This window comes from Dendrobium catenatum, unplaced genomic scaffold (genome assembly GCF_001605985.2).
Source record: "Dendrobium catenatum unplaced genomic scaffold, ASM160598v2 fragScaff_scaffold_116, whole genome shotgun sequence".
Taxonomy (NCBI): Eukaryota; Viridiplantae; Streptophyta; class Magnoliopsida; order Asparagales; family Orchidaceae; genus Dendrobium; species Dendrobium catenatum.
The window spans coordinates 21,592-80,121 of record NW_021318578.1 but is presented as its reverse complement, the minus strand read 5'-3'; the positions used below and the strand labels follow the sequence as shown (position 1 = coordinate 80,121).

Sequence of the window (58,530 nt, the reverse complement as noted above, 5' to 3'; positions counted from 1 at the left end):
ACGGGAGATGTTTTTAAAAGGAAATTCATTGAGGAGATCCACTTCCCGAGCATTCAAGGCTCATGGGTACTTCAATCAATAGATGAATCAAAAGAAGTTTCTTGGATCGACCCCATTCTTGCTCTCCTACAAGAAGGCTCTCTCCCTGAGGATCCAGCTATGGCAGTACGGCTTCGAAGGCAAGCAGCCAACTTCACCGTTATTAACGGAGAGTTATACAAACGATCTTTCACAGGGCCATGTTGACCTCATTTTTGTATGAGGTCACTCAAATTTAATCAAGCACATTCGAGATGATTTGAATTAATTTTGATGAAAGTTTATCTTCAATGGCTTCGATTGAGTTGATTTAAATATGTCTTGGCTTAATTTAAATCTAGTCAACATTAATTATTTTTGAATGACTTTGAATAATTAATTTAAGACAAATCTAACAAAACTTTAATGCTTTATCTGCCCTTTTAGTTTCAATTCTCCTCAAGGTTTTAGATAAATTTCAGCTCTTGATTTATAAAAAAAAAAAAAATTAAGCATTTAATATCAACCATTTGATCAAGTTTTGAAGGTGGGATGATTTTGAAAAGGATGTGAGTAGCTAGGGCAATAAAAGGCTGGCTCTTATTCCACTCCTCGATCCCGATAGGCAGCAGCCTTTGGCTCTCACGGTTCCAAGCTCCTTTTCCCGACCTCATTCCCTTTTGATATCAGCTGCTAGGGCCGGCGATGTTCTCCTCATGACGATTACTCTTCTCATTTTTTTTTTTGTTAGCTCCATCTACATCCTCTCATATTCACGTTCTAGAGTATATTTCGGCCAAGGATGTGAGCTCAACCAGTTTTCCTATTCACCTGTTTGGCCAACAAGGAAGATTTGAAGCCGAAATTAGAAGATCTATCCAAAGATTCCAGCCACCATCCTTCTTGACCGGAATGAGAGCATGGGGCTGGAGGGGCCAGCCAAAATTATAGTTCGTTGAAATGGGGGATGAAGCAACCCACATGGCTGCATGAAGGCTGAACCGACCTATCCAAGAGTAATGGTTTGTGCGATCCAGATGAGGAGATCTAATCATTTGAGGAAGTGATCAATCTTCCTCCTCCCGTCTACAGCTCTTCCTTCTAAGCATACGAGAGCAACAACAGTATTCCGATATCAAGCAAGAACAGCCGTTTCTCTTCCCTCTTGTGTAAGAATAGCAACGGTAATGATCATTTCTTTCTCCAAGATCAAATGGTTACACTCTATTGTTTATAAAAATGAGATAGCTGCATTATTATTTTTATATCCTTATAGATTGAACATGTGCGAATGTCATTGGGAGTTCAAGAAGCCAGTATATAAATTCTTTGAATCTTGATATGTATACGTTCTTTGCTCTCTATTTTAATCTTTATTAACGTGCATATTTTCGGTCCTTCATTGTATGATATTGTAGTTGGTTCTATTTTTGAGCTTTGGTTATATAAAAAAACTTGGGATCTATTTATTCTCTTTGAATTTTCAGTCCCTTTTTCATGCTCCAAATGGCTATATGTTTTCTCTGTTATTTTGAGAATCTTGTTAACGAGTGTGGATTTAATACAGTTTTTTTTTAATCATATTAATGCTCTCGAATTAAACAATTTTTCTCACCTTTTTGTAAGGGTTCTACACAGATTTTCATAATGAGAATACTCTTGATTTAGACAACTTTTTTTTTACTGTTTTGGGAGGACTTAATACAGATTTTCATGATGTGAATGCTCTAAAGGTTAAATGAGATTCTCTTATTCCTTTTTGTGAATATTAGACACAATTGTTTGTCACGTAAAGGTATGTATATATGCTTGCTTTCTCTCAAAGATTGAAATGGCAAGGTTGGCTTTCTTGCCCTCTTCCCTTATTGATTCAACATTTGCTGGCTTGGATTTCAAATTTCTCAAAAAAGAATGTCAGGCAAAATTTATTTTTCCTCCTCTCTTTTGATAAGATATATGGTTAATCTTGTGACATGCAAGGCTGAATATTGATGTTAGAAAACTCAGCACTCTTTATATTTCAGACTCCTTGACATTCATTGCTCGATGCAAGATCGATACATGTTTTTGAGAGGTATTTTTGAATTAATTGGAAGGCAATAGAACTGTTTTGAGTTATCTTTCTCTTAGTTGCATTGAATATAAATGTTTGATGAAAATAATCAAATGAGTTGGAGAAAAGAACTTGGATAGATCTTGCATTTACTCAAAAACAAATTTGTTGGTTTCGAGAAAACATAGTTGATCTTATACTTTTCCCATAAATTTTGATGAGGATCTTTCTCCAATTGTCTTTACTTTGGGATAGAGCGAGTATTAAGCGAAAATTGAGCATGAAACTTGAAGGTTGTTCCTACTTATGATATCTTTTGTAGATGTTCATTCAGCATTAGAAAACCTAGTACACTATTGTATATATTACTCATATTCTGGTTCCTTGACAAGATGATATGTATTGCTCCATATGTGAACGTTGGAAGGATTATATGTACGATTGTATTTTGATACTACACTTGACCTTTGATAATAAAGGTTGTTGAAAATTCTCTTTTGTAGAAGTCTGCAAGAATTTTTCTTTAAAGGTAGATGGTGATATTTATGTCCTTCTGTTAGAGGTTTGTGGCATAAGCTCTGTGTTTTATGGTTTACAGTCGCAATTCGAACCGACATGAAGTTTAAGGGTTCTGAAATTCAGCATACATGCTCATGTCTTGAATATTCATAAATAAGATGTATGAGTCTGGGAAAGAGGATGGACCTTTGCCGGCTAAATACGTCTATAGGGCTTCGGCTCTGACGCATAATAGAGTGAAGGAGAGTCCGTTGAGTTTGCCTGCTACTTTTTTTTAAGCAGAGCCATGCAGGTCTTTTCAATCTTTGCATAGTTGTTCTTATTGCAGTAAATAGCATGCTAACTATTGAGAACTTGATGAAGTATGGCTTACTGATAAGATCTGGATTTTGGTTTAGTTCAAAGTCTTCAAAAATTGGCCCCTGTTCGTGTGCTGGCTTACTTTATCTGCTTTTCTTATTGCTACTGTTCTGATTGAAAAGCTTGTATGGAGAGAGCTTATATTTGAACCTGTGGTTGTTTCTCTACATGTACTTCTCATGTCTAAGTAGATATTGTATCCAGCTCTTGTCATTCTGAAGTGTGATTTGGATATTTTATGGGGTCTTATATTAATGTTAAGCGCTTGTACTTTTTGGTTAAAGCTCATCCCATATGCACACAACCTAGGAGAATTGCGGCCATGTCAATGGCTAAAAGAGTATCATCCTACTGGATGATTTTCAATACGGGTGCTTTTGTGTCCAACTATGTCCAATTCTTTTGCAACCATCTGAATTACTTGGAGCATTTCATACATTGGATACCAATGTGTTCTATGGGTTAAAGGGTATGGAGCATCTTCCTGTTATGTAGGGTTCTCTGTACAATTATTTTTTGATTTATATATATTTTTGTTTTGTGGTTTCCAAGAAGCAGAATCTTAGAAATCTGTACTTCAACCTGGATCACATGTTCCTGACAAGCTTGTTTTGTCTGATCCTCTAATTGGTCTTTTTGGCCCTATTGAAATTTCACCTTATGTGGTTCCAAGAAATCTATATCCTGCATCCACCTATTACTCAGTGTAGCCTCACTCTTACTTGAGCTGCAAAATCAGGCTTTTGAGGCGGTACAACGTGGCTAAAGTTGGGAACTGTTAAGTTTATATTCATGGTTCAATACTGGTTATGAATTCAAATATAACTAGTGAAGGGTAACTTTCTTTTGATGCCATTCCTGATTTGTTGAGACTTGGGATGGCTTGTATGCATTGATGAACGAGCAATGTAAATAGTTCCCATTATTTCTTGGATATGTTTTGAGCTTAGCATTAAATAAAATTCTCTCTTGTATATAATAATACATGTTTAATTTATTCTCGTGATATACTACAAGTGTTGGAATTCCTTTCTATATAAAAGTATATGCATTGAGATGGTTTCTTACAAGATAACATATATTCTGAAATTGCTTCAATACAGATCTCATTTTACATTTATAATTCTTTGAAATGACATTTGATTTGATTTCTTTTTTTTTTTTACATATTCACTTATATGTCAATTCATAATAGCTTCTATATTTTCATACATGATATTCTGACACTGCCTTCTCTCTCCGCCTTTTTGCGAGGTACTGATGGAGCTGATTGGAGGATGAGCCAAGGAGCTTCAGTCGCCCCGTTTCTTCTAAACGGGGTGCTACGGCCGGAGTCACCGTTGACTAGCTCCGGTGACCAGGTAAGTTTTCTTAAAAACTTAGAAGATCATAAAGCTTCTAGATTTACTTGTTGAGCTATTTCCCCCAGCTTTAAATTCTTGCATTTAATTAATACCTGTTTTCTTCTTTTTACAAATTCAAAACCCATCGACATAACTTGTTTACATTCGTAGGTATGTCTAAAGGGTTAGTGACATTGATTCAAACCCATTGAATCTAGTGACATCTTTAAGGACAATAATTAAGGACGAGTCTTAGAGAACTTAGCCAAACTCTAGGATTCACACATGTGTCCCTTAGGGATGAAACATTAAACATAGTTAACTTAGTGACATTACACCTTAAGATTAACATATACATAATCGATTTAATCTCAAACAACAATCAATTATTAATCTCTTCCTTAAAACCTGAAAACTAAAATATTTGATAATAACTCAAATAAAATTTACAAAAATATCAAATCAACCCCAATCAACACATGCAATTATTAAGTGATCAAATTTAAACCCAATTGACTTCAAATTCAAACCCCTTAAGTTTAGTAATCTTCCCTGCTCTAGGGAAAATTGTCATTAAAATTCAAACCCTTTGAACCCCTTAATCAAACCCCTGTGACTCATTTTGTGTATGAGTACTCAAATTTAATCAACGACATTTGCAGATGACTATTATGATTACATTGATGAAAGTTTATCTTCAGGCTTCGATGAGTTGATTTAAATATGTCTTGGCTTAATTTAAATCTAGTCAACATTAATTATTTTTGAATGACTTTGACATATTAATTTACAGACAAATCCTAACAAAACTTTATGCTTTATCTGCCCCTTTTGTAGTTCAATTCTCCTCAAGGTTTTAATAATTTCAGCTCTGATTTAATAAAAAAAAAAAAATTAAGCATGTAATATCAACATTGATCAAGTTTTGAAAGGTGGGATGATTTTGAAAAGGATGTTGAGTAGCTAGGGCAATAGAAGGCTGGCTCTTATTCCACTCCTCGATCCCGCATAGGCAGCAGGCCTTGCGTCTCCATCAGGTTCCAAGCTCCTTTCCCGACCTCATCCTTTTGATATCAGCTGCTAGGGGCCGGCGATGTCTCCTCATGAGCGATTACCTTCTCATTTTTTTTTTTTTTGTTAGCCTCCATTACATCCTCTATATTTCAACGTTACTTAGAGTATTATGTCGGCAAGGATGTGAGCCAATCCAGTTTTCCTATTCAACCTGTATTGGCCAACTAGAAGATTTGAAGCCAATTAGTAAGATCTTCCAAGATTCCAGCCACCATCCTCTTGACCGGAGATCGAGAGCATGGGGCTGGATGGGCCAAGCCAAAATTATAGTTCGTTTGAAATGGGGATGAAAGCAACCACAGTAGGCTGCAATGTAAGGCTAACCGAACCCTATCAAGAGTAATGGTGTTGTAGCGACTCCAGATGCAGGAGATCAACATTTGAGGATAGTGATATCAAACTTCCTCCTCCCGTCTACAGCTCTTCCTTCTAAGCATACAGAGCAACACATGTATTCCGATATAAGCAGAAACAGCCTTTCTCTTCCCTATTGTGTAAGAAATAGCAACAGTAATGATCCATTCTTTCTCCAAGATAAATTGGTTACACTTTATTGTTTACTAAAGAATGAGTAGCTGCATTATTTTTATATCCTTATAGATTGAACATGTGCGATGTCATTGGGAGTTCAAGAGACCAACCCAGTATAAATTATTTGAACCCCCCCCCCCCTCTTGATATGTATACGTTCCTTGCTCTCTATTTTAATCTTTATTAACGTGCATATTTTCGGTCTTCATTGTATGATATTGAGTTGGTTCTATTTTTTGAAGCCATTTGGTTATAATAAAAACTTGGGAATCTATTTATTCTCTTTGAAATTTTCAGTCCCTTTTTCATGCTCCAAATGGCTATATGTTTTTCTCTGTTATTTTGAGAGACTGTTAACGAGTGTGGGATTTAATTAAAGTGTTTTTTTTAATCATATATGCTCTCGAATTAAACAATTTTTTCTCACCTTTTTGTAAGGTTCTACACAGTATTTTCATAATGAGAAATACTCTTGATTTAGAAACTTTTTTTTTTACTGTTTGGGAGGGCTTAATGCCAGGATTTTTCAGGGACGGTGAAGCCTCTTAAAGGTAAATGAGCCTTCTCTTATTCCTTTTTTGTGAATATCGACACATTGTTTGTCAACGAAAGGTATGGATATATGTGCTTGACTTTCTCTCAGAAGATTGAAATGGCAAAGGTTGGCTTTCTTGCCCTCTTCCCTTTATTGATTCAACATTTGCTGGTTGGATTTCAGATTTCTCAAAAAAAGAATCGTCAGGCAAAAAATTATTTATTGTCCTCCTCTCTTTGATAAAGATATATGGATTATCTTGTGACATGGCAGGCCTGAATTATTGATGTGTAGAAAACTCAGCCACTCTTTATATTCTTCAGACTCCTTGACATTCAATGTCTCGAGCAAAGTCATACATGTTTTGAGAGTGTATTTTTGAATTAATTGGAAGCAATAGAACTGTTTTGAGTTACTATTCTCTTAGTGCATTGAATTATAAATGTTTGATGAAAAAAATCAAATTGGTTGGAGAAAAGAATTTGGATAGATCTTGCCATTTACTCAAAACAAATTTGTTGGTTCGAGAAAAACATAGTTGTCTTATCTTTTCCCATAAATTTTGATGAGGATCTTTCTCCAATTTGTCTTAATTTGGGATAGACGAGTGAATTAATGGAAATTGGCATGAAACTTGAAGGTTGTTCTTACTTATGATATCTTTGTAGATGTTGCCAAAGCCCACTCCCGCGCCAACCCAACAGCCCACTCCCGCGCCAACCCAACAGCCCGGAAGCTGCTCCAGCGCCAGCCCAGAAGCCCACTACCATGCCCGCTTGGCAACCCGCTTCAGTGCCCGTATGTGCCAGCCCAGCAGCCAGAGCCTGCCCTGCCCGGCAGCCCGTCCTCGCGCCAGTGTGCGGCTAGCAATCCAGCCAATCAGATTGCTCCAAAGTAGAGTTATTCACAGATCGGGCCAGATGAGCTTTCAAATCTGCATTAGACATAACCTAAATATGAACCTCAACACACCCCATAATCCCTTTTCAGGGGGCAACCGACGGCCTACGACCAGTAAAAGTAGCATGATTAATTTTCAGGGGGCAACCGAACATGGAACCAAGCCCATGAAGAATCCTAGGAGAGAAGAGGTGCCGTCTCAAAATTGGAAAAGATACTCATATAGGAATAATGGGTGATTCAATTTCAACAACAAAGGTAAGAGACCACTTGAAGATTTTCTTGAAGCAATTGTTCACAAAGTAGGAATGGTGAGAAAAAATACGACAATAATCCAAATCGTTCACAAGTTTGATTAGAACATGCTTTGGGTTAAGAACAGTGACCGAAAATTCACAATTGAGCTTAAGGTTAAAGAATAATGTGCAAATTAATAGCCTCAAGCGTAGGCCTACGAGAAGAAAATTTTCCCGCTAAAACAAACTAAAAGGGAGCGGCAAGTGCCAAAACTTCATCATCAGAAATCCACAATGAAGGCAACCGACAAAAAGAAGAGATTTTGAGTTCTGGAAAATTAGATGAAGAAGATGAAGAACAACCCGATAAAGCATCACGAAAGGACCTAGAAGAGGGACTGTCCGCCAAAAAACCATGATCTTTAAGTCATTTTTCCTCCATCGAAAAGAGACAGAAAGCAAAAAAGAGCTACAAAACTACGAAAAACACAAGGAATTAGGACACGAGACTTACCTTAGAAGCTCGGAAAGCATAAACACAATGACGAAAAGGGGAGTGCCATCCAGAAATCCTAGCATAGTACATCTTTACATATGATATGATTATGATAATTTGTAATAATTGTTGTATAGCTATATATTTATATAGATTAAGCTTGTAATTTAGGTACACTTCCATATATATATCTTTTATTTTTTATTTAGGTATACTTCCATATTTTTTTTAAATGTTTTTTAGGTACACATTCATATATCAAAATGTTAGAAATTAAAAATAGGGTTAAATGAAAATAATGTTGATATTTTTCATATCTATGAGAAAATATGATAAAATTGTATGCTCACCTTTTTTACAAAATTTTGGGTATTATAATACCAGCTTGTCCAATCTATCTACTTGATGGGTTATTAATCATAATGTACGGATAGCCTGATTAGTTAGCATGGGTTGCATCATCTCAAGTATCCTAAGCAAATTAGGGTGAACATACGTATGTCAAAGTCATGTTTTCAAAACTAACATCAACTTATTTACTATCAGAGGGAAGTCATGTGGTTTTTATTAAATAGTTCATAGGCACACAATATGGAGTCTAAAGGTTTTCATTTGAGTAGATCTAAAATTGAATATATGGAGTATAATGTTAGTAATAGTAGATCTAGTGGGGGAATTGTGACTTTGGGTGAACGAGTCAATAATAAGAGTACACATTTTCGATAACTTGGATCTTTTGCTCATAGTGATACTAAAATAGATAGGGATATTATTAGTAGAATTCAAGTTGGATAGTTGAAGTGGAGGAATGCTTCGGGCTTGTTGTATAATAGAAAAGTCCCCTCTCAAACTTAAGGGAAAATTCTATAAGATGGCGATTAGACCTACAATGCTATATGGTCATAGTATTAAGTTAAGTGTTGCAAAGATGATGATGCTCAGGTGGATGAGTGACTTTACTCTTAGAGACATGATACGAAATGAGTATATACATGAGAAAGTTGGAGTAGCTCCAATGGAATATAAGATTAGAGAGAGTCGTCTTAGATGATTTGAGCATATAAAACAATAGCATTTTGATGACCCGATTAAGAAAATAGATGTATTAGATTTGACTTATGTTAAGAAAGTTAAATATACACTAAAAAGGCTTGGTTAGAAAATATTAGAAATGACATTTCTTTATTAGATTTAAATGAGTTTTTAACTCTTAACATGATACAATGGAGAAAAAAGATTAATGTAACCGACTCCACATAATAGGATAAAGGCTTGATGTTGTTGTTGTATAGGCACACAACATGGAACTTTTATTCGGTCCGGTGAACGTAGGCTCCTCTACGTTCGGCCACCAATATTTTAGCGCCACGTAGCATGAAGAAAAGTCGCCGACCTGACCCGCTGTTTTTTGGGTTCTCGCACGTGCGTTTTTTTAAATCCTTGACGAGCCGAACAAAATCCCATCACCTTTTAGATATATTTCAAATACCTAGCAATACCGAGCAAATACCAAGTTGTACCTAGTTTTTTCTAGCAATACCGAGCAAATACCGAGCAATACCGAGCAAATCCCTAGCAATACCGAGCAAATACCTAGCAATACCGAGCAAATACTGAGTTGTACCGAGTTGTACCGAGTTTTTTCTAGCAATACCGAGCAAATACCTAGCAATACCGAGCAAATCCCTAGCAATACCGAGCAAATTCTGAGCAAATACTGAGTTGTAAAAAACTCGGTACAACTCGGTATTTGTATGGTATTGGTCTTCACAGAGCGGTATTTCTCATTTTTGCAAAGCAATACCTAGCAAATACCGAGCAAATATCGAGTAAATACTGAGAAAATCGCGAACATAGCATTCCCGGGTTCCGCTCCGGGTCAAGTCGTCGGGCCGCGCGGTTTAGAGTAAGAGCACATGGCGACATGTTATTGACGGCCGAACGTAACTCTACGTGCGGTCAGAGGATGTAATAATTGTTCCACAACATGACCGTTTGTAATTTCAAGCTATTCAACATGACTGATAGGCATAACAGATGTGTGAATCATAATAGCATTTTGGCATGACTACCAATTATTGTTTGTCAGTTTCAACGTGACTCAGAAAAGCAAGTCTGTGACATATATGAGGTTTCATCAATGGAATTAATTTTGATTGATGGGCTTATTAGTGAGTTGTCTGCCCAAGTTTAGATTGAGTTAGGGCTTATATCTATTAGAATGAAGAAGTTTTGATTTAGCAAGTCCTTCAGAAGGCTCATAACAAAAGAAGCTAAGAAAAGTTCACTTCATTATGATCCAAGAAATAAGCCATGAAAAATTACACAATTCCCCAATTCTTATTTTAAAGATCAGTAGAAACCAACTCATTGAAAAACATTTTATCAAACAATTACTGATGATGAATTTAGAAATGCTTTATGTTCAGCAAGTTTACATTACAAAGATCAATATACTTTGTTGTAAGTGCTTTTAGACTGCCAACTACTCATGTTTGGAACAAATCCATAAGTCAATCCGCCAGCCAGAAAAAATAAAAAAGATCAATACAAATTTCACATAGGAAACATATTAATTTTCAAAAGCTAAGAAGAATTGTTACCATCACCGGAATAAATTCCTCTTGCATCCACTTTATAATAGAAAGAAATACTTAGCAAGACATACTTATATCATTATATGTCAGTAGCACCCAAAGTTCAATCACCATTAACATTCTTTTTAAAGATAATTCCTTACTGATTTTACAACGAAACATTAGTAATTACAACAACAACAACAACATCAAGCCTTTGTCCCACTATGTGAGGTCGGCTATATGAATCCTTTTTTTCCATTCTGTCCTATTAAAAGTCAAATTCTCATTTAAATCTAACAAAGAAAGATTGTTATTAATAATACTGCCGTTATCAAGTCCTAAGTCCTAGATGAGAAAAATGGAGGGTTGCGTTAGATAGTTGACAGACAGTGTAAAACTTGTCGAATAATCATGACATGAATATTTTACAACGAAACAATAGTGATGAAAAAAAAAAATTTTTGTTGAATCATTCACACTTGAGGATTGTACAAGAAGTTAGAGTGCTTCCAATAGGTCCATCATTCGGATTACTTTGTGGAATACAAAATAAAATAAAATAAAAATGGTTTAGGACTTGTTTCCTACCTAAGAAGAAGTGCTCCTATGGCATTAAGCATTGCAATCAGATGGGCTGCTAAATTTTGAGACTCAAAAAACCAGATCTAACATGCTAAGCAATTGAGCAAATTGAAAACATGAAAAATTCCAATGAACCAAATTAGCACATAGAAATACTTATATTATTACTATCTAATTTAATGCATCTTCAATGTAAATGATACATTGATAGAATTATGGTACAAATCCATGGTGTACAGTCCATGGTAACTTGATTCCGAATTCAACCAAGCAACTATTACAATCTAAAAATTCCAAGGAATGCCTTAGTTTTCTCTTTTTATCTGAGTGACCGTCTTTCACTCCATCTTTTTACTTCTTCTACTTCTCTCCTGTAAATAAGGGTGCCCCCTCTGGTACTTCAAAATGGCCCATACTAAGTGACTGAAAGAGAAATCAGGCCAGAGAGGAGTTGGATTTTGCAAGTGACTAAAACTAGACTGCAATAGAAGGAAGTTACTGAGGCGAGTCTCACCCGAAGTCCTGATGACTATATCTGGATCTGGACAACCAGAAGTGTACAAATGCCGCTCAAAATCAGCTACTGAAATAACACTTTGCATATCAAATTCTTCAAAAAAATCATTTTTGCAACCACAAGCATGTAGCTCTTTCATCAGATCCCTCTTTTCATGACAAGACATTTCAATCGCATGCGCAATTTCATCTGTAGAAGTATAAGCCACACACACAGATAGCACTGGTCCTGTATTATGACATGTGCTTCTCATTGCTTTTTCAACCGACAACCTCAAAGGATCATTCAAAAGGTTATGGTTTCCCCAGAAATTAAGTCTAACCTCATATTCATTCACAAAGCTCTGTTCTTTGAGCAATTCATCAATCTTCTCCTTCATCAGATCCATGGTTGACTGAACCTCTTCTGGTTTTCGTCTGAAATTGTCAATGCTGAAGGCATATATGGTGACATACTTAACTCCCATTTCATAGCAATATCTCAAAATAGAGATGAGGGCAGAAAATCCAGCCCTGTGACCAGTGCCTCTTTCCAAGCTTCGCTTGTTTGCATATCTACGATTCCCATCCATGATGAAAGCAATATGATTTGGCATGGGACCAATTGACAGAACATAAAAGATACATCGACGAACCATGTAGCATAATTTTTCAAAGAAAGTAGGCATCTTTGATCAAACTTATGAGCTTCAAGATCCTAACATCCATATATAAGCAGAAGTTAGTTACTACCAAATAGAAACAAAAAGTGGCAAACTAGCCATAGAAGAGTGCACTCACTATTTTACAGATAAACAAGCAACACAGAGAGACGAGTTCCTGATTCAAGATTCAGACATTATGAGAAGGCGTCTAAAGTTATTTGGGGGCTCTTTGGTAGCAGGATTTAAGCGGGATTTAACTTAAATCTTGCTAAACAGCAAAAATCGCAACTTTAATTCCAGTACTAAGTTAAATCCCGTTTTCCCCCCGTTTTACCTTAAATCATGGATTTGCTAAATCGGGGGATTCGACTAATTTAACTCAAATTAGCTGCCGCTCTGCCCCCAGCGAGCTCTCTTCTTCTCGACACGCCAACACTCCCGTCGATGCCTGACCTCAGCGATCTTCCTTCACGAATTCCACATCTCTATCACTCGCTGCCGGTTCCATCGATGCCTGCCGCCAGCGAGTTCCCGTCACGAAGTTTCGTTGCGGCGGGCTTCGGCGCGGCTTCCTCACTTTTGTTGAGGGCGCCTCAAAGCTTTAAAGACGGACCGATTGGATTTTCCTCAAGGCTTTAAAGCCGCGCCTCACGTTTGTATTACCTCATTTAAAAAAAAAAATGTTAAAAACATACAAAAATAAACTTTATAAACAGGCTGCGATAAGGCTATGGATTCCAGCCATCCATAATTTAAAAAAAAATACATATTTAATTTTAAAATGGAAATGAAATTAAATTTTAAATTAAATTATTATTTTTAAAACATAATTTAAATTTAATTAAAATAATTTAATTTTAAACAATAATTTAATATACTTTTTGACAAAATATTCATTTTATTTATTTTTTTAAATAACCACTTCACTGGCCCTATTTTGATTGTGACAATCTTATTTGTTTTTTGAGAGGGTACATCATAGAATATATAATTTAATGTTAAAATAAATATGGGTTTGAGAGTCCTTATGATAATCACTCTGAAATATTTACTCGTGATTAAGTTATTTTTAGTATTTATTTAAATGCATTCAGTTTCACTAATTTTAGTTTCAGATTTTTGTATAGTATTTCAGTTTACGATTACAATGTAATATTTTCAATACTTTGGTTTCAATATTGATTTCTATTTTAGGCTATGATATTCTACTGAGCTATTTAGCTCACTCATACTTTTATTTATGTTTTCAGGTCAACGGGTAATGAGCGAGTTGAATAGTTTTAATAGCAAACTTTGATCTGTGTTATAGATATGTTTGAAAAGTTTTATTTTTGAAAGGCTTGGCTTTTTTTTTCTTTATTTCCAAGTACTATTTTAGAAACGTTATAGTGTACATATATTTTTAGATGATATAAAAAAGAAAATTTATATTTGTATGAAAATTATATTCAAAAGTTAGCCAAGCAATTCTAGAATAATCAGGTGAATTTGGTTTACAAAACGGAGACATAACGGTTCTAGAAAGCACACTTGTAACGACATATGTCAATTTTTTAAGGAATTATACTAGTGCCAAAAATTTATGAAAAAAATAATGAAATTAAAAACCAATAGTATCGAAGGCGGTTTGTGATTTTGATTTATAATGACTCATAAAATAACTTTTTACTGTTATAGGTAAAAATATATTTTTTTAAAATTTTGAGTGATAACATGTTCCTCATAATTTTTTTATTAGAAAAAAAAAAGATTGTTTGAATTTTTTTTTTGTGGTAAGTAGAATAATTAATTAAAAATTAATTTTGTATCTATAAAAAAATTAATTTTATATCCCTCATATTGCATACAATTGGCCTGGGAGTTTTATCATTTTTTTCTTAGAAAATATGCTTGAAATTAGTTTTAGTTGAGCTTGCCTCGTATCAGATTCATGTAGTGCTTATGTGAATGAAATTACTTCAAGACAAGGAAGTTGTGATGCCCACTAAAATACTGTTTAGTTGCACCTGTTCTGACCTGATAAGTCATGTGTGTTAGACATAAGTTTGGGGATGTTCCTTGTGCATATAAATGCCTGAAATATGTTTTAACCACAGGGGTATGTGTGCATGAAAATTAAAACTTGAAATTTTATGTTAGAAGTAATGCAACGCTATGGCGCTAAGCTCTTGGGTTTGTCCATTTTAAAATGATTTCGGTTGGCTCAGTGGCGCCGTTGTCTAGAGCGAAAGTTGAGATGCAGGCCTAAAGAGAGGGAGAGATTTTAGAGAGTGAAAGTTGGGTTCGGGCAACTTTTGTTCGTTTTTTATGGTCAATCTAGTTCGAAAAGTTGTCAGGATTAAGATATACCATATTTTTTCCATCTCAATTTTAATAATGTGAAAATTTTGAGATTTTTATGTTTAGAATTATAATTTAGTTGTGTAAAAAATGATGACTACTTCGTATTCGCTCAACTTTCATTTTTTCTGTTTGTTATAAATATGAGTATTCTAGCTGTTTTAATATTTTCTTTAAAACTTTTCAGCTTTGTAATTGAAAAGTGTACAAATTTTAGCAAATTAGAAAATGATTCTAGTCTTAGAAAATGTTGTAGATCATTTAAATGTTTCAAAATACTGTTTTGAAAATTTTCTAATGATATCGTGAAATGTTGAAATTTATAAAATTCTGCTTAGTCATTAAATCTATTGGCTATTGATGGAGAATTTTGTGAATTTATGCAAATTAGGTGTTTTTATTTATTTAATTGAAATGCAAATATATATGTGATTATAAGGAGTTTTGATGCTGAAGAAATATCTGCTGTGTTAAATGCACTGAGAGCTATAAGGATTTGAATTTCTGAATATTTGATGTGCTAAAAATTTGGGACTTATAAGGGTTTAAATTCTGATATATATTTCTGTTTGGGAGATATAAGACCTTGAGGGAATTGTGTTATTTTCTGCTTTGATATATAAAGTATTTGTTTATTTACTTTCAGGGCAAAGTTGATTTAGGTTTCGTTTGGGACGGTTTTTTTTATTGCTTTCTAAAACGGAGTTTTAATACAAAAATAAAAAATTTTGTACTAAAACTCTGTTTTAAAAAGCAGTAAAAAAGCCGTCCCAAACGAAGCCTTAATATATGTTATATGCTAGCATTACTTTGATTAATTCAATAGTAGTCTGCTAAAAACTATTTTTAATTCAGTACATGTACATGCATAATAGATTAATTATTAAAAATTTAGATCGGTTAGTGTGAACTGTTGAGTTGTGTTTGCTCACACTTGTTTTGCATTCTATTTCAGGTCAAAAAAGGGTAAGGAGCCAGTTTAGTAGTGGACGTTGCATTTTTTGATCACTTTGTATTGGTATTTTTCTGGTTTTTAGATTTTTGTATAGTCATGATTATTATTTGTTTTGCTCTACTCTAATTTGATATGATATGTAACTATGTAATATAATGTAGAGATTTTTGTTGTATACACATTTTGAGAGATAATCAAAATGAAAAGAAATTTGTTGTTGAATTTATTTTTTATTCCAGCAACATTTGAAGAATAGGAAAATGAAGTCTCAAGAATCGTAGGGGGGCCAACAATATTCAATTGCACCCAAGCCTTGAATCAAGCGACCATAGTCTCTCGAGATCTAAAACAAATTGGGAAAATTAAACAAATTGGGGAAAATTGGAATGGCACTCTTAGAACAACATGCTTATAACTTGAATGATTATTTTTTGAAGGTGAAGCAAATATTGACATTCCTATGTTGTATTTTGGAGAGCTCCAATAATGTTACCATGAGTGCACACACTTATACAATGACCATTTTATTAGATTTTTAAATGCAAAAATGATTTTTTGATAGTCTTACCTAGGAGAAATTATTCAGTGCGGACACCGAACGTAGTTCGCCCTCCGGAGACCAATTAGAATGTGCCACATCATTAGTATAGAGCATAGTACCGAGCGCAGTACTGAGCCACGGTACCGAGCATGGGTGAAGTGACGCATTCTGGCTGATCTCTGGACAGCGTTCTGCGTCCTCACAGAATAATTTGCCCTTACCTAGAGGTGTAAATTAATGAGTTAAGACCAACTTTAGACGTGTTTAGCATGGCTCATTGCAGCCCAATTAAATTAGTTTTTTCAAAAATGAAAACTCTTTTCATATAGGTGCTTGTAGCTTTATAAATTTAATTTGTCAAAAATGACAACTTGTCATCCTATAGATGCTTGTAGTTACATTAATTACTACCATAAGAAAATAACAGCCATGTTGTCCTATTAATGAAAAGACACCTAATAGCTATCTTATTAATTAACAGTTGTAGAAGAGCCCATTTAGCTCATTGGATAAACTACTAGATACATGGGACAACTCATGAGCTTGCGAGCTAAGTCTTATCAAGTTCTAATTCAAGACCGTTAATCGTTGAGCTTAACTTTAAGCTTATATTTGAGCTCATGACTAGATAAGACCAGCTTGTGAACTCATTTACTAATTTAATTTGAGCCTTTTCGACTAACTAGCTTACACATTAAATGTACCATTGTAGCGAATACCAAAACTATTTTGGCAGCAAGAAAAAAAATGAAGAAACTTTATGGGAGCTCTTGAATAGCTCTCAAAGTTTGATTATCTATCATATTTGTTAATATGATTTGCTTTCCTTTGATGGTAATCTTAATGGTGATATTGATTTACACGAGAGGATATGTACTTCTAGAAAATTGATGTGATGGGTTTCCCACACAAACATGTGTTAGTTGTAGCTAGGGGTGTCAATTTCGGGTCACGGGTCAGGTTCGGGTTGAACCCGGAACTGACCCGGGTTCAATCAGATCGACCCTAACCCGACCCGACACGGGAAGGAGCAAACGCGGGATGCGAGCGAGCGCGCGGGACGTAAGCGAGAGTGCGGTGCGCGGGTGCGTGAGCGCGCTAACGGCGAGTGCGCGAGATGTGAACGGGCACACAGGTGCGCAGGTGTGCGGGATGCGGCTGGCTGAGTGCGCCGGACGCGGGCGGGTGCGCGGACGGGACGCCGTGGGTGAGCGGGTGCGACGCTGGCCGGGTGCGCTGCAGCATGCTTGTGCAGTCACGAACTCTCGGGCAGTCAGTTTAAATAGGTTTCCGGGTTGACCCGCCAACCCGTCGGGTCAACCCGAACCCGACCCTTTTTTCAAACGGGTCGAATCTACGAACCCGAACCCAATCCGTTTTTAAAACGGGTCGGGTCCAACCCAGATTTTCCGAGTCGGGTCCGTATCGGGTTTTCGTATCGTGTCAAATATTGACACCCCTAGTTGTAGCTTGGGCTCGATGTGTTAGTTACTACATCTTATACTCAAAGTCTTATATATGCATATTAAATGCATATGTTGAAATTATATGTTTAGTTGAAAATGAGGAAAATTGGAAGGTTCTAGATGTAATAAAATATATAGTTGTACTATCCCAAATTATAAAGATGAAGGGTCGGAAAAATGCTAAATAACTAATACGAGACGCAAATTAAAATATAAACAAACTAAAATGTTACAAACTAGTTCAAACTAATTTCATTACTCTAGACTAAAAAAAGTACATAGTGAGAAGTGGGAGCATTTTGATCATAAATGAACTTTTTGATGTATTTCTCCATGACAACAAATATTGGGCAAATTAGATCAACTATGATGATTATGAGGCATATAAATTCAAAATTTTCTTTAAATGTAGTGAGTGAATTTGAATTGGTTCATAAGTAATGATAATACATAATTTTGTTAATCATAATTAATTAATAAATCATACATAACTACTAATAATCACTAACAAATGCTTATAATATCAATTATAGCATAATAATCCCAATAAGTTATAATTAATATAGATTATATAGAATTAGTTGAATTAATATAGTTTCTTACAATAGCCACTTTGAATGCTTATGAAGCAAGTAAAATTATTCTTCTATACTTGCTAAATAATTTTCTTAAGATTTTTTTGCTTTAAAAAACTATTTTCTACTTAGCATTTTTAAAATTCTTATTTTTAAATGAAATATATTAAAATATTTTTAAAAACATTGAAAATAACTTTAAGAATTTTTTTTAAAATTTTTTAAAGCATTAACTTTTGGTTGTAGCTAATTGCTGCCTATAAGCCATTGCTCGTCCCTGGTTGTAGTCTCATGTACATTGCACAATCGCCTAATCAGTTGTTATCGTATAAATCGACTTATGTAATATTCAATGAAAACTAAAATAATTTATATTTAATGAAAAAAATATATATTTTATTTCATATAAAATATTACAAAACTAAACTTTTACCTTTATTTATATAATATCATAATATAAAAATTATATTCAAATATATGCATAAAAATATATTTCATGTTAGCTAATTTAATATTAGTGATGTTTTGTTAAATATTAAATGACATTTATATAAATTTCTCATATTTTAATGCACATGCATTCCTTCGTAAAATCTGCATCCCGTCCATCACGAACAATTATTACGTCCTCCGACCGGACGTAGAGGAACGTCCGGTCGGAGGCAAATTCCCGCAAAAAAACGAGTTGTACCGAGCAAATACCGAGCAATACCAAACAATAATGAAGAATACCATCATTTGAAGACCCAATACCGAGTTATACCGGGCTTTACCGAGCAAATACCGAGTTATACCAAAGTTGTACCGAGTTTTTCCCAGAAAAACTCGGTACAACTCGGTATTTCTCGGTACAGCTAGGTATAACTCGGTATTGGTCTTCATAGAACAATATTCTTCATTATTATCAAATAATACTTAGTTGTACCGAGCAAATACCTAGTTTTTGGACGGAAAATTACCTCCGACCGGATGTTCCTCTACGTCCTTGCACCGAAAGTAATAAAAGTTCGTCCATCACAACCTCTGCCATGTGCTTCTAATTTTTCTAAAGCTGTCGGATGTATTTTCCACCATATGCTGACCGCAAATACTGTAGGGTCCACAAAGTTTGATTCAGAACCCAAATTAATCCGATCATCCACCGGACCGGACCAGCCCAGCCCAGCCCGGCTTGTATTGGGCGTATGCGATAATCCGAGAGCCGGCGAGGATTACAGTGCCCGAGAGAGAGAGAGAGAAGCAAGGAGAAGAGGCGGTTGTGGAAAATGCCGGCGACTTCGACGTTGGTAGGTGTGTTGCTAGGACTTGGCACCCAGATGTACTCCAATGCCCTCCGCAAGCTCCCCTACATGAGGCGTACTTCCTTCGAGATCCCTAACCCTAATTCCTTCTGATTGCTATCCGTTTCTCTTCCAGAGTATAGTTAATTGAGATGTATATTTATCGCAATTCTTGATTGACCAGACCCGTGGGAGCACGTGCTTGGCATGGGGCTGGGCGCTATCTTCGTGAACCAGCTCGTTAAGTTTGATGAAAAACTTAAGGAAGACCTTGACAAGATGCTCGAGAAGGCCAAGGCCGCCAACGAGCGCAGATACTTCGGTTCGTTTTTTAGTTAACCTTTTTTTTTTATCGTTCTCTTGATTGGTCATTAATGTGTAATTTATTGCTTCTTGTTTTGAAGAATTTCTGCTAATTTTGCTTTGATTTGGAGGTTAAGGAAGCATGTTAACCTACTTGATATGTTTTTCCCCCCATTTTTGGAGGAAATTTTGGTTTTTCGTGTAGATCTTAACTTATACACAAAATATGATACCGATTTTGATCATCCTCTTAGTTAGTTTGGCACCAATTGAGGGGAATAATGATGCTTTATAGGCTAGAGAATCAACTGCACCCAGAGTTGATTGAAAATTTATAATTAATTCAAAATTATGTTGCTTTTTCAAGTTTTTTCATTAGATTTTCAGTAATCTAGTTTAGGTCTTATTTGATAATGGTTATCTTTGTAATTTCTAGATTTTTATGTTTATTGTAGTAATGCATGGCTCCTTATCTATGAAAGGATCTCATGGAGATTATTTGTGGATGTGCTTGATTAAAGTTGAATTTGAATTCATCCTCCTACTTTCTCTCCCTCTAATTCTTTTCGATTCCCCCTCTCTACCCTGATAGCACACATCTCTCCTCATTCACATCGCTTTGATCATACCTAATGTTGTCTCAGTTATCTCGCCAAATTTCATACAACCTTAAGCACCATTCACCTCTCTTTTGCCTAACCGTGAATTTGCTTGCATCTCTTGGTTGGCTCCATCTCTATATTATTGGCTTGGCTTGGATGCTTCTCTCTCCCTCTCTCCAAGCAATATTGTATACTCATATATTCCTTTTCAAGAATTTAGCAGGTAGTCGGTGGGTCATAATAGAAGATCTGGCACCTTGTTGGCTTACATAAGAGCTCGCCCAAAGGTCATGAAATCCATGTCTACAAGGACTCAGTAGGGAGTTGCCTCCCACATTTGGAAATCGAAATCTTCATAGGTTATCTAACTTGCCACTTATGTCCCAATGAGAGACTCGTCATCAATGTTTCTTTCCATTCACCACATTGATCCCACTCTCTGCTTCAACTATAGGGAGGGTGCTCACTCAAGAGACCCTCAGCTCGGCCTATCATAGTCAACCGATCATGGAGCTTATCCACTATGCAACCCAATGCCACTCACCTCTCTTTGTGAGGAGAAATAGGGCTTAGCATGGGCCACCAGCGACTCAAGGGCGTTGCCAGCCTCAGTTCCCTATGTTCAAAACTCACGCTGCTAAGCCTGCCTAAAGGCAGAAAAGTCACGTTCAAGGAAGGCAATCTCCCTCATAGCCAACCAGACTATGACACGCGTCTAAGAAAGCCTGTAGAGTTATTGAATTTATGTATTATTTTATTCATTTATTGATGTTTTTTTTGTAGTTCTTAGATTCTTATAAATATAGGGTGAAGAGGATTATTTTAGATCTTTTTGCATCTTGAGCATTCAGTGGCACTTGTATTATAAACATTTGAGTTAGTGGATTATTCTCTCTTTATTCTCCCATAGGTTTTTAGGTCATACTCTCAGAGCTTGCCTGTTAGATTTATGAATCCACATTATCCATTTATGCCTTCGGAGTGACAAATGAGCTGTTAAGCCTAATTTGCACAAACCTTATTGCGCAACTTTTTCCTTGGTTATATTTGGGCAACCTTTTTTTTTGCTAAACGTTTGAAATTAATATTATCTACTTGTTTTAATAATATTTTTTTTTGCCATTTGTTGTGCATGCCCAAATCATTGACATTTGTTTTCCTTGAATTTAACTAAAATAGATGATGCTCCTATTGACAATCTATATAATCATTTTTTTAATATATCTTTTGAAGTTTTACAACACATCTTTTAGATCATTCTCATTTTCTTCATATTCAACTTGTATAATTATAGGTCTATAAAATTACCTTTAAGAGTTCTTATTTAGTTATTTTCTCTTATTGCTTAATACTATTAGGACAATTATCCATTTTAACTCCCCATATTTAACTCGAGAAGATGTATCTTCATTTATCTCTTCATTATTTTGTAGGATAATTGCATGATACTTAACCTATCACCACCTAGGTGTCGCTTCATATTCTAATAATATTTCCCCAGTGGTAATGTCGCATCCACTATAATTGCATATCTTATATCTAGTATCTATTTTGCTAATTCTGTGCTCTTTCTCCTCATAATATTTTCTCCGTTGCTTTTCATCTACAAAAATAGACATTTAGGTATCTCATTTTGAATTCAACCATCTCCATAATCAATATAAGAAGATGTTGACTTAATGTTAACAAATTATGATTGAGATTTGTCTTAACTCAACAACTATTTATAATATTAGCCAATGCTCTATAATCACATATTTTTAACAAATTCAACATATTTTTAAACACATACTTTTTCTTCATTAATGCAGACCAAATTAACTCTCGTGGCACTTGTATGCCCATGCAAGATTAATAAAAATCATATGAATTTTTTCTTTTTTTTTGTTTCCTACATGCTTGCGTTAGCCTTAGCGCATAAATCGCATCCATTGCAGATCTTTGCAGCTTAGGTCAAACTGATTATTTGATATTAACATAATTTTTTGCAATATGTCTTCTGTTTCTCTCTCCTAGAGTTTTATCGTATGACCCATAAATTTAACTCCCATTTAATTATCATACTATTGATTATCCTTGTTCTTTAATATTAGTGTTAAGATACTTCTTTTCCAATCATTTAGCATTCTCTTAGTCTTCAGAATTTCATTAAAAAGTTTTATAAGCAACTACTTCAATAACACGCTTAATTCTTTAAATCTTTTAAGGATCTCATATAGATCCATAACTTTATGTTTGCGCAAATTTTTAAGGGAGGGCTAGTTCTACGTTATTTTTTGGATCAAATTAGGATATACCTAGTTCATTTTTCAATTCACTCTTTCGCATATTTTTCTTCCTAACCTGTTGAGCAATTTTTTTCTAATTGAACACAACAATAAGTTCGGCTTAAATATACCTAATTTACCTATCTAATTACCCATCTTGAAAGTTTATCGACTGTTCACACAAATTCCTCCATTTTGTCATAGAATAGTTCTTTCTTTTTATTGTTTTCTTTATTTTCTTAAGATATACATTCATAACCACTACTATAAGCTATGTTTAAACTGAAGGAGAGGTAAGTTTTAATAAATCATTTGATCCAATTGGAAAATGGAATGTTTTTACCTTTGAGTTTCCCATTTTGCATTTGCTTCATGCTTCTCCAGCTTCTTACTTCCAAGTCACCCTTTGTTTTTCATGATTACATTATTGCAACATTTTCAATCTTCCCTGAACCGAAGAAATTCTCGCAACTTGAAATAACTTATGCCATTTGTTAGGTTGCACAACTTTATTCACACTGATAGGTAATACTTATAGATTCGGTCTATTATTGATGATCTAATCTGTACAAAAGAGGTAATTATGCTAAGAGCCAAAAGGAGGCATTCCAGCCATTTGGGCTTGATTGGGCTTAGATAGTGTCAACCTAACTTGACTCTGCTTGAACTTATCATCTCATGCTAATGTGTACTTTCAATTTCTCTTAATTCATTAAAAGCAAATTATTTCTATGTTATTCAAACCCATTAGATACATTTTCTAAGATTTCTTTCATTTCTCTTATAGATAAATAATATCGTGTTTACTTCTCATTAAGTCAATGTTTTTAATCTATCACATCTGGGTTTCTCTTGATCCATGAAACTAATTGTGAAACAAAAAGAGATCCTAAATGATTTTCATGATCTATACCATTGTTTGGACATTTCAATGCTAGGAAATGGATTTTGACGGATATAAAGTTAAGTAAATGTTTTGAGGTGAGAGCAAAATTAACGTGTAACGAAAAAGTTTAAATCAAGATGTTTTTGTGCAAATTGTTAAGACCAACTTACAGTTGCTCATAATAATTAAGGAGTTTTAATACTAATTTATTCTACCTAATTCAGTTCATATGTTCGATGAAAACCAAATGCGATTGGTGGAATGATGCAAGATTTCTTAGTATCTAGAGTTTCTTGATGTATGAGATAATGCACACCAATCAAATTTATTATTCCTTCTTTAGTGAAAGCCGCAAATACAAAAATCTGACGCATGATAATTTAATATCCATGTAAGAGGAATAACACATTGATATGCAAAAGCATGAACTTGACATGCTCAATTGAAATGATTGACACAATTAAAAATTAGTTTGTACAGAAATTGACAAAAATAAATCACACAATCATGCCAATTAATAGAAATATGATATAAGAGTAAGAAAAATACGGGATATCCTTAAATTAGAAACCAACATAGAAGGTTTTAACATTCCTTAGAATCCCATATAAGATTTCTCCTATTTACAATAAAAATAGTAACTATTCAAATTTAATTAGTTGGGATGAAAATCCCATCACATGCGAGAACACAAGGATGAGTGAAGGGACATAGAAGGCTTAGACCTAGGTAAGGATTTTGAAAAACTCGTGAATCACTGATAATGCCAATGACGCATTTGTAATTGTGCAGGTTGAGGACTTTCAATGTGCTTGGAGCCATGGATGCGATAACTGAATTAGCGAGAATAATCAAACCAACCTAGAATGAGTGAAGCATCAAATAATTGAACCAAATAGGGTTGAATAGTTCATGGAACAAAGAACTAAACCTAACAAGAAAACAGGGACTTGCGAGCCAATGATTTAAGACCATCTACAAGGAATTGAGGATGCCGTTGTAGGAGTCTGTATCAATTTGCTTGGTTTGATAAATATGCCTTCAAAGAATTGTTTAGTTGATATTTGCGAAGTATATTTGGCATAATGTTGTATTTCTTATAAATACATCATTGAATCATGACGAGTAGACTTTCCTTTCATTTTAGTATCATTGATGATAATATACAGGATAATATCTCCAATAATTTTCTTGAGAATAAGATTAACATGAAACAGTTGGATTTGATTTCTGAAGGAGGTGTAGAAAAGAGAAAAATGCAAGGAATTAGTTCATTGTGGCAAGACCTTTTTTTTTGCTCTGTTGATTCAATGTTTATGTTTTTATCATGATTTTTGGCTCTCTGCCATGGCGTTACTAGCGATGCTGTTATGGGCCATGACTTGCATTACTTTATGATGAGTCAGTTTTTGCCAATGTTACAAAATTTTATTACCTTTAGTAGCTCTTTTTGGTTTCTCGATTTTTTATAATTTTTATATTTTTTGAAATTCTAAATTGAAGGAGAGATTTTGACTATATGTAGGCGTGCTTGGGGCATGTGAATGCTATTGATATTCGACTTTAATTCTATATTGATTTTCACTTTGCTAGTGTGGTGGTTGGATGTAATTCTTCTAGCTTGGTTTAATTGGAGAGGACATTTTTGTTAGCGATGTTATATCCTTGTACCAATTTAAGGTTTGAATTATTATTTGGCAATGCCTTTCCTTTGCCCTACTTCTATTACGTTGGTAATTGCTTTGCAGTGTGATTGACTGTTCTCGAACATGCTACAATGTATATTTTTTAATATTGCAATGTGATTTTTCAATCGAACTAGTGATTTTTTTAATGATTTAAATTTCTATGCAATTTTCTTCATTATATGAATGTTAATTTATTGTTTATGCTGATTTTGCTTATTTGCAATTTTCATCCAGGGCTAATAATTTTTTAAATAAGAAATTTGTGTCTATGAATTTGATCTTATGCAAGTGATTTTTTTGCCAACATCCTAGATGTGCATTAAGAAATTATAGACCCTTGGACATCCTACATGAGATTTGGCATCAAAGCCTTAGGTTGTGTCAAAATGTCCATTAGAAGTAGGATTTAATATCAAGGTCAATTTGCAAATCATTGGTGGGATGAGATTTGTGCAGAATTGCAAATCTAGTTGGCTAAAATTTTTTAATAAACAATATGAAATGAGTGAAATATAAACAAGTTAAGAGCTTATTGATAACTTGAAAACTACCTACTTCATCTACATGAACATGAAGCTTATTCTAATAATGGTGTTGAAAGCATCCATTTGAATTTTAACATGGCTAGAAGACAACAATGTCATAATAGAAGAAACAATCAAGATAGACCTTTTAGGGTGTTTGATAATGAAGCCTATGGAAGTCATAGACGTAAAATATATAACTTAGACAATGAATAAGAAAGAAATTGAAAATTGAGGCATCTACTTTTAATGGAAAACTGGATCATGAGGTTTTTTGGTCATGCAATGCTCGTTGATAATTTTTTTTAATGAAAAACATTATTTCATAAATGCCAATATAAGATTTCCTAAACTCCATATATTCATTTTACCTTGCTTCTTGTTGACAAGACTAGAGAAGGAGTTGAAGGTAAACTTGAATTATGGAGGTCAACTTTAGAGTCTAAAGTTTTTCGCTTGAGTAGATCTAAAACTGAATATATGGAGTGTAATTTTAGTAGCAATAGACCTAGTGAGGGGATTGTGACTTTGGGCGGTCAAGTCATTAATAAGATACACGTTTTAGATATCTTGGATCTATTGTTTAGAGTGATGGTGAAATAGATGGGGATATTATCAGTAGAATTCAAGTTGGATGGTTGAAGTGGTGGAATGCATCGGGCTTGTTGTGCGATAAAAAAGTCCACCTCAAACTTAAGGGAAAATTCTATAAGATGGTGGTGAGACCTGAAATGCTTTATAGTGTCGAATGTTGGCCATTAAAAGAGAAGCATAATACTAAGTTAAGTGTTGCAGAGATGAGGATGCTTAGGTGGATGAGTGGCTTTACCCTTAGAGATAGGATAAATAATGAGCATATACGTGAAAAGGTTGGAGTAGCTCCAGTGGAAGATAAGATTAGAGAGAGTTGCCTTAGATGGTTTCGTCACATTAAACGGAGGCCTTCCGATGACCCGATTAGGAAAATTGAGATATTAGATTTGAGCAGCATAACAACTTCTCATCACACCTGAAACACAACCCTTTTTTTCCTCTTCTCTGTTAGCCTCTTGAAAATTCCCTCGCTCCCTAAACTCAACCCCTTTGCCCTCTTCTCCATCAGCCTCTTGAAAAAGTCCCCCCCCCGTCTCCCTCCTACCGTCTTCTCCTTGGTGGTCTCACGAAATCCTGTTGTTGCAGGACCCTTGGATACTAAGTGGGTGGTCTTCATCCTGTAAGTACCTCCTGAGCTACTTCCCTTGACTCCCTTTTCTAGATTCTTCTGATTATTTACCAATTGTACCAACTTCATGGCTTCTTCCAAGTTACGAGGCATCATGACCTTTACCGCCGCTCTGATTTATGCCTTTAGCCCCTTCATGAAGTTCCCCTCCAATACTGTCTCTAATAATTGCTCCACCCGACTGGCTAGGTACTTGAACCGCTCCCGATAGTCTTCCACTGATTCCTCCTGCACCAATGCAAAAAATTGCTCATAGAAATCCCCTCCCCTTCGGTTTAGAAACATTCTAATAAACAGTCCTTGAAGTACCTCTCCACCTTGTAGATCCATCCATGGTTTAAAATTGCGCAATATGAGGCTCGCCTTGAGGCCCGCCTTTGCGCAATTCCAGTTAAAAACGCCTCGATGCTTACGCCTCGAGTTTTTTTTATGAGGCTTGCGCCTCAACTTGGTTGAGGCCCGCATTGAGGTCCGCCTCGCCTCACTGGCATGAGGCTTACGCCTCACGCTATATATATTAAAACTTACATAAATCTTGAAGTAAATGTCTAACATTGGACTCTATAGAAGAGGAGGAAGGGGATAGAGCAGTTCATCATAATAATGATGCAAATGAAGAGCCCCTTAGTGATGACAGTGCTGATGATTTATGAGTTCTTATGTGATATGCCATTGCTATTTATTTTTGGAAATCAGAATTATATGTTAATGAAAAGAATACTGGGATTTCGGAAAGATAGAATTTTGAGTTGAACTATATTTCATGTTGTCTTATTATTGAGATATTTTGATTTCATTTCATATCTTATGCTTTTTGATGTTTTATATTATTCACTCATTAGTATATAACAAATTTATCATTTTATGTTTATGCAATCTTTTGATTTTGAGGCTTACGCCTCAAAACGCCTTGAGGCTTACGCCTCGCCTCACAAATGAAAAACGCCTCAATACCCGAATACACAATTTTAAACATTGGATCCATCCATAAGCATCACCCCCTTTAAAAATTGGCATTTTCATTTTCCTCACCTTTGGCTCTCCCATGTTTCCTCGTATTTCTCCATATTTTCCTCTCCCCCAAGTGCTTTGCTCTGCCCATGTCTCTCGATCCTCCCTTACATGCTCATCTTGAAACCCCTCTTCACTTTCTTTCCTACTTTCTCCAAAATCAGCACCCCTCCTACCATAGTTTCCCTCATTTCTATCCCAAACAACACCCTTTACTCCTTGCTTCCTATTTCCACATCTCTCTTCTCACCTTCCCCTTTTCTCCTCAATGATTTCAACATCGTTTTCCCTCATTCGAAAATCAAAATTCGTAGTTCTTCGCACTGGTTCCTTCGCCTCTGATGCCGCCATTTGGATTTGATTTTCCAATAACCTCTTCACCATCAAATGAAGATCGGAAATTGTCTTCCACGGACGAAACCTTATCTTCTACGTATGAAATTCGATCATCCATCGTGGCTTTTATTTGGCTCATCTCTCATTCCAAACACTCTTACAATGCATTTTCCTTCTTCTTGGCCGCCATCAAGATTTATCGATTTTGATCCAAAAATCAGCAAGGGTTCCTTTCTCCAGATGATTTTTCACCGTTGAAATTTCAAGAAATCAGCCCCCAATGATCCCATGACTTGCTATGATACCAATTTGATAGGAAATACTTGACTATTTCAAGTAAACCCTAACAAGAATATGAAAAAAACAGCAAGAGAAACACACAAAAATTTGATGGAAAACTCTCCAAATTGTAATTGGATTTCAAAAGAGAGAACTAATGGAAACAACGAAACAACGATGCAATTGCTCAATTTGAGAGGAGGATCATCTCTCCCAATCTCTAGATGAATCTTGAGCACAAGACACCAAGAAGAACCCTCAAAATAACACAAAAATAAAAACATAACCCCACCCTAATCTACCTCCCATACTTAAGGCATACAATTAAAACAATAAAAAAAACAAAAACAATAAAACAAAAAGACCTAAAGGCCCTTGCCGCCCCCTCCTTTGGCTCTAATTTTGAATTTAAAATCAAGTGGACCCCTCTTCTCTCTCCCTCTCTCTCTCTCTCTCCCTCCCTCCCCCTCCCTCTTGCCGGCGCCCCCTCCTGCTATAGACTTGGCCCCTTAGAAGGGGCCAGCTGGACCAATCCACTGGGGGCCGGTCTAACACTCTACCCTAATCCTAATCATTTGCTTAATTGTTATTGGCTGAAGTTTTGGGTGAATAAGTTTACAAGTTGGCGGCAAATATCAAGATCATCCTTACGGTGAAGAAGGGATGAGAAAGTGGAGGTGAGCACTGAATATGTTTTGAATGGGAGGTCTACGCTCGTAAATTAGATAGAGGTGGTGAAGAATGTCGTGGGAAGTGTATTAGTTGTGATTGCCGACAAAGAAGTGGAGTTATCTTATTGGAAACATTTGTTAGCATGTGAGTAAGAAATTGAACGATTGTTTGAATTTGATGGTTATTAATTCTGTTTTCTTAATCTCTATCCTTATGCTGCTATCAACCATTTGCCATAACTTTTTTAATTTTTTTAAACAAGAGATCAAAAAGGTTGTGAAGCGAAGGCAGGCAAGCGTCCAAGAAGAGAAAGAGTTAGATGTGAGAAAGAAGCAAATGAAACCTTAAAGCAATATGATTTCACACAACAGTTCTTAGTAAATTCAAGAGATTCAGCACTTCTCTTAGCTGATTAGAGATGAAAATGGGGTGGCCTAACTTCAAATTAGTATTTGAGGTTCAAGTTGCACGAGAGAAATATCTATACTCTGTCAAAACTTAACTCCAATTTCATGTGTAGACATGATCTTTTTCAATTCCCTTTGGTGAGTTTCCACTAGTTTTGTCAAGCTACTTGGCCAGAAACAACTCTCATCAAACTTGCATCGAGGAACATTTTACGTAGTTGCTACTATTGTCATGATTGATGGGTGCTCATTCTCCCTAAATATATGATTAGCGCCTAACTGAAGTCCTACGCCAAAATTTGCCAAGCGTTCCAAGACTTGAGAGCTGAGCGAGCCTTCCGTTGAAGGTTAAAACTCGGAGCCAATGGTGGGAACGTAGCTACAGTATCAAAGAGATCTGGTTCTCTTTTTGTTCTCGCACGGGATCTGCCTTACTTATTTGGACTTGTGGTTTCTTTCCTTTAATGCCCCTTAGTTGTTGGCATATTAGAGTAAAAATCTCTTGAAAGATTGATTGGGTCTATTCGGTATAGTAAACTAACTATAATAGTACTCCTAAAAACATCGAAGCTATTTGGTAGGGACTATCGGGTTAAGTGTTGCAGAGATGAGAATGCTCAGATGGATGAGTGGATTTACACTTAGAGACAAGATACGAAATGAGCATATACGTGAAAAGGTTGGAGTAGCTCCAGTGTTAGATAATATTAGAGAGAGCCGTCTTAGATGGTTTGGTCACATAAAACGACGGCGTTTCAATGACTTAGTTAGGAAAGTAGATGTATTAGATTTTACTTATATTAAGAAAGGTAGAGGTAGACCTAAAAAGATTTGGTTAGAAAATATTAGAAAAGATCTTTCTTTATTAGATTTAAACAAGAATTTAACTTTTAACATAATACATTGGAGAAAAAGGACTCATGTAGCCGACCCCATGTAGTGGGACAAAGGCTTGATGTTGTTGTTGTTGCTGCTGCTAATAAAGTGAGACAAATCTAAACTAGGATGCCATTGGTGCATTTAATGCGGAAATTATTATGTGAACGTAACTGATGATACTCTTTGTGCTGGTTACTAATTATTCTGTATTGTTTTGTTGTGCTATTGCAACTTGGATCCATCGAATAAAATACAGAGTAGCATAGACTTAAGCTCCAGTTGAATGTACAAGAGAATCTTTAGCTACATATCTTATAATTTCTCCATCTAATGGACCTGATCTATGTACTTTGGCCTCTATCGGAACTAATACGCTTTGAAATCAGTGCTCTTGAACAATAGAACGTTCTTTCTTTGCATTGATTTGCTTATTTTATTGCTCAGTTAAATTTTTTATTTTAAATACAAATCCAATATTTGTGTAGTGAGTATTCTTATTAGAACCTGAAAAAATTTTTTTTTTCCCGCAGATGAAGATGAAGTATAGGCTAAGCTTACAATTTGGTTCTGTAGCTGGTTTTGTTTGCTGAATGCCATCTTATTATTCCCTCGAAACCAGTAGGATTGTTCCTTAAGAGAAGTAATATTGAAAAATATTGTGGTAATTGTTGCAGCTTATCCTTTGTTTCTTCCTAAGACCATATAGGCCAAATGGACAAGGAATTTGGTGAAAATATAGGCCAAATGAACAATTCCTTCAAATTCTAAGCATGTGGCAATTTCTCCAGTTCCAAGAATAATATGTGGCATAAATGTAGCCACTTATTATGACCTTTCTTTTATGAAATCCTGACTATTTTTACTTGAAGCTTTGTCCAAGTTTGCTGCTTCATATAATGGGAAAAAATTGGTTTTTTTTATTAGAGGTTGCTTATGCTTTTTCGTTTTGTGTTGAAAGGTAGTATATCCATTAAAGTTTTAATTATGCCTTTTTAAGGTAGATTTTAAAAATTTTGTGAAAAATAATTATCCAAATGGTAGTTGATTTTTTGTTGGTTATTTTTATTATCACAAAAGGTGTTAAAAAGTTGTCCCAAATGAATTATAGGCATCCATGTGTTTGTAACGTTGGTGTTGACAAAGTTTAAAAATTTGTTGTTCTAGAAATTGTTGCTAATATATGAAAGGATGGGGTTTAGAGGTTCAGCGGTAGGGATGTTAATATTTGACACGACTTAAAAATTCGATTTAAAAATTTTGAGTTTAGGTCAACCCTTTTGGAATGTGGGTAAAGTCTAGGTTTTGTATTTTGAGTTGTTTTCAATTTAGGGTCGGGTTTGGGTTAACCCAAAAATATGAAAGCAACTTGAAATCTACTTAGGTTGTGCTTGCCTGCTAGTCGTGCTTGCACAGTCTCACCCGCATTGCGTAGTGCTCAAGCACGTGTTGCACTCGTGCACGTGCTCGATTGCTCGTGTAGCTCGCCCTTACGAACACGCAGGTATGCTGGCTCAGCTGCTCGCTCTTGTGGATTAGCGGGTTGTGTAGTGTAATAATTCAAATATTTGAAATAAATTTTCTTGCAAAACATGAAAATTTTGAAGTAGAGCATTTTGGTGTTGATTTGGTGAGTGCTGCGGTGCCATAACATAAATAGTGTATTTTTTAGTATGAAATATTTTTTATTAAAAATTTATATTTAAAAGTTAATTTAAAATAATAATAAGAAAGCTGTCTCAAACGAAGTCATAGGCTTCATTTGGGATACCTTTTTTATTGCTTTGTAAAGCGGCTTTTCAGTATAAATATTTTTTGAACTAGATATTTTTGTATTAAAAAATTATTTTAGACAATAGTAAGAAACTTGACCTAAATGAAGCTTTAGACTCCATTTGTCTCATTGATTTCTTAGACATTTTTTTAATAAAAAATTTTAGTCAAGAAATTTTTGCACTAAAAATTTATTTTATAAAGTAGTAAGAAAGCTATTCCAAACAAAGCCTAACATATCAAAGGAGGTGATGAGCAGCTGCGAGGTGTGAATAGGGGTGTCAGTGAGTCAAGTTGACTCATGAGCAGTTCGGGCTCAACTTGATAAATGGCTTGTGAGCCAAGTTGATGAGCTAACAAGCCAAAGTTGAGTCGGCCCTGACTTGACTCATTATTTTATGAGTCAACTCGTTTAAAACATATCAATATAAAATATACTTAAGATATATTAGCATTGAAGATTTTAAGTAAAAAAATTATTTAAAAAGTATATCATATTTTGTTATATTATGCGATTCTTTATTATTTTTCTTTTAATTTGTCATTCTTTTTATTATTTTATTATAATAATTGCTTGGATCATAATCATTTTCTCTCTTTCAAAATAAATGAGCTGGCTCGTGAGCCAGCACAAACTTGTAAAATAAAGCTCGAGCTCAAGTTCGAACTAGAATAATAAATTAAGCTCAAACTAGTGATTACTCGAGCTCAACTTCACTCGTTTATAGATGTGGGAAATTCAAGGTTGAGATGAAATTTGACTTAGTTTATAAGTAGTGAAAGTTATATAGGGTCGAGATAAAGAGATATATAGGACGTCCTACCAAACATCTATAATGAGATGGGTTGGGTATGAGATCCCGTTTGTGTCATTAAGTTGGGTGCGAGGGTCCATAGGAGAAAAAAAGCTTCTGTTTGTTACTGATATCAACTTGCTAGAAATGAGTAGGGCTACAAATGAATCGAGCTGAGTCGAGTATGTGCGTGTCCATGTTTGAGTTCGTTTAGTATCAACTTGTTCAAGTTCGGTTCGAGTTTTTTTGTCCGTGTTCAAGCTTGATTCGTTTAAATTAATGGGTGTTCATGTTCGGTTCATGTTCGGTTCGTTTCATGCTTATCGAGCTTTAAACAAACGTGTCTTATAGAGTTATAAAGGAGCTCTACTTCTAGATATTTATTAACTTAACAAACGAGTCCTATTGAGCTTTCTAACAAACAATTACATTGAGTTGTTAGTGAACATATATATATCAAAGCTTTTTTAACTATCAAAGAAGAGCTCGTTCATGAACATATCTATTGGTCTTCTTGGCTATAAAATGAGCAAAATTCATGAACATATCTAATTATTTTTTTGGAACTACCTGAGACCGTTCATGATCAAACGATATATGATTCATCTTATATTTTTTAATAAATATTTTAAACAAACCATCGAGCAAATATAAACAAATGTCTCCTATTCATGAAATTTATAAAATTTATTAATTAATAATTATTATATCATTATGCTATAATAAATATAAAATATTTATATTATATATGTTTATAGGTTTTATAATCAAATATTAATCGAGTTTTTAACTGGCTTATTCATGAGTTATGAATCAAACACAAATCGAGCTTAATGTCGAGCTTGTTCACGAGCATTAAATGAATGTGTTCATGAACATAAATGAGTTAAAAATATTATTGTTTAAGCTTGTTTATTTAATGATCGAGTATTTTAAAAAAAATGTTTATGTTTGTTTGTCTAGTAAATTAAACGATCACGAATAAGCTTTAATCGAACCGAGCAATTAGTAGCTCGTCAAACACTTGGTTCGCTTGCGGCCCTAAAATGAGTGCTTTGGGCAAATCGTGGAAGAAGACGGTGAAAGAAAAAGGGGGAAAATGAAACTTTAATACTTCTATAATAAAATTTTATTAATGCTTTATTTGGGATAACTTTTTACCGCTTCTTAAAACAGCTTTTCAGTACAAAAAAATAAAAGTCATCCCAAATAAAGCTTATGCTTGGTTTGTATAGTTTTTTATTGCTTTCTAACGCACTATTTTGTATAAAATTTTCTTAGGAGTATAAAAAAAAGTGGTTAAAAGTTGTCGCGACAAATGGGTGGTGAAATAAATAATCACTAAACCTGAGACAAATGCTTTGTCTAGATAGCTTTTTTATTAATTTGCTTTTGAGATCATAATTATAATTTTGTTTTACTATAAAATTTTCGTTATATTTTAGTATTGTTTGTGCTAGAAAATAGCTTTTAAAAAAATTTAATTTTTCTGCAATAGCTTTACAATAACCTTTATAAAAAACTGTAGGTATGTCAAAGAAACCCTAAGAGCAATGATATTATGTAAAAAATAGGCTGTAACAAAGATGACATATTTAGGTGAAGCTCTCGATAATTGTTTATTTTATATATATATTCTAATATAAATTAGAATAAATTTAATTTAATTTTTTAATTAGATTTATTTTAAGATTAATATAATATAAATTCTTTAATATATAACATAAAATTAATAATTTTTAAATTCTTTATAATATAATTTTTATAAAAGTTCTCCTTGCAATTTTTTATTTCTTTCTGCGTTTATACTTTATATTGCTGTCCAACGTAGAACTCCGACGATCCATTTCGCGGTGGCTTTCATGGCTGCACTTGATACCGGAGCGAGGAGACATCCTTCTTCTTTCTTAACTTGCTTTGCTCTATTACTATTCATTGCTACGCTGTTCCTATTCTCGGCCCTTCGCCGCTCGTTCTCCCCCGAGGGTTTATCCGTTGGTGTCCAGCCGTCGGCGTTAAGGAGAGATGTACCTGGTGAAGACTATTGTGACTACTCGAACGGAAATTGGATACGAGACCAGAGTTCCGTCATCCCTCGTTATGATAACTCTTGCAAGGAGATCTTTAAGGGTTGGAATTGCATATCCAGCGGCAAATCGAACGCCCGCGAGCTGCTGCAGTGGCGGTGGAAGCCCTTGGGCTGCGATCTCCTCCCTCTTGATCCCGTCCATTTTCTTCGCCGATTCAGAAACAAAAGCATAGGCAAGTGATCCATGAAAAACTTTGCTCGAGTCTTTAAAAGTAGGTATTTCTATGGTTTTTCTGTGGATGAATGAGGGGTTTGAGAACTGCAGGTTTTGTTGGCGATTCTTTAAATCGGAATATGTTTGTCTCTTTGTTCTGCATGTTGAGGAAAGTTTATGTGGGGGAGGTGAGGAAGTGGCGGCCTGCGGGTGCTGACAGAGGATTTACCTTTGTGCGCAACAACCTAACAGTGGCGTATCATCGGACTAATCTCCTGGCACGCTATGGTAGGTAAGGAGGCGTTGTTGAGTTGTGATGATTGTCTGCCACGAATTGACTTCTTTTTCAAAGTCTATCATTTACAATATGAAAACAAGTTGTTTTATGTGGGAGAAAATGCTCAAAATGACATGCTTTTGACTTTAAGAGATTATTGCATTTGCAAATCTGTTTATGGCTTCTAAGAGCACCTTGCCTGTTTTACTTACCATTTTATTATCATGGATAGTTGTTGAAGCATGTCTACATCATTTTTTGTAGGTAAAAGCCTAGAGGTTTAGCATTTAATTGACATGAAAAAGATAGAGATGATTCATGCAATTTGGTATCCTTGCATGAGACCTTTTATTTTTCTTTTAATATTGAAGTTTTATAGCTTTCATCTTCACCTAGGAGGTTTTTAGCTAGTTTTATTGATGATTTCCATATAATGTGGTTTGCTGTAATGTAATTCTGAATCTCAGTGGGAGCTTGGATATTTAATAAATATTAGAGGTATAAATTGAGATTATTAGAGAGATATTGATGGTAACATAAATTGAAAATAATTCATTGAAATTATAATTGGGTTGTTTGGGCATTATTGGCTTCTAAAAAAGCTCTTATTGCATATCAATAAAAAAAGAAGAATTTGGAGGCGATGTGCCTTGTCCTTCTTTTGTTTAAGAAAACTAGAAACCTTATCTTCAGCATATCATCGCTAGATTCCAACCAATTCTTCCATATTGACAACCTTAGTTCTCTACCTTTAGGAAAGCTCATGAGCTGCAAGGTTTAAATATGTCCTTTTATGTGATAGTGTCATTGGACTATAATATTAGTCTCTCATTTATGCCATTTCTCATATTGCATTGAAACATATGCTAAGGCCTAATAGATTCACCATTGTTACAGTGCCTTATTCTTCTTTCTTTGTTTGAAAAAATTGACACTTATCTCCCACAATTACTAGTTGCTCTAATTTCCTTATCCATAGATTCTAACCGCTCCTTTCATATCGACTACCTTCCTCTAGTCCTCTTGTACCTTTTAGAATAGACCATGAGCTTCTTGGTTTAAAAAGGTCTCTTTATGCATTAGCGGTATCGCCTTATCATATTCTTCAGTTATATCTTACGTTGATGGTATTCCATTTCTCACAATGCATCGAAACACATTAAGGCCTAACATACTTACCCACTTCTACAATACCTGATCTTTTTTCATTTGTCCGAGTAAATTAGCACCCTTTTCTCCCACAATTGCTACTGACCTTAGTTGCCTTATTCCTAGATTCTAACCACTCCTTGCATATCAGCCTCTATCTTTATGAAAGTTAGTGAGCCACTAGATTTAAAAGGGTCCCTTTATGCATAAGCATCATCTTGATGTCATATTCTTCTTTTTATCCATCTTTGATAATATTCCATTGCTCATATTTCACAATACACACTTCCTAAGACACTAATATACCCTAAGGGAAATAAAAAAGTACAAGTGCGGCACACATCATACTGAAATATGTGCCTAAGATACTTGTGTAACCTAAGTGGTCGAAATTATAAATGATCTTCACCAAAATATGTATTAAGGCCTTTGTGCTAAATGCTAGATTTTCACTGTTAATGGTGATATAGCACCCACATTAAGTAGTCAACTATTATCTTTTTATATCAATATGAAAGGAGGCTGATTTAAGAAGCTAACATTTATCGACCTAAGCTAGTAAATATGATCATTAGGAAGACAATTTGTATCCTCCGGTTTAACAAGTTAGTTTGGATTTTGGCCTTCATCTTCCTAGATTGATAAGTCATTCCTTATCTCCCAAAATTGATAATTTGATCCTTATCAGGAAGATTGATCTTTTTTCATTGATAGATTAGATGGTCCTTTTTAAAAAGTTGACTCTTATTCCTCATTATAAATAAATAGTTCTTTATCACAAGTTGACAATTTATCTCCTTGAATGAGTAGGTCAATTCTTATTGAGAAGTTGGTACTAACCTCGCGAATCAATAGGCCAGCCATTGTTTAGAAGCTATTATCTCTCTTGATCCACAAGTTGGTCCTTAGTGGGTGGGAAGGTTACCTTTATCACCCTACATCAATAAGAAGCAATAAGTTGATTCTTATCTAGAAGTTGAGCCTTATGTTTTGAATGAGTAACTCAAGCCTTCTTGGAAAGTTAGAGGCTATCTCTTTGGATTGTTAATTTACTCCTCATCGACAAGTGGACCCTTGTCTCCTTGGATCAATAAGTCAATGTCCTTATCGAGAAGTCGAACTTGTCCCTTTTCGATATGTTGGCCTTGATCGATCTTTATCTCCCTGGATTGTTAGTCATTGTTTGAAAGTTGTTATCTCTTGACAATAAGTTGATCCTTATCAGGAAATCAATCCCTCTCTTTGAATTGATAAGTTTGTCCTTCTTGGGAAGTCGATGTTTAGCTCGCTAGATTGATAATTTACTCATCAGCAGCATGGTTGCCCTCATGTACTTGGATCAATGATTCAATGTCCTTATCGAGAAGTTAACCATTATCTCCCTTATCAAGAAGTTGGCTGATCAACCTTAAAACTCTTAGGGAATATAGGAATTGACTTAGCCACATTTTTTTGGAGTTTCCTAGGTTAGTTCCTCTGCTTTTAACTCAATTTGACACCAACATGAAATATATGCAAATCAAGGAAGATCTAATATTACATCATTGAATAAATGAACCTTAGATACACGGAAGGAGAAGTACCTCTTCTAGCTTTTTGGCCTTGCAGATGATGCATGAGTACTGAAGAACTATAGGCAGTGAACAACGTCTTTAGATGTTGTAAATGATGTTGAAGCCGGATGGAAAGTTGATAGCAGAAGTCAATGTCTTTTTCTGCTGTGGCACTGCAGTATAACACAAAACTATGACCCTGCTTATGATCCAAATACTCGTTACTGCTGTATGGTATAGAGGCAGATTTGAGCACCTTAGCTTTGGCTGCTCTATGCATGAGGATCACAAAGTGCTATATCTAAATACTTGAATGCTTTTTGTGCATCCATTTAGCAATACATTGCCAGCGAAATAATCCTGGAAGGCCATTTAATAGCCAGTCAAATAGATAAGGGTGATTAATCCATATATGCTGTTTAGGGTTGGATTGATTTTAGGTGAGCAAAGAGTTAAGAATAAGATTGTTGGGAGAATGTAGCCTGATTTGTGGAGGAAGTTTAGGAGTGTGATAAGATATGAATTAAACATTTAAATCCTAAAATTTGAAATCCAAGCTTCGAATTTTGAATTCAAAATGGAGAATAAGGTTGGGAGAAAGTTATGGAGTTCAAGATTTGAATTTTGGTATAGATTTGAGCTGATTGTTTGTTGTAATTGCAGCTCCGTGCTTTATTTCATCAGAAATAGGAAGAAAACAATGGAGGGAGAAGTAAATAATCAGAAAATAAAATTCTGCTCTAGTACAAGTGTAGAAATACTGGAGCAGTGAAAAATAATGCTACAAAATTGATTTTCCGCTCTTTAACTAGTGCAGGAAGGCAGTGTTGACTAATGTTAAAAAATTAGTGGATACAAGCAGAAAGAGGGTCAGTAAAGCAGCCAAATAATGAATGGATCGTGTAAAAAACAAATAAAATAACTTAACAGCCTATTTTCTGATTTAAATAAATAAAATTAATCAAAAAGATAATAACTAATTACTAACACAATCTAATTTGAAATCAAATAGGATATTGATGACAATGCTGAACTACTTGATGGCCTCCACACTAAGGTTCCACCTTGCCAGCTTGGAGCCATAGATCCATGCTACTGAAATCCTCATAGTAAGTCTAGGTTGTGCTATAATGCAACGCTCTAAAATCTGTTTCATACTTAAGCAAAGTCCTCAAATGCTTTGCATTGATAAATTTGCAAAGACATTGTTGTACTCTAAATGGAGGCATGTTTGCTTTGACTTCTACTTCAAGGGTTGGTATGTAATTACTTTGACCTCCACCTTAAGGCATGATATGTTAGTTTTGACTTTTGTCACAAGGGGTGATATTTCATCCATTTTGATTTTCACCTTATGAGGTAATATAAAAACTTGCACTAGTTTCTATGGGAATGAGTGATATGAAACAAATATTAGGTGGTACCCCTTGAGGTGCTATAAGATTAACTACTTTGAAATATGTGCCCAAGTGCTAGTGCTTCAAAGATAAACAAATATTAGGTGGTATCCCAAGAGGCATGTCTTTCTCCCTTAGGTTTAGCCTTTAGTCCTTGGAAACTCCTTAGATTTAGTAACCCAACTTCACATCGTAGTTGAGGTTCCAGTACTCTAAAGCCAAAAAGTCACAATCAGCTTAATGGCTCAGTGTTTTATGGTTGTAACACTTTTTGGCCCAATGTCTGTATTTATGACACTTATTTGTTTGACTTAAAGTTATGACCAAAGACTAATAATTGAGATTTGATTATTCGATAATCTTAAATAATGAAAGTATGAGATTTGAGAGGGTTAACCAATCGTTCTCCATAATTGTCACCATAGCTCACAAACATATGTCATACCTACTTCCAAATGCTTGAAATGTGGCTACTTCTTTAATCGAGAGTAACCTACTTGTTGGGAAAATTAATTAATTATAAGGGCTTGTGAGTATAGGAAACCTCAACCTCATTAATAAATCTTGATTGATTGCATTGATAATCTTGTTAAATACAAACTCAATTTGACTTATGGAATATTCTTAGACTCTTACGCACAAGACCTTTGGGGTTTCTTTCTCATTTAACATGTTGGATAGATGTAAAAGATGTAATAATACAGTGGGTAGATAAAATTAATTTGGAACTATTATGAAATAATGAGGTAGATTGATCTTAAAATTGCTAGAAGTTGTCTAAAGAAATTTGCCAAAAATATAGTTAACATCTTGTATAGCCCTCATCAAGAATGAATGGAGAATGAGAATTCGTTGAACCAACTCTAAGCATGAAGCTAACTATGATAATGATGATGTTATCCACTTTGGATTTATTTAGTCGTTTTATGGAAGTTTTCATTTTATATGGCTATCCTCCCATGTGCCTTTAAATCTCAAATCTTTGCAGTGTTCTTTGTTTGTGTCATAATACATCAGATTGATTATATGTTTGGATTTATTGTAAGTTAATCAGATGACAACATCTCTAAAATTGTGTCCCAAGTAATTAACAAACTTCTAACTAGAAGGAGACTAATATTTTGTTCATTTTATTCTATTAGTAAAGTGAGAAATCTAACCTTATGAAACAACATGATATGAATGTTGGGCCAACTGCGAAATGATGCGAATATGCAGGCACAACAAAACATTAAACTGTAAATTGCAACGATGCATCCATTCATGAAAATGCTTATGATAATTAAAACATGATGGAGTATAAAAAATGTATCAATTTCTCCTCTTTTAAAATTATAGTTAAAATATTTTATAGAAGTTTTTGCATTTTTTAGAAATGTTTGAGCTACTTTTGAAGTTTATTAGAAGTATCCATGGAGGATAACAAAAATGATCATGATATATGGCATAATGCTTGAGCAAATACATATAAAAGAAAATTACAGAGTCGTGTTCAAAACTTCTTCAGAAGTGTATACTATATTCATTTGATACACATCCTCATTGAACTATGTCATGATTCAACTTTCATTGTTTGGATAGGGCTTTGGATCCAACCCGTTAATTTTTTTTAAATGAAGTTACAACTTACATGCTCTTGGTATGAATGTGGATTCTTATACATAGCTTTAAGGCACTTACTTTCTTGAGATATGCTCCTGTATTATGACATTTTCTTTATTCATCTTAGGTTTTAATATCTTTTATGATTAGTTGGTCAGCCAGCTCAAATGGAGGCGCCTTAGAGTCTTTTGGTTTCAAACAAGGCTATCGGGTAGATGTCGATGTACCTGAGCATACATGGGCAGAGGCTCTTCCCTTCCATGATATCATTATCTTCAACACCGGGCATTGGTAATGATTATTTTTTATAAACTTTTTTTTATAGTTTTTTTTTTTCATTCATGCTTTATGGAAATCTTAGAACATGTGTACTTATGATTAATAAATGTTCGAGTCATAATATGGCCATGGAAGACATACCTATTTATTGGCATTTAAGATGGGGATGGATTCGGTAGTTTTGATCTTCAAAATTTATAGGTAGCGTATAAACAAATTTGGTCATTGGCCACTACTTTTCATTGCTTTCAATGCTTGAGAGCTTGGTTGTTAGATGCCCCAATATCGCTTCCAATATTGTCCATACAACAACATATTGGAATAACACTAATAAAAAAACATAGAGTAAGAATATTAAACTATTAAGATTACCTCAGTAGCTTATGCTGCTTAACTAGGATATTATTATTCAAATTCAATGATAATAGGATCATTATTTAGAAAATTATTATTAAAAAATAAACTGCAAAGAATTATAAATTATTTTATTTCTAGTTATTGAGGCCTTGGACATGCTTGGAAATTAGCTTTTTGTAATTTATCTCTATTACTAAGTTTTTGAAGATTTAAGGTATTAAATGCCAAGTTTGAATAGCATGTCTGTAACAAGATGTTGTACTAGCAACTTTTACAAATAACTGAATCATTCATCTTTTATTAAGTTTGCAATCATAAATTTTCACTAATTAATGTGATTATCTCAAGGTTTCTCTAATATAATCACTTATGAAGTTAGGGGATCAATCAATCAATGCATATTGGCAACTGAACGTAACCACCAAACTTGGTGGGTAAATAGGTCATACAAAACTAAAATTCTATATGGGGTTCCACCATTAAAGAGGTGCCTCCACTCCCCACGATGGAAACACATCCCTTCCACATAGTTATAGTGATCTGACATCATCATTTCTTATAGATTTTATTTTGTGGGAGAAACAAATACGAGTTCTCTCCTCTATATATCTATGCTTACAATTATAGGTCAAGCATAACTGGATAATTGCCACATGTATGAACTTAACTTGCCAACATGGAAAGTATAATGAGAAACTTGACGTCACAATGAGTTCACGAGTTCCCACGCATATTGAGTTGAACCCTTGTCCTCACTCACTGGTGGAGTAGCTCTTTCATCTACCAAATGAAAAACAAACCCTCTCATAACCTTAATACCTCATTTAGGGTTCAAACATAAATGATAAGTACTTGTGCACATGACTTACATGTATAACATGTAACTAGCCTGAACTTTCTAAGGTTTTCATTTCACAACAAGCTTACCCATACTATGCACACACAATCTTAACAATCAATAATTTAATTAAACATGTTGAATGCTAAATGAAATAAGATTTTACATGAATATTATCCATGCTATCCAATTAAAATAATTATACAGTGATCATTATGTAAATCAATCAATACCCAAAATACTTGCTTCTTATTATTAATCCATTGACACTTAGGTCATTATAATCTTAAAATCTCTCTCCCCTAGATTTTTACTATGCCCTTTTGTCTTTTTCATCTTTCTCTTTAGATGGCTACCATGATCGATAAATCTAGAAGTCTTTTTCCTTGAAAAAAAAGTTCACCTCTAATATATACACTAAACTCATTGCTAATTTTATGTTCTTCATTAACATCCTTAGCTAATTTTCCTATGCATGTATAGAAACCATCAACTTTTTCATTTTCTTTTTGCAATGTTAGAGTTATTAAAAAACTATTCGTGATTTAAGAAATGTAGAGACATGCAAAGTTTGACTAAGTTGCATTTTTCATCTTTTATCAATGTTTTCAAAAATATTTTCACACTTATTTTTGTTTGTAAAAGATGCAATTATTGCTTCTTTGGCTCTATCCAATGTCTAATATATATAATCTATCGGGGGACTTTTATTTATATCCACCAATGAAGGACCTTCAACAAAAGGTCTCTTTGTGCGCATAACCATAATATTGTTAAATGATTGTTTCAAGGTAATTTGTTGCACTTGCTTTTCCTTTGTTTACTTCAAATAAGCTCCCAACACAATTACTTTACATCTGAACATTTTTAAAATTCATTTGTTATTGATTAAAATGTTTTAAGGTCGAGAAGGTAGTGACAATTTGGGTCTTAGCAGACTTGACAAGGGACTTTTGATTACTGTGTAATCTCATTAAGTCATGTAATCATGGCCTTGAATAAATGTAATTATGCACTGCCACCGCTCTCTCAAGGTATCTATTTAGTTTACAATAGATTAAGGCCTTATATATAGGCCATAACATGAGAAAATCAAAATTACAAAAATGCCCCTTGGGCCAGGACACTCACATAAACTATCCTAGGGGTAAAATAGGAAAATACATAAAACAAGAGCTAAAATTCAGAAAATAATACATAAATGAAAATTTAAATAATGCCTGTCGATTTACGACGCCGCCTGTGATAGATGCGCCAAATCTTCGTACCGATGTCCGCATCACTTGACAAGAGACTTTTGATTACTGTGTAATCTCATTAAGTCAAGTAATCATGGCCTTGAATAAATGTAATTATGCACTGCCACCGCTCTCTCAAGGTATCTATTTAGTTTTTGAATTATAAAGATATCTTTCATTATCAAATCTAAATAATGAGTGGTGCATGGAATTCTATATAAGTGTGGATGTTTCTCAATTAACCACTTTGCTGTGGTAATATTTCAAAACATTTAACAACAAATCACTAAACTATCCAAAATGAATGTACAACTTTTAAAATAACAATAATGCAGTTTACCATCTAGTGAGTTCACTTACTTTCTAGAATATTCTCTATGGTATTATAAATGACCAGTTAAATGACATAATGTGGTCCAATCACTTTGATATACATATTCATCAATTCAAACATCTTTATGGTATTTTTTGAATAAGTGTTAGCATCAATCTTAATCCAGAAGTTTGCTGAACTTTTCCCATTAGGAGATGTTCAACCATTAGTCATAAGAAAGCATCCTTATTCGAAACAATTTTTTTTTGTGTGGCATTGCAATGATTATTTGGAGTGTTCTACTTCTTTTTTCAACTATGGAACTCGAACATCATGATTGCTTTCAGGTTTCATTCTATGTCCAAATTGCCCAAATGCCTTCCATATTGTCCGAAAGCAAGCATACTTAAATGTAATAAAGGGAATGCTGATATTATACATCCTATGACAAGAAACTGGGATTCACTCTTTTACCCATCTCTTTCTTAGCATCATTGATTTTTTTTTTTTTCGGGATTCTACGCTTTCATTGTTTCACCACATCAAAGGGATTCAAGTTAAAAATTTATCCAACAATCGTTTAACCTTTGGTTTGTTAAGTATAGAAGTCATCTTTAAAATTTAACTTTTGACTTGAAATTCTTGATTTTTGATTTATCGTTTGCTGGTTCAAGATATAAAAAGTCATTTATATTGGGAAATTCATCTAATTCATTCATATCACATGTGGCCTTTTATTAATTTTGTCTTTGGACTTCTTATTTATACACTCATGAATTTCATCGTTCATATGTTGAGGATAGTTAACAAAACCTTAAGTGTTTTTATAATCTCTAACTAAATGCTGTTTATGATGAGTAGTTTCTCTCTCTCTCTCTTTTAATTTTACAATAGAAAATACATTTGATACAATTGTGGTATCATTTTCTTTTGTCAATATATCATATTTTTACTTCGGGTATTTTTTAGAAGTTTAACTAAATAAGACATTTTCTATTGACTAGGGCATTTAAATTTTTAGAAGAAATTCCCTCCAAAGTTTACAGTTTTTAAAGATAATATTTTCAACGCCATGTTTCAGGTGGTGGTCTCCATCAAAGTTTGATCCAATTTGGTCACCAATGTTATTTTTTGAGAAGGGTATGCCTGTGTTACCTACTATATCTCCAGATGTTGGCATCAGTATCACTTTGAAACATATGGTATGTTTGTTTTCTCATTTTTTTAGTTATCAAGGATGGAAATATTTCACTGATTTTTTGGCTGAACTTTGACAAATTAATAAGAATCAGTCTATTTGCTAAGAATTTTGCCAAAAATTAATAACAAACCATACCTCCCAATGTCATTAATTTATTATTATGAAGTGTTTTAGATCCGCCTCAATTAGATCATTACTCAAAATATACTCACTACACAACAATTGGGTCTGTGATGATTGCCATTATGTCATTTAAAATATGTTGTGGCTATAAGACTGTCTTAATTTGTGAACTTACCATGTTAGAATCCCTTTTATTGTGGTTTAGTAGTTGAATCACTTGGTAAGCCATGCATGGTAGAGGAAGTAGGAGAAATGTATAAAAAAGCGTGAAAGATCATTCATGGATATCAAAGGACCAACTATTTAACAAAAACATCTTTATTTATTATTATTATAATAAATTTATTTAATATCTGGCGCCTAATTGTGGTATATGCTTATACTGCTTAGTTTTGAGACTTTATTAAGCACAACTTAATGAATTTCATGTTTTTGCATAATCAATTCAAGCAATCATGATGAAGACGTTGTCAACTAATGCAACGCCGCACGAAATAGGTTCAACATGTCTCAACATTGTGCAAAACTATGAAATGTCATTTGTTTGTGAAACGAATTAGGGCATTCATGACTTTGAATTGACACAAGAAGGACCTCTCGTGGTCGATTCAAGGGAACACTATTGAAATCAACGATCGACGGACCTGAAGTTGCGCAAAGTTGTCCGAATTTCCTCTGTTTACTAAACGGACTTCGCTGACTCGTTCGGAATGTTTAATTATCTAAAAATGACATCCATATTACATGGGTTATCACACAAGTGAAAAAACATAAAATTTGTCAACATGCAAGGCTATAATGCATTCCAAGATTCACGAGAAACGAGAAATAATGTGAGTGGTCGTTGATTCTTTTCTATTTTATCTCTTTCTATTTATTTATTTATTATTATATTTTTGATGTTATTAAAAAATCAAATAAAAAAGAGAAATTAAAAAAAAAAAATCTAATAAACTTCTTTTCCGTACCTTAACTCAGCCAAATCTGATGCATAATCACATCTTCTCTAGCCCTATACAAATTTAAAAATAAAAATCACTGAAGCCCAAGCAATCCTCCTTTCTTCCTCCATTCTCTTCTCCCAATTCTGCCAAAGTTCTTAAAATCATCTCATTTGGAAGATGTCCCAAAGAAGAAGAGATGATGGAGAATCCTTCACGACCGAGAAGAGATGAAGGGATTACATTCCTATGAAGATAGATGAATGTGATTAAGAATTCCATCTATAACAGATCCATAGAAGAACTTTATACTTGATCATCTTGAAATAATCAATCATCTCTTAAAAGTGAATTTTTATTCTAGAATCATTGAATTAATCTATATGAATAGTCAACGATTTATGATGAAGCAGACATTATATCTGTTGGTTAGATTGATGAGATCCATAAACCTTTTCTTTGTTTTGTATTTTCCTTTTTCATTGTTCATGGCTTGGATTAAGGTTTACATTAATGGTTTTATTGATAGAGTTTATTGTGGATTTGCAGTTTGATTATGGTGAGGACGGGCCAGGGTCGAGCATTGAATGAGAGAGAGGTGAAAGGGCAAGCTAAGTCAGGAGAAAAGTTTTTTTTATAATATTTTTTGTACGGGTGGGGTGGGTTGATTACGTTAGGTTTAGGAATATTTTGAATTTCTATAGTTTCTATTTCCATTTTTTAGGTTTGAAATGGGAATTTAAAAATTTGCTTGTATTTAAATACAAGAGTAATAAAATAGACTTATATTTTTTGGGCATTTTTAAAAAATGGTAGATTTTATGCATGAGATTTAATTTAAATTCCACAAACTAAAAATATGGATCAAAAGAGGGGTGGTGTTGCAATTTGTTTGAGGGGGTTTAGGGCATCATTTAAATTCTAATGATGATAATTTATTATTACTTTGAATATGGGCCTTTTTATTTATAATAGTTCTTACAAATTAGAGTGCATAATCAAACTTGCCTAAATTTACAAATAAGCATATTGCACATGATGAGTAAAACAGAGGCAGATAAAACCTAACATAAACCAATAAAAATTTAGTTATCTACCCCGAGTAAAATATTATGACATGACATTTCATGCATATTTATCCTACATCACTTTTCCTCATATCAGAATTTTTTTTTTCATGATACGATCTAATTGGTTATTTTTCATGTGTCCGAAACTAATAATATATCTATCATTGGAATTTATGGATTGAGATTAAACAATTATTTTCTTATTTTTGGCTTAAATATTTAAGCTTTAAATCAAGCATAATTTAATACAAATTTTGCAATATATCTCGCCTATTTTTCAATGTGCAACTCTTCAAACAAAGAGTATGTTCATCGCTAATGTGAAACAGACATCAATCAAATGTCTCTTTATTATTATTATAATTTTTAAAATTTTATGCTGCAGATATCTTACATAGAAAAAAGGATGAAGTCTGATGGCATCAAGTTTTTTCTTACTCTGTCTCCTAGACACTTTGAAGGAGGTGAGTGGAATCAAGGTGGTTCATGTAGGCGTGTACAACCACTTGGGATAAAAGAAGTGAGTTTTTCTGTTTTTCTACTTGTGCCATTGATATATTTTGATTTAAGTGTGCCAATGGTTGCGATATGCATAGTTATCTTCAATTGCAAAGGCAATTTTCTTTCATGATTTCTTTTGAGATGTTGTGCATGATTACATTTTATCATGGCTGCAATAAATTATTATGTGACAGACATTTTATTAGTACGGTAATTTTTAATCAATTTTTTTCCTTTACTATGATGTAATTTGGATAAGTTAATTAGTCATTCTGAATGTATCCCGTTAAACTAAACTTAGATTATTTTCCATGTGTGAAGTTATCAATGTAGCGCCAAAGAGTAAAGTAGCCAAGCTAGTCTAACGACCTTCTTCATGGATCACGAGTTGTTATGTAACTTTTGACTCATGGCCTCAAGAGTTTGGGCATCTCTTGGCTTATTTTTTCGGTTCTAGTGAAAATTAAAGAAAATGATAATTGGTAGTATGAGTACCTATGCTCTACGTCAAAACATAATTCAAACTATAATGCTCTACTTTGGAGCTTTGTCTAGTTTAGTTATTTTAGAAGACAAACCGATTTGTTTTGAAAAACATAAAAAAAAAAAAAAACAGATATTAGCTTATTTTAATTGTTTGCAAACAATTTTTTTCTCGTTCAACCCTTGCTTCTGACTCGAGCACCCTTCGTCTTATATTGTGCTCATTTTCTTTTCCCCTTACCCAGCATGGTTGGCAACGACAAGTTTAGAAGAAAAGGCTAGAGTAGCATTGCTATAGTAGCCCTTTGCCAAAACAACCTGTTAGGCCGGTTCATCCTGAACCGGCCCAGCCGGCTCAAGTCTATAGGAGGCGGACATGTTCTGCCTCCTTTGGAGCTTGCCGCCCACACTATTGGGTCCCACTAGGAGCTATTGGAGGAGAGAGGATTGGGCGGGTATGGTGAGAGGGAAAATTTGAATTATGAATGTTTGAATTAGGTAATTAATGTATTAATAGTATTGCTTGTTTAGGGTTAGGGTTATGCATGATTATTGGGTTCTTCACTTCTTTGGAGTTTTTCTCTTGGTGTCTTGGGCTCTAGAACTTCTTCTAGAGATTGGGAGAGAACGATCCTCCTCTCGAATTGAAGATCAATTGTATCTTTGCTTTGGATTTCCCTAATATAATCCACTGATTTTGGATTGATTTCATCATGTTCTTGTGTGTTTTCTCACAGTTTTTATCAATTATTGCTAGGGTTGCTTGCGAACTCAAGTATTTCCTCTTTGATTACTTGCGAACTCAAGTATTTCCTATCACAACTCTTGACATCAAATTTGCTTGACATCAAATTTGCTAGATCGACGGTGATGGATCTTAGCTTCACTCACAAAGAGCAAGTTATTGGAGCAACCCGTAGTCGTGGCATCCCTTGCTAGCAAAATTGTCAATTGATAGTGAAAACTGATGCTTCGTATAAAAAACATCCAAGGAGCAGCACTGTCGTAGCAACCCTTCGATAGAGTAAGCCTTGCTACTAAACTCATTGGATCGATAGTGATGACTCAAAATTTCATAAAAACCTTAGAAGGAGCTGCACTTCTGGAGCAACTCTTACCACTAAATTTGCTTGATCGGTAGTGATAAATATGTCTCTAAACCCAAATGGTGGGTGGTTATTGCATAACATAGTCAGAGTTTCGAAAGGGTTTATAATCAAAAATTAAGTCTTCAATCCTCAAACACTCCAGCCTTGATGATTGATACAATTATTATAATCAGTAGATTTCATCTATTATCAAATTGTTACCAGGTTACAAAGATATTAAATCAAGGCATTCCTCATCATGAATATCATTTCATTCATGACATATCATAATCAGAATGGTTCCTTATAATACATTTTGCTAGCAACGCTCTCCACTTCAAGTTAAGCCTTGAAAACATCCATAGTCAAATGAGGAATTTAGTTATTAGAGAATCATAATTTGAGAGGATATTCATAAAAAAAAAAAAAAGTTCTACAATGTTTTTGGTGGCCATCCAAATTTCAATTGGTATATCATATGTACCTTAAAGTTAAATCTTTATGCCTAATAGGCATATCGTATGATCTAGCTAGAGTTTAAATTGAGGTTTCATTTGGGACGACTTTCTTACTGCTTCTTAAAACAATTTTTAGTAAAAAATTAAAAATTTTATACTAAAAAGCTGTTTTAAGAAAAAGTAAAAAAAAACTGTCCCAAATAAAACATGAATAAAATAACTAGTTCTTCAAGTCATTTGAACTGCATCATTATGATCCCTAGTACATTTAACTGTAATATATGTTTTTTGCTTATACTCAAATCTTTTGAATCAGGTTGAAGATTTATTTAGTTTGGAGAAAAATGGAACGAATGTGGAGGTTCGCTTGGTGAATCAACATCTCATGAAGGCACTTAAAGGGTCCAGCTTTCACATTCTTAATATAACTCATATGAGCGAGTTCAGGGCAGATGCCCATCCTTCAATCACAGGAGGAAAGAAGCATGAGGACTGTATGCATTGGTGCCTCCCTGGATTGACAGACTCGTGGATTGATTTGCTCATTTCACTTTTAGAAAACTTGAAATCTTAATAGTTTCAACTACTCATTGATTTATTATTATTATATATATATATATTTTTGTCTTTAGCTTTTAGGAGTTTCATTGGTGAGGCTGATATGCCAAATTTAAACATTATGTGTAAGTTTACACAAAGTTGTGTCTATTATTATTATTTTTTGAAAGCAAGTTCATTTTTTTATGAGAAATATGTTAATAGATTCAATTTTTGATGTGCACAGCTTCTTTATTAATTACTTCATGAGTTTGTTAGCAAATTTATAAAATAGTTTATATTAATTTGATAGTTTTATTTTGTATGGTAGTAAAAAAATGCTTGGAAACTTGCTTTCTTAGGGGCTCTTTGGATGCACCAAAGATTTAGTTCAAGTAGGATTTCGTAAGCTTTGGAATGACTTTGAAATGATTTAAGAAACTTTTTAATTAAAAAGATGTTTTAAAAAATAGCAAATGATTACATCCGGTCACCGGATGCACAAAATAGGTTCGGACATCTAATAAAAATATGCCACGTCAACTATGTTTTTTGTTGCACTTTGACTGTGCTTTTGGCTGCGCTTTACATGCACTTTACTTGCGTTTTATCTACGCTTTTAAAACACGTAATTTAAAATAATATTTATTTAATATTCGGACCTATCTCCGAGTCTGGTGATCGGATGCAATAATTTGCCTCTAAATGGAGCCTAGATTTTACTAAACTCTAAGATATGATGGAATGACTTGGAACAAAATTTGGGATGCTAAAAGTCCTAATCACCATTATATTTTTTTTCCTCTGGATCCAATAAGCTCGACCGACCTGGTTTAGCCAGCCTTATCTAGTCCAATATAGCGCCCGATCTACACGGCCCGGCCGCGCGGAGCCCTTCTTCCTACCCACCGCAACCGTTGCCTCATCACACTCATCGCTCTACACGCACTATTGCTCCTCAGCTCCTCACTTTCTCCCCACCCTCTATAAAACGCCACCAAACCTCCCTCAATGCTCTGCAGCCTATACATCTGTCCTCTTCGGAAACCAAACACCATTCTGCCAATGAATCCATTCATCTCCTCACATCCAGTTCAAGTGGCGCTACCAATTAACCGCGGAGGCGAAGCATTACTCCAGCAATTCGGACTCATGTAACGAGGCGGAAGAGTTCTGTCAGTGGAAGAAAGGATCGTGGCGCAGCGGCGACGAGCCCGATTGGATGTCTAAGGCAATTGCCGGGGAAATGCGCCTGTAGGCCGGCTCCTTGCTTCGCCAACGCTGGATTGCGGTTGAAAAAGAGTTCTTGAAAGGGGAAGGCCGGAGTGGAAAATTCTACTTCGTCGGAGAGAGGTCGCCGCACTTGTGGAAGCGCCAACTTGTCTTCCAGATTGCTGTTCGGCGGTCATATTCAGGTAATATTCAGTTGAATTAAATTACTCTTTATAAATCTTTCTGAACAATTTTTCTTTAGATATCTTATGACAATTTGTTCGTAAGTGTTACATAGCATTTGGATAAGATTTTATTTTCATTTGATAAGAAATTTAGCAGAGAAGAAAATAAATCAAGTCTTTTTTTTTTCATTTGAATGCAGAGCACGAGCAAGGTGGATGTTCAGTTTTGCGCATGGATTAATTGTATATAGTTCAAAGGTTGTAATTTTTTTATTATTTTGTGTTGGACTGAACAGTTGTTTGTTTGATTGATGAGATTATTATTTCTCTGATTATAATTGATTTTTTTTTTAATTTATTTTGAACAATATATTCTTGTAACTATTTTAAATAGCTATAAATAAAATCCTTTAGCTGGCAGGGCAGCTATGAGAAAATTTCCCTGCAATTGCTTTTCTTTTTTTAGTTCAATTAATGGTTTGGGAGCTTTGATGAGCCGCTCAAAGTGCTTGTTATCTGTGTTAATTAGCATAACATCATTTGGTGCTTTCGTTGCATCATCTGCTGCTGCAATCATGTAAATGTAATTTTTTTTTTATCAGTTCGAATTTCCATTCAGAGGTTAATTTTTTGTCAAATTGTATGCACTTATTTTTGTCTTGAAATTTTGCAGTATTAATCCAAGAGCAGAGTGATGCAATTTGCATATGTTAAATTTTTATATTTATTATATTCATTTCCTGATGATATTGCTTTAGGCTTCATTTGAGAGAGCTTTCTAATGCAAAAAATATTTGAAGCTTTTTTTTAATACAAAATTTCTTGAAATAAAATTGTTGTACTAAAAAGTTATTTTATAAATCAATAAGAAAGCTTTCATAAAGATTTTGTTTGAGATAGTTTGCTTCATAAAATAGTTTTCTAGTAAAAAAAAATTCAGTTAAAAAATAATTATATTGAAAAGACTATTCCGAATGAAACCTTAGTCTGATTATTATTGGATATTGTTTAAATGAAGGATGTTAACATTTAGTTATTGTTACAATTTAATTATAAATTATTTTTTTTAACGAAATGAAGTATACTAAATATTAATACAATTTATGTTAATTTTGTTATGTTTATTAATTATGTAAACGGCAAAATATGTCATTAATTTTTTTAGTTTGTAAAGTAATTAGTACTCAATATATGAAGAAGCTCAATTGATTAGAATATGTTTCGAATAAATTATTTTAACTGATTTTACATCCAAATCATAGTTATAATTAGCCACTGCCAGGAAAAATATGTAGTTCTTGAACTTTCTTGAGCTTTTCTTGAGAGAGAGATAGAGAAATTGTAGGATAAAAATCTATTGTAAAGCTTTATTAAATTTTTTTCTAAATTATACATTAGCATATACACTCTATTTATAGAGATTTATATGGATAAGATGTCAATGCGGATCAACCTAGTCTAAAACTTGGAACAATTTTCAACTTGGTCTAAGTTTTACAATAAAAAAACAATCTCCACACCTACTGCAATCTAATTGGCTTCCAATACTAACTCCACGAGCAATCCCGTCGATCCAAGCCCAATCCCGCTCGCAAACAGCCTCCATCATGCATTCCAATCCACGGTTCCAGCTCGCACTCCAGCACCAATTCGTCTATCTTCCTCGAACACACATGCGGGCTCACACCTGCGACCTGAGTTTGCGAACAACCTCGCCCAAGTTCTTGATCTTGTCTTTCTTGATCCACTACTCCAACACACAACAAACAATTGACTTCTCCTTAATCAACACGCAATCTGACCCATATGCTCCATCTCAAAAACTATACAGATTTTCTACCAAGAATAAGATCTTGAATATTCCATCCTTCGAGCTCTCTATTCTCCGGGGAAGAAACAACATGGAGATAAAGAGAAGATGTGAAGGGCACATATTCCTCTAGTTTCTTGACCAGCTCATTCGTTGTTGGAGAAGAAACAATGATGTGACGGGCCTTCTGAGAAATAAATGCCTCCATGACAGCCATATCAACGAATGAGAGCAATGAATTATAGTATCCATCCACGTTAAAAAGACCAACCGGCTTCTAATGAATTCTAAGATGTGCCCATGTGATTACTTCAAGCCATTCTCATTGAAATATCATCAAAAAAATTATGTTCATCGGGTACGAATCTCGAATCAAAAATCAAGTTGGAAACTTCAAAATTTAGTCGGTGACCATTTGAACTTTGTTTTTAGCAAACTTATAGACAAATTGAATGTCTCAGAAATATGAATTCAACGACACAAAATTCAACTCAATCCGAGCCCAAATGGGTACAAATCAAAGACTCGATGAGCATTTGGAAGGTTCAATATATAATTTGAATTACCAAACATTTTTCAAATGTCGTGTGCTTATAATTGAATAGAGCAGCTCAACGAGATGAATCCAACGAGCCCAAGATCGTTGAATTATGATATCATTAAGACATTCAAATGCCCAATAAATGATCCATGATTGAGGGATTCAACATCGGTCGTCCATTCAAACCACTCCCAATTTATCCTTGATCTTTCATCTATCTACTAGTCATGTCATTCTAAAAAAACTATAAATAGATCCATCGTTTCTTATAGAAAGGCCCGCTGAAGGGGCTGGGGGGAAGAAGGAGGCAAAAGCAAGAAGAGAAGGAGGATAACCCTCTTACCACTAGACTCTACCTCGACCACCGCTGGACTTCCACTCGATAGCCTACCAATGTCGGAATTCTGCCCGAATGCCAATTGAAGCCAAAGTTCAGCCCAACCACCAACTAACGTTGAACTTCTGCCTGTATCTGAACCTATGCTTACTATCGGATTTTTACCCGACGTCAGACATCCGCTCGTCACCGGATTTTTATCCGACCTCGGACTTCTTCCTGTCGCAGAAATTCTAACCCGTTGCCAGACTTCTACCTGACTGTCAATTAATGTTGGTTTTTTGCCCGGCCACCAACTAACGCTGAACTTTTGCACGGCCGCCAATTGATGTCTGACCTCCTTCGCCTTATGACTACGGTCCATCCGACCTCTGTTGCCTACCAACTATAGTCCTTTTGACCTTTGTCACTAGACAACGATATATATGACCTATGCCACTCACTGACTATGATCTTCATACAATGGTATGACGTTAAACTTTATAATTTTCTACCTTCGTGAATATTCCAATATGCAATAGTTTAGCGACTTCGGCGGGAATATCGTTCTTGCCTTGGGGCAATTATTGCACGGATTTCAAAAGAGCACTCATATCAACATCCATATATCAGTCATTGATGCATCAATTACATAAAAATGAGATGTGGATTGGGGGCAATTTTGACTCCAACCATGATAAAAAAGATCCTCAAATGCTTTCAACATCAAGATTATAATTCAAAAAAATCTCAACAAATGCAAGAATGTCTACCAACTATAGTCCTTTTGACCTTTGTCACCAGACAATGATATATATGACCTCTGCCGCTCACTGATTATGATCTTCATACAATGGTATGACGTTAAACTTTATAATTTTCTACATTCGTGAATATTCCAAGATGCAATAGTTTAGCGACTTCTGCAGGAATGTCGTTCTTGCCTTGGGGCAATTATTGCACCAATTTCAAAAGAGCACTCATATCAACATCCATATATTAGTCATTGATGTATCAATTACATAAGAATAAGATGTGGATTGGGGGCAATTTTGACTCCAACCATGATAAAAAAGATCCTCCAATGCTTTCAACATCAAGATTGTAATTCAAAAAAATATCAACAAATGCAAGAATGCTTCCAATCAATTATAAGTTATACATTATCCCTTGCATGACTTCTGCTCCTTGGATAAGGTCCTAATCTTGACCTCAAGAAGGTAGTAACGGTCTAAAGATGGATCATTCTTCACCTTTGATTCGGGATACATGCGGCATTTGTCCCCTCCCAATAAAGGCATAATCAATTCCTGGGAATTCGATTCGATCTCTTCCACATAATTTAACGTCATTGAGCAGTGCTTTGACATACAACCTCGGATAGGTCATACATCCTTGCTGGATTCTCTTGACCTCTTCCATATAAGTTAACGTCATAGAGTAGCATTATGACATATAATCTTAGATGAGTCATACATCCTTAGTGGATTATATCGACCTCTTACATATAGTTTAATATCATCGAGTAAGGCTTTGGGATACAACTTTGGATAGATCATTTATCATTGGTGGATTCTCTAGACCTCTTTCATATATGTTAATGACATCGAGTAAGACTCTCACATACAACCTCAGATAGGTCATACATCCTTAGTGAATTATCTTGACATTTTTCACATAAGTTAACATCTTTGAGCAGTGCTCTAAAATACAATCTCGGATAAGTCAAACATCTTTGGTAGATTCTCTCAATCTCTTATAGATAGATTAACGTCATCAAGCAAAGCTCTACAACATCGTAAAGATTATTGTCTGGCAATAGAGGTTGGAATGAACATTGACAGGAAAAAGTTTGGCGTCGGGTAGAAACCCAGCAACGGGGGGAAGTTTGGCATCGGGTAGAGGTCTGACAAAATTTCGTCCACGGGCGAAAGTTTGTGTCGGGTAGAAGTCTGACAATGGGCAAAAGTCCTAATATGGGTTGAAGTTCGACGTCAGGTAGAAGTCCGACGAAATTCCAGTGACGGAAAGAAGTCCGATGACGGGTGGAAGTCCAACATTCAATAAAAATTTGACAACTGGCGGAAGTTAGGCGTATGGTAGAAGACCGACAAAATTCCGATGATGGGTGGAAGTCCAGTGATGGGCGGAAGTCTGGCATCGGGTATAATTCTGAAGATGGACAGAAGTTCGACGATAAGTAGAATTCCGATGTTGGGTGGAAATCAAGCAATGGGCGGAAGTCCATTGTCGATTGGTGGGCGAGAGGTGGTCGGGGAGGAGTCTGATGGCATGAGAAGTCTTCATTCTCTTCTTGCTTGGTCCTCCTTGTTCCTCATTACTTGGCCCCCTTCTCATGAGAAATGAGAGGTCTACTTATAATTTATTTAGAGTGGCATGACCAACAAATAGAATGAAGATAAAGGGTAAATTAGGAGTGGTTTGAATGGACAACCGATGTTGAATCCCTTGATCATAGATCATTCATTTACTATTTGATAGTAATGATATTAGAATTTGATGATCTTAGGCTCGTTGGATTCGTCTCGTCGAGTCACTCGATTTGACTCTAACCTTTTCACATTTGAAAAATGTTTGATAATCTAAATTATGGATTGAACCTTCCAATTGCACTTCGTGTCTTTGATTTGGACTTCTTTTGGCTCGGATTGAGTCAAATTTAGTGTTGTTGGATTCGTATTTTTGAGACGCTGAGTTTGACTATACGTTTGTTGAAATTGGAGTTTAGATGGTCTCCGATTTAATTTTTGAAATTTTCAACATGATATTTCTTCAAGATTCGTGTCCGATCAAGATAATGTTTTGATGATATATCAATTTTAAATTTTTTAAACAAAGTAAAAAAAATTAAAAAGATATTATATTTAATAGGAAGAGAAATTTTATTAGAAACAAAAGTAAAAGTAGTGTTGTTTTCTTTTTAAATGATAGCAATATGCTATATAAAATATTAGCCTTGTTGTGGGCTAGAATATACGCGGCGATAGAGTTAAAATTTTTCGTCTCAACATTGTACCAATATCTTGCAAACAAACAGAAGAGAAATAAAACACCAGGAATTTTATGTGGAAACCCCAGGAAAGGGAAAAACCTCGGGGCCACGCCTAGTTGAAAGAATTACATTATTGTTTGCTTAAGTTATAAGAGGTTGATTCGTCTCTAAGATTTAGGACGATAATATTACAATATTCAACTCTAAGGTTGAAATTTAGTTACAAATGGATATTATAATGTTGTCATTAGTTGGCGATCAGATAGAAAACTAGTGTTCGTCGGTAGTCGGACAGAGTTCTAGCATCACTTAAAAGACGGGAGGAACTCCGGCGTCACTTGAAAATCGGGAAGAAATCTAGCGTCACTTGGAGGTCGGACGGAACTCTGACGTCACTTGAAAGTTGGGAGGAACTTGTAATATCAAAAATCTGCTCCAGGATCGTCCAGGACGATCTGGATCGTCCTGGGACGATCAGTTGTAATTTTGCTCCAGATTTTGCCCAGTTTTGCTCCAGGTGATTTTCTGTACATATCGTCCAGGCCGATTTGGACATCGTCCAGGCCGATTGGCACTGTAGAAAATATCGGCCTGAGAATAGTTCTGGGAATCGTTCAGGGCG

At 34.6% G+C, this 58,530-nt stretch overlaps 3 protein-coding genes across 4 annotated transcripts; 2 read left to right on the top strand and 1 right to left on the bottom strand.

Annotated features, from left to right (window-relative positions):
- Positions 1-11,358: 11,358 nt before the first annotated feature.
- LOC110095726 (dehydrodolichyl diphosphate synthase 6) lies at positions 11,359-13,041 on the bottom strand. Of its 2 annotated transcripts, XM_020821379.2 has the most exons (3): positions 12,721-13,040; positions 12,523-12,561; positions 11,359-12,439 (listed from the first exon to the last, which is right to left on the bottom strand). In XM_020821379.2, exon 3 carries the CDS (start codon positions 12,408-12,410, stop codon positions 11,565-11,567), a length of 846 nt encoding a protein of 281 aa, XP_020677038.1. In that variant the 5' UTR covers positions 12,411-12,439; positions 12,523-12,561; positions 12,721-13,040; the 3' UTR covers positions 11,359-11,564. The 2 variants fall into 2 exon arrangements, with proteins under 2 accessions (XP_020677038.1, XP_020677035.1); XM_020821376.2 differs by lacking the exon at positions 12,523-12,561 and having other exon boundaries at positions 12,721-13,041.
- A 6,377-nt stretch (positions 13,042-19,418) lies between these two features.
- LOC110095730 lies at positions 19,419-31,539 on the top strand. Its single transcript, XM_020821383.2, has 3 exons — positions 19,419-19,619; positions 19,728-19,865; positions 31,150-31,539. Exons 1-3 carry the CDS (start codon positions 19,529-19,531, stop codon positions 31,164-31,166), a joined length of 246 nt encoding a protein of 81 aa, XP_020677042.1. The 5' UTR covers positions 19,419-19,528; the 3' UTR covers positions 31,167-31,539.
- A 3,459-nt stretch (positions 31,540-34,998) lies between these two features.
- LOC110095746 (protein trichome birefringence-like 13) lies at positions 34,999-51,021 on the top strand. Its single transcript, XM_020821404.2, has 6 exons — positions 34,999-35,445; positions 35,538-35,718; positions 41,555-41,695; positions 45,511-45,631; positions 48,150-48,284; positions 50,611-51,021. Exons 1-6 carry the CDS (start codon positions 35,046-35,048, stop codon positions 50,866-50,868), a joined length of 1,236 nt encoding a protein of 411 aa, XP_020677063.1. The 5' UTR covers positions 34,999-35,045; the 3' UTR covers positions 50,869-51,021.
- Positions 51,022-58,530: the final 7,509 nt, after the last annotated feature.

What these genes read in the sequence shown, in the direction of transcription:
- LOC110095726 (XM_020821376.2), bottom strand. Translation starts at nt 12,410, where the DNA reads ATGCCTACTTTCTTTGAAAAATTATGCTACATGGTTCGTCGATGTATC.
- LOC110095746 (XM_020821404.2), top strand. Translation starts at nt 35,046, where the DNA reads ATGGCTGCACTTGATACCGGAGCGAGGAGACATCCTTCTTCTTTCTTA. An exon ending in ATTCAGAAACAAAAGCATAG is followed by an intron (nt 35,446 to 35,537) that starts GCAAGTGATCCA and finishes TGAGAACTGCAG; the next exon opens with GTTTTGTTGGCGATTCTTTA. An exon ending in AACCACTTGGGATAAAAGAA is followed by an intron (nt 48,285 to 50,610) that starts GTGAGTTTTTCT and finishes CTTTTGAATCAG; the next exon opens with GTTGAAGATTTATTTAGTTT.
- LOC110095730 (XM_020821383.2), top strand. Translation starts at nt 19,529, where the DNA reads ATGCCGGCGACTTCGACGTTGGTAGGTGTGTTGCTAGGACTTGGCACC. An exon ending in CAAGCTCCCCTACATGAGGC is followed by an intron (nt 19,620 to 19,727) that starts GTACTTCCTTCG and finishes TTGATTGACCAG; the next exon opens with ACCCGTGGGAGCACGTGCTT.